Source organism: Globicephala melas, chromosome X (assembly GCF_963455315.2).
Source record: "Globicephala melas chromosome X, mGloMel1.2, whole genome shotgun sequence".
Lineage (NCBI taxonomy): Eukaryota > Metazoa > Chordata > Mammalia > Artiodactyla > Delphinidae > Globicephala > Globicephala melas.
This window is the reverse complement of record NC_083335.1, coordinates 112687207-112742399: the sequence shown is the minus strand read 5'-3', so window position 1 is coordinate 112742399 and position 55193 is coordinate 112687207. Positions and strand designations below refer to the sequence as shown.

Genomic DNA, 55193 nt, shown 5'->3' with positions numbered 1-55193 from the left:
CCTTTAAAAATCAATGTAGAGAATTCCCTGGCTGGCCAGTGGTTAGGACTCTACGCTTTCACTGCCTGGGGCCCAGGTTCAATCACTGGTCAGGGAATGTGCAGTGCGACTGACTGACTGACTCACTAAAATGCTTAGAAAATACTTCTTTAAAAAAAATCAATGCGAAAACCATCCCTAGCTGGCAGGCCTCACAGAAGAGGTTGAGGGCCAAGCTGCAGGCCAGTCTGTCCCCTTTGCTCACCTGCCACACAAGCTTTTCTTTCTTGGGGAGAAATCTCGTGTTTGTTTAAAGCTGCCCAAGTTAAGGCAGAAATAGCATATGGGTCAAATGACATTAAGTTTTAGGTAGTTCTAGATTCACCAATCAAGCACAAAATACAGACACCTAACTTCTCCCCACGTCTGCATAGGATACCATCGCGTACCTTGGAAAGAAATTCAGGTAGTTCTCAGCATGTATACCCTGACAGCCTCCTCATGAAGGGACATACATAGATCCATCCATACACACACACACACACCCAACCCAGGTTCTAAAAGAATAAAACAAAGTTTATTTTAAAACTTTATTTCTGCAAAGCCAATCAAGAAGTGTTGGAGGGAAAAAGTGTAAAAGTTAATTATTCTTGCATATTTAGGAAGAGCAAGCACTTAGTTTGAGAAAACAAGGACTTAAAATAGTTGAATCAAAGGCAGTACCCTGCTACTGTATTTTAAAACAATGGCTGATGATCTTTCTTAAGCAACATTCCTTTCTTCCCTAAAAGCTACAATATGATACAGTACGCAATAGCTCACTTGAAAAGTGCTAGGATCAGAAGGTAAAGAACGCCATATGCCACCCCACTTAGACTTTCTACTATACAATGCCATTTTGGCGCTTGATAAATCAAGCATTTGTGTAGCATTACATTCAATAGAAACATTTCTCATACTTTGGGTTTAAGATCCTTGCCCCTCCAGTTCCGATGTTGTGACATCTGACTCTTCATCATTGTAAATATTTTCAGCCTGGAGACAACCAAATAAAATCAGAGGTAAAACTCCCCAAAGATTTTACAAGACTATCTAAAAATAGCATTCACTAGTTCTATCCAGATTTTAGCTGTCACTGGCCAGCGTGATTTAGTGCTGGAAATTAAATGTGGACACATTTTGGAGTAAAACTTAGTTTCCTTTTTGTTTTACCCCCAAAGACCAATAAATTTCATGAGGAAAAGGCACGCCAGTGTTCTCAAAAATTATTTGCCAGCATGTAACTCCACACACACACCTAGCTGCCCATGCACTACTACTTATTTCAGTTATCCATAAAAGGTGTTTTCCAAAAGCATTTCAGACACTTCGACGGAGTGATAGTCCTGAAGTGCTTAGTGCACATCACCACAGAACTCAGTATCTCAGTGTGAACGCACTGATGTTTCCTCCCGTATCCTTCATGCCTACGACATATCAGACACTGGACATGGAGCAGTGATGCCAAGAGCCCAGCTGATAAAGGGCGTAACGATCATGAAAATCGGAGCAGGTGCTATGTCTACCTCAACGCGCACAGATTTCTCCCAACCCAACAGGTGCATATTGAACTTAAAGACTGCTGTTAAAATGGAAAAAGGTCTTTTCAGACTTTCTATAAATATTTGATATAATATGTACCTAAATGTTTGATATATGTCTATTACATTACATCATTAGTAAAATCTCTCCAAGATAGTCATTGAGGAAAAATAAATACTTTAGGCTCACCATTTGCCATATCTGCATGATGTTATCCTCGGACACCGAGCAAATGACCCAAGGCTCATTGGGGTTCCAACTAAAATCTGATATCTTGGCGGTGTGTCCTCCATGAATAAACTGTTAATAAGAAGAAAAAAAGCCTTGGTTTCATATCTCATGTTAGAAGTTAGTTTTTAGAGCATCAGTCTTGTAACGGGTCGCTGAACTGCAGTTTGGAGTGAGGGTGGTACAGGCTTAGTAAGCCAGCCCTCCACCACTCTTGATTTTGGCAACTTCCAAACCCTCCAAAAAAGGTGATAGGATAGTACAACGAACGCCTGGATAACCATCACCTAGGTTCCCCAAATACTATTTCGTTAACACACCACCTGCTGAGCCACCACAAAGTTGCAGACAGCACACCTAACCCCTAAATACTTCAGCCTGCATCACCAAAAACAAAGGACATTTTCCTTCACGACCACAGTGCCATTTCCATAGCTAATATAATTAACACTAAAATTCTGCCTCATTAGCAAATATATAGATACAAATATTCAAGGTCATACATTTCCAGGATGTCTTATGTTATACATACTCTCCTAAAACTGGCCAACCTGGAGTCTCCTGGTTCTTCTGTGGCCCCCTGAAAGATCCCCTTCTCCCCCTTACTAATGGAAAGGCATACTTCTCAGCCATCCTTCAATCTTTCCAAGGCACACTGCCCCAAGGCTGGGGGAAAAAAAGAATTCTTGGGACTCCAGAAGGTCCCCCATAAGACCTAAACCGAGGTATTTGCTAAGAAATGCTGAAGCGGGCAGTCTTACTTCCTGCACTGGGCTTTATTTATCTTAGAATTAAGATTCAGAAGAAACAGTTCTTGGGACTTCCTTGGTGGTCCAGTGGTTAAGACTCCGTGCTTCCACTGCAGGGGGCGCAGGTTCGAGCCCTAGTCAGGGAACTAAGATCCCACGTGCCACGCAGCGCGGCCAAAAAAAAAAAGAGGACTTCCCTGGTGGCACAGTGGTTACGAATCCGCTTGCCAATGCAGGGGACACAGGTTCGAGCCCTGGTCTGGGAAGATCCCATGTGCCGCGGAGCAACTAAACCCGTGCACCACAACTACTGAGCCTGTGGTCTAGAGCCCATGCTCTGCAACGAGAAGCCCGCACACCACAACAAAGAGTAGCCCGTGCTCACTGCAACTAGAGAAAAAGCCTGCGCACAGCAACCAAGACCCAGTGTAGCCAAAAAAAAAATTAAAATTAAAAAAAAGAAACAATTTTCACATGGAGAATATGAATACTTTGTTATGAACTGGTAAGTCACCCTTCCTGACAGAAAGTCAGATTTGACTTTAGTTTGACAGTGAGATCTATCTCCACCAATTAGGTTATATGCAATGTAACTATTTTACCTAGTATAAAATGGGATAAACAGCTTTTAAATATAGTCATAAAGGGGACATAAGTGAAAATCCTTTCAGACCACAGGCTTGGAATATATACAGGAGTCATTAAATCAAGACATTGTTATATTTAAATTCTTGTTAGTATCCAGTTTACTACACTTAAATGTCTCTTGATTTCAGACTCTCATGAAAAAAGAAGCAAAATACTAGTGGATTTTGTCAAGGCCCATGAAACTGTTACAGAGACATTGTACAAATACATTGTCCTCTCCCTGCAATATCAAAAACTAGCAGGAAACCTTAAAAACATTATACACTAAGTGCAAGGATCAGTCACAAAAGACCACATACTGCATGATTCCTGTCATATGAAACATCCAGAACAGGCAAATCTAGAGAGATAGAAAGTAGATTAGTGGTAGCCGGGGGCTCACAAAAGAAGACTGGGAAGTGATGGTTAAGGGTACAATTTCTTTTTGAGGTAAAAAAAATATTCTGAAATTGACTTGTGGTGACAGTTGTCCAACTCTATGAACATAGTAAAAATCACTGAAGTGTATACTTCAGTGAACTGTATGACCTGTAAATTATATCTCAGTAAGCGTTAACAAAGTAAAAAAAAAAGAAAAAAGTAAAAATGGTTGGTAGCAACACCTTAGCTAAAAAAAGACTTAAAAAATTTACGAGGCCCTGCATCACAAAACAGACTTCTCAAATTAAGACACCCAATACAGAATACAGCATTTAGATGCTGTCATCTGTCTATGGTAGCACTTTATTGAGAAATACTATAAGCAGCAGAAGTATTAACACTGAACGTGCTAGTACGTCAGGCACGGTAACACACAGGGCAAGGAGTAAGGGGGTCTCGGATGGCCATACTATGTGGCATCTAGTGAACATCTTCTGTGTGCAGGGCTCATCCTCAATGGCCTTCTTTACCTTTTAAAAGTGGTGGGCAAAGCCCAAGCATTCCAAAAATTAGTACTGGCCTAAGAGCTAAATATACGTTACAGAGGAACGAGTGGTTATCTGCCAAATGACTGGTGGAGATAAATGTTGAATTCAGAGTGAGGACAAAGAACCATTACCAAGTCTGGCAATGAATCATAGAAAAGTGACCTGAAGTGTACAATGAAGGACTCAGAGTCAGGAAGGATGAGGACAGATACCACCATGCAAACCTTCAAAGGGCCAAGGAGATGCCAAGATAATTTAATTAGGAATGGGAGGAAGATGGTGGGCACTGTTGGCATCAACAAGATCGAGGAAGCATTCATTTTTCTGAGCAGGGAACTTAATCAGGTCATTAAGTTTTTCCATACTGTTAGAAAGTGTTAAGTATTGCTAATTGAATATCAATGCCCCTCACCCCCAAACCCTCAGAAACATCATAATTGAGAGAATCAGTGAGAAATTATTATACACTATTTTTCCAGGAGCCTAAATTATTCTTAGTGAAACATTGGTAAAACCTACTGGGCTCTATTTACTATTTTCAATAAATGTCAAAACTCTATCACAATAACCTCCAAGGCCTCCAATTTGAAATCATCTTCAAGAGCTAGAATTTGAAGTTCTTGACTCATTTTCCAGATACATGAAACAATGACAAATAGTCCAGTCTGCATATGACATTTCATCTTGCATTAAGAAAAGCCAATATATACCAGGAGTTCTGGAGGCCCGTCTTCTGCATCTTCTGCTGATTGTTCTTCTCCAATTTTGCTATTGAGAAAGAACACAATGCCTTCATTACTGAAATTCTTCTAGCATCTATGTTTGCAAAGCCAGCATCAGCCCACAAATCCCATCCTAAAACACACATTCTAAAAGCAACTTACTTCTCTAGTGTTATCGGTTAGAGTTTTTGTATTAATTATTTGGTGGGAGGGTGTGGTGCTTACTTCCTGGAAATGGTAATAAGAGCCGTTCATAACTGAAGCTGAAGAATAGTAATTATTGTTAATAAATATTAACTTAAAATTCATTCACTATTTTAACTGAGGTGTTTCCTGCATTAGGATTAAAAGGTGAAAAGAATATAAAATATCTACAGAAGAACTGATGCCCAGTCCCTACACTTCACTCTTAAAGCCTTTTTCATCCCAGGAGTGAAATACAATTACACATCAGTACTGTAGATGTGTCTAAAGATACGACAACAAAACAACTTTAACTATGGAATATATAAGCCAAGGAAAGGTTAAGTTTTAATTTTTTCTTATCTTAAAAACGTCAATTTGTAGAATTTGCTGCCAGCAGTTCCAACAGTGAAATCACTCGTTACACACCAATCATCAGCCCTGATACCTAGGTACACAGGTGGACTTTGCTAGTAATAGCTGCTTAAAAAAAAAAAAAATACAGCCAAAATACACAACTTTCCATGTGCTAGACTTCTTCTTTCCAATAAAGCTAATCGAACAAGCCAAACACATGGGACTGCTAGACAATTATGTTTCTCCTCCCACTGTCAGGAGAACAATCGCTAACATCGACCATTTTAATCCATAATTTTATCTAATGTATGCTTTTAACAGCAAGCAAGACATGAATAAACTTTAAGAAGAAATTATACAATGCCTGCAAATTTATTTACGGCACCCCTAAAGACAATCCAGTTGCCAGGACATCAGACTTTCAAACCTTGCTGCACCAGTTCATACAACACTGTAGTTTTTGTTTAAGGTTTCTAATTTTACTACTAAAATTGTTTTCAAGTTAAAAAAAAAAATCACTCAAGTGTCTGTTTTAAAGATTCTCTACATTTTCAAGCATCTATCACAGCCAGAGTTTGTTCCATAAGAACACAGAACATTAGATGTTTAGCAGTTTTACAACACAAGCATTTTATTCTGCAGTGTCTCTATTCCATACACTGAAAAGTGGGTCTATACTGTCTCTGTAAGTAAGGCAGCCTTGACTAAAAACTTAGTCCACTTCAAAGCAATACAGGTAGGAAAGAAGTTATTTTCAGGAATTTAATGATTTAAATTTGAGATAAGGACATCTTACAGAGATGTATGTAACGGAACATTATTAATGGCTCTAAAGGCTCAAAAAAAGCAAAGGAGTCTGAAATTCTTGCAACAGCAACTCTGCAGTCAAGGAACTTTAAGAATTGGGAGCAACTCTTTACACAATGAGCGCCCAGAAGAACTTAAGATCTCTGACAGCACGGGCTGTGCTTATCCTGTTCCCAAGTTTACCCCAGCAGCTACACAACCCACAGCGGGAGCTCATACCTGCGAAGAGAACCAATGAAAGCACAGAAGAGCAAATGGTAAAAAACCTGAGAAAGACTAGTCCTGCAGGTTAAGTGTGACCCAAGGAGACATGAACAGCTAATGTCTTTACCCCCTTCTACAGCAGAAGTGTTTTCAATGCCATCATTTTGATGTTGAAACACACATGCACCCCCGCCCCCTGACTTCAGTCCTAATTATCAATAGAAAAACAAAACTCACATATGCATAAATTTACTTTATAGTCCATTTGCTGATTCACTTCTATTTTATGGAACAGACTCTTCAGGAAGGTACTTAAAATTAATATTAGACTTATTAAACTGGGGTTAGCAAATTGCTCTTCTAGTTTATGAATTACTACATAATCTGCCAGATTAGCATATTTATGCAATTTCTTGTCACCAGATACCGAGTTACCTTAAATCCCACACGTTCAGGCGGCGATCAGTACCACTTGAAGCCAGAATAGTTTCGTTATGTGGAGACCAGTGGACCTAGCAATACATATTTGAAAATGTAAAGAATCATCCGTTCCTAAGTTTGTGGATATTGTTCTAATCCTTGACATTTTCCCATTTCGTGTTCTATACCCTCTCCTTGGCCTACAAGCCCTCACCCTCTTTGTTCTGTCCCTTCAGGTACTCTTTTTTTTTTTTTAAACACCTTTATTGGAGTATAATTGCTTTACAATGGTGTGTTAGTTTCTGCTTTATAACGAAGTGAATCAGTTATACATATATCCCCATCTCTCTTCCCTCTTGTGTCTCCCTCCCTCCCACCCTCCCAGGTGCTCACAAAGCACCGAGCCGATCTCCCTGTGCTATGCGGCTGCTTCCCACTAGCTATCTGTTTTACGTTTGGTAGTGTATTTATGTCCATGCCACTCTCACTTCGTCCCAGCTTACCCTTCCCCCTCCCCGTATCCTCAAGTCCATGCTCTAGTAGGTCTGTCTTTATTCCCGTCTTACCCCTAGGTTCTTCATGACCTTTTTTCTTTCTTAGATTCCATATATATGTGTTAGCATACGGTATTTTTCTCTTTCTGACTTACTTCACTCTGTATGACAGACTCTAGGTCCATCCACCTCACTGCAAATAACTCAATTTTGTTGGACCATCTCCTCAGCTTTCCCCCAGGAAGGTCATACTCCCCAACACAAGGGAACTCAGCTAGGGGTCCAAATAAACTTATTCAGCCCCAAAACCATCCCAGAAGCTTTTAACATTTTCAATGAAGTATATTTTAGCCTATGCAAATCTCTGTTTTAAACCACATACAAGATATTTTTCACTAGAGGACCCACCATGCTGATATACCTTAAGGGAAGAATCTCTGGATTTCACTTTTTAAAATTTTATTTACTTATTTTATTGATTGATTGCCGTGCCACACCGCTGATCTCAGTTCCCCGACCAGGGACTGAACCCAGGCCATAGTAGTGACAGTGCCGAATCCTAACCACTAGACCACCAGGGAACTCCCTTCACTTTTTAAACTGATCCTATTTTGCAAGGTTTTTTCCTTCTACTTCTGAACTAAGAGTTTCTAAAAAGATCCAAGTTATTTCTCACTAGTTAACTTACATAGGAGAAGAGGAGCTTTCAAAAATAAAAAACAGGGATTCCCCTGGCAGTCCAGTGGTTCGGACTCTGCGCTTTCACTGCCGAGGGCGTGGGTTCAATCCCTGGTCGGGGAACTAAGATCCTGCAGTCACGAGGTTTGGCCAAAAAAAAACAAAACAACAACAAAAAAACAATGCCCACTGACCATGATATAAAAGAAAAAAATTTTTTGATTTCCCTCTACCAAAACGTTACTAAAATCTGACAGATATCAGAAAACTGTCACATACCTGGAAAATTTCATCTTTATGAGATTCGAAGGTATGGAGTTTCAATTTTAAATTACGCAGATCCCATAAAGCTACAGTCTGAAGAAAAATAAATGAAAAGGAATTCATTTATGCACTTTACATAAGAATTTTAAAATATTGCAGTAACAAGACCACTGGGTTTGTAAACACCAAGTATGCAAAAACTTAAGAAACCTTATCCGCAGAGCCAGTTGCGAGAATGAACTCGCTGTAGGGATTGAACGACAGGCAATTGACCTCAGCGGTGTGCGCATCAACCAGGTGGCTCGGCTTGGAGGTGGTGTTGGACCTGGTGTCCCATCTAAAACACAAAGGTACAAGCAAGGCACATAGCACACGAGCAGGCTGCTCAACCCGACCCAGCCTCTCTCCCCAACGCTCGGCGCCCACACCAGCACCACCCCACGCCACTGTTCTCTCGCTGACTCGCCCCTTCAGGGACACCAACCACGCAGAGTTGGACTTCCAACCACGCAGAGTTGGACTTCCAACCACTAACTGATATGTGCTAAACCTGCGCAAAACAAACTAGGGCTATTTCTGCTTTCTTGTTCCTTACGTTCCCGTCTGGATTACCAGCTATTTCAAGCGTACACAAAATACTACATAAAGAAAATAACAATTTGATACCTACAACCTAGCCTTGTCAAATTTCCGTGTTTTGCTTTGTTTGCCTCAGATATTAGCTTATGAGATAAAAAGCATTCCAGGCAGTTGAATGCAGCCCCGTGGCCATGCCTTGATGCAATCACTCTCTCCCTCAACTTCAATGCAAACCACCCTGATCCCAATTTTGATACATACCACTGCCCTAAGCATGTTTCTTTGTGTGTACATACCTGTTTTCCTTTCTTTTTCTAAATAAAAAGTTGTGTTCAACCATACTGCACAGTAACTTTTATGTAAAAAGGCCATACCTACTTGCAGTTTATTATGTCAATTATACCTCACTAAAGCTATTTTTTTTCTTTTTTTTGAAGGCCAAGACATAATTACAAAAAAAAGAAATCAAACCACAGGCCACCACAATCACTGATGGCCATTCAGGACACCCATATAATGAGACCCCACTGAATTTTCCACCTTACATCATAAGTTTCTGATCATCAGCAACAGATCCAAACAATGATTCATGCAGCAGGTGCCAGGCCACATCCTCTACAACAGCCGAGTGGCCAGTAAAAATCGCTTTAGCATCCACAATTTTGCCTTCCTTTGGTCCTGCATTAATATCCCACAGACAGACAGTCTGAAGAAGGAACAAAACAAGTTATAAGATACTGAATTTAAATGCTAACACCTTATTTAAAACACCTTTATTAAAAACAAAACTACTTAACTATATAAAAGTTACAAATAAACACGAGGAGGAAATATAAACAAAAGTAAAGCTTCATAAACAGAAGAGTGTATTGGTACAGCTTCCACAATCTGAGATGCAGAGGGCAAGGAAGATACAGTGTAATGGGGACAGGAAGACAGCATGGTGGCAGGCAAGAAATTCAAGATAGAGTTTCCACCTACATACATTCAGTCAAGTATCTAAAATTCACCCAGATTACACAACACAACACTGACAGCCTGGTGTTCGGTATCTACTGAACAGAAATGCACATCTTAAAACTTAACGCTGGGTTGGGAGACTGGGAATTAAAACTAAAATATGCCTCTTAAAAAGCAAAAGCCTTTGGCCAAGTCTCACTTCATGGCAGAAACCACTACACACATCGGGAAGTGCAAAAGGTGAATGACCTAGGAACCCCTATGAGGCTACTGGAAGACGCCACAGGGCCTGCCCACACCTCAAAGATCACAGATCAGCAGGCTCTGGGAGTTGAGTCTCTTCTTAACATCTCATCATAAAAATAGTTGAGAAAAGTCTTAAGTTTCTATGAAAAAATACTGCAAGCTATAGCGCAATGATTCTCATCTCAATGGTTTAAAACAAGAGGTAATTCCATTAAGCTATATTCGACCTAATTCCACTGACACTAGTATCAGCTTCATCTCTTTATAAATCACTTTTTTTACCTGAAAGGGTTTCTGTTACATAATACACATGGCCCTTAGTCTCTGTTGGTACTTGCACAATGTACATGCACGGAAGAGACGGAACGTGTGGAACTCTTGCCATCACCTGTTCCTCACCTCAGAAGGATCCTGGGAACATTAGCAAGATCCCTGGCATATGTGGAGCCCTTGGGAAACGTCAGCTATTAATTATGACTAGCAACTCCCAGCCTGGTGTCTTCAAAAAGTACTAGCAGTTAAGTTCCTGAGTATAACCCATCCTCCCTGTTGGGAGGATGTTCACTTTGAGGGAAACAAAGGAAAGCTTCCTTCCAGAGAACTGAGGTAGACCCTTGCTTCCCGGCCTCCCTTGGAGCATGGTTGCAAGAACATGACATGGGCTCAATCATCTGACCAGGTCTTTGAATTGTGAACAGCAACAAAAGGAGAATCTGTTCTGATGATTGGGGGGCGGGGGTGTTACATCCACTTTCCAAGGGTGGCAAGAATGACATCCTCACTGGCCTAATTTGGGTCAACGACCCGGCCTCCCCTCTTTTCCAGACCATTTTCTAGCCGCCACAGCACTTCTGTGAGCTACCCTACCCAAGGCCCTTCCAATCAATTACTTTTCTGTTTAAATCAGCCAGCACCATCTTTGCAGCCACCAAGGAAAATAGTTATGGAAGTTCTCAAAAAAGTAAAAATGGCACTACCACATGATCCAGCAATCCCACTTGGGTATTTATGCAAAGAAAACGAAAACACTAACTCGTAAAGATATCTGCACCCCCATGTTCACTGTGGCATTATTTACAATAGCCAAGACAAGGAAACAACCTAAGTATCCATCAATGCATGAACGGATAAAGATGTGCTGTATATACGCAATGGAATACTACTCAGCCATAAAAAGAGGAAATCTTGTCATCTGTGACAAAATGAACTTTGAGGGCAGTATGCTAAGCGAAGTAAGTTAGAGAAAGACAAATACCACATGATCTCTCTTATATATGGAAACTTAAAAACAACAACAAAAAACAAGCTCATAGACACAAAGAACAGATTGGTGGTTGCCAGGGGTGGAGGGTGGGAGAAATAGGTGAAGGGGGTATACATTTATTTTTTAAAAACAAATTAAAAGAGATATTTTTTAAAAGCACTCAGAAAATGCCCCTGAAGAATATCCTTAAAAACAAAAAATAAAAATAGTAAAAATTTAAAATTTACAAAAATGTAGAGAAAAATTATAGAAAACAAAACAAAACAAAACCATCAGCCAGAGTTGGTTTTGGTTGTTTGTAACTAAACAATCTTGATTGGGCCAATTGCCTACTTTCAATATTTCAAAAAGCTGAACAGAAACTGCAATTAACAGACAAAGAAGGTCTGTGATGTGACAGGCCCTGTTCTAGGTATGGGGATATACTAAGGAAGAAGGCAAGTAACCTTCTCTCACAAAGCTGACATAAAACGCTAACTGTGGCCAAGTTACATGAGCTTTCAAAAGCTCCAGAAGTCTACTCTCGGCTTGTACTTGGAGTCATACCAGACACTTCAGGCTTACAGCATGGGAACCATGAAAGAAAATATGGGGCTGTTAGTGGCAAGAATGCTACAAACGTTGATCTATAATAAATTAACAAGATCACTTTGCATTTGTGTGGTACTTTTCATTAATTAAAACACTTTATATTAAAAGATGCCAAGGCAACTCAACAGGGAAAGATTGGCTGGGAAAGCTAGATAGCCACACACAGAGGATGAAGTTGGACCTCTACACCTCACACCATATCAAAATGGATCAAAGACCTAAATATAAGAGCTAAAACTGTAAAATTCTTAGAAAAAACATAGGTGTAAATTTTTGTGATGTTGGATTATGTAATGGTTTCTTAGATATGGTATCAAAAGCAAAAGTGACATAAAATATATAAACTGAACTCAAAATTTAAAACTTCTGGGCTTCAGAGGAAATCATCAAAAAAGTGAAAAGAGGGCTTCCGTGGTGGCGCAGTGGTTGACAGTCCGCCTGCCGATGCAGGGGACACGGGTTCGTGCCCCGGTCCGGGAAGATCCCATGTGCCGCGGAGCGGCTGGGCCCGTGAGCCACGGCCGCTGAGCCTGCGTGTCTGGAGCCTGTGCTCCGCAACGGGAGAGGCCACAACAGTAAGAGGCCCGCATACCGGGGGGGAAAAAAAAAGTGAAGAGACAACCCAAAGAATGGGAGAAATTTTTAAAAAATCATATATCTGATAAAGGACTTGAATCTAGAATATATAAAGCACTCTCAAGGAAATACAAAATGAAAATGGACAAAGGATTTCAATACAAATTTTTCCAAAGATGGTACAGAAATGGCCAGTAAGCACATGAAAAGATGCTCAACACCATTAGTACATATAAGTAAAAACCACAATGAAATACTACTTCACACCCACTAGAATGGCTATAATAAAGACAGACCATAACAAGTGTTGGTGAGGACATGGAGAAACTGGTAGCCTCATACATTGTTGGTAGGAATGTGAAGTGGTGCAGCTGCTTTGGAAAAGTTTGGCAGTTCTTCAAACAGCTAAACATAAAGTTACCACATGACTCAGTAATTCAACTCCTAGGTGACTACCCAAGAGAAATGAAAACATACCTACACAAAAACCTGTACAAAAATGTTCAGAGTAGCAATACTCAAAAGTAGCCCCAGGGGAAACAACCCAAATGTCTACCAACTGATAAATGACTAAATTGTGGTATATCTATATAATGGAGTATTGTTCAGCCATAAAAAGGGATGAAGTACCGACACTGCTTTCACATGGATGAACCCTGAAAACATTAATGCTAAATAAAAGCAGCCAGACAGAAAGAGCTGCATACTATATGATTCCATTTATATGTAATATCAAGAAAAGACAAATCTATTGATTGAAAGTAAACTAGTGGTTGCCAGGAGCTCAGGGAAGGAAGGAGTGACTGTTAATGGGTATGGAGTTACTTTTTGTGACATTTGATGAAAATGTTTTAGAATTAGATACTAGTGATGGTTTCACAACTTTGTAAATATACTAAAACCTACAGATTGTACACTTAAAAAACAGTATAAAAAACCCAAAAAAACCAAAAAACAACTAAACTAAAATGTAATTTATATTAATCAGGCCTCACAAACACTTTAAAAAGAGTCTCCATTACAGAGGTCCACTGTTAAATAATGGGACACCTTTTGCCCACTTTCCTTCCACTCTAAGGCTGCTTCAGAAGAGCTTTGTGGAATTCTAAGGCTCCAAAAGGGCAGTGTGATAACCATTTCTCTAAATCCTGTGGAAATGTTATCACAACAATCAGTATTATCTTAGAAAACCTTTCATCTATTAGTCTCCATCAGTGCAGAGCTGTCCGTGACACAGTCTTTAACTCTCAGTGCATGAGTAGATTAGGAAGAATAGGTTTCTCACATGGTCGTCAGATGCACTTAAGAGATGTCCACTCAAATTAGAATTCCAAGAAAGACCATAGCCTTCCTTTTGGTGGCCTCTTAACCTAAGATCAGGATTACATTCTCCACTTGGGTCTAAAAAAAACAAAAAACAAAAAAAAAAGAGGAGGAAAGAAAAGAAAAGAAAAAAAAAGAAAAAGAAATACATTAACTACTAAGTGATTATCTGTTTATCAGAACTGGTAAGAGCAAATTCCCACTCCTGAGTGAGCCGTAACATTTATCATAATGCCTGGAAAAGCACCACACACAAGCAAGGACTTGGTTTCACCCACGACCACCCTGAAAAGCTGTTCTCTCTGCTTCCCTGAAAAGCTGTTCTCTGTGCTTCATTTCAAATACTCAGTGCAAACCAGGTTTCGTGACCATAAAATGACTTGTTCCTTTGCAAAACCTAGTACTAAGCTCTAACACAAAATACTGAAAACTATACCAGCCCACAAATTTACATGGTGACAACCCACCCCAGCTCCAAGTCCAGTTTTAAGAACATTTTTGTGAGGAAACAGTTAACACAGCAGGTCTGGCTGTTCAGTCCTTGCATGTCTCCAAGGTAGCCTGCAACCATGACTGACCTAGCCAGCCCCTGGGAATGTGACTCTCACAAAATTCTTCATGTCGCCGTCTGATGAAGCTGTGTATGCCCAGAGCAGTGGGGCATGCTGTGGCAGCTTGTCGAGACCTGTAGGATTGTTGAGCAAGATTCATGATGCATCTGGCTTCACTGCTGGGGTCCTGAGTTTCCCTTACCATGGCTGGTCACAGAGCAGAATGTACCTGTGTGACCAGACCTCCATAAAATCCCCAGACACTGAGACTCAAATGGGCTTCCCTGGGCAGAGATATTTATGCCCCTGTGGTATGTGGCCCCAGAGGAGAAGGATTCACAAGACTATGCCTGACCTCTCTGGACTCTGCCTGATGTGTATCTTTCTCCTCCTGCCTTTGCTCTGTAACCTTTGCTGTAATAAACCTTAGCCAGTTTTTATTCCCGTTTTTCTGCTCTATATCCTTTGCTCTAATAAACTTTAGCCAGGAATATAATAACCTGCTGTGAGGTTCTTCTGTTAAATCACTGAACTTGGCATGGTTTTGGGACCCCTGAAACAATTTCTAAACCTTTAAAAATTAGAGTATACTAGTTTGAATGACGTCAAAGCTATTATCATTTTGAATCAAGAAGAAGGGTCAAGCAATGGTCTGACTTTATTACTACATACCTGGTTTAGCAGGGTGCTTTGTATAGTCAAAAACCAGCACGTCAGAAGACGGCGTTTTTGTAGCAATGATGTGAGGATTCTGCGGCATGTAACGAGCACGGTTTACTTCTCCTTCGTGGTTAATTTTAATTTCACATTCAATTTTTCCTGTTACAGAACCAAAGCCACCAAATTCTAATGTGAGAAGAAAGAAATAAACACATACACTTACGATTAAAATTCACAAGTCACTCAGTTTAATCAACCTGAGATTTTAATCTGACAGAATACAACACAAATTGCCAAGAGAGAGGGAGAGAGGGCACGCAAGAACACAAAAATACAGGCTTGCTTGTCACTTGGAATTAATTTATTCTCGAAGCCCATGTGAATTGGAAAATGTTGATACCTATTTTATGCAGTTCAGTTCCACCTTGGACTTAAACCATTTAAAAATAAGCTTCTTTCAGTTGTGAAGATGATGTAATTATTCACGAAAATTCAAACAACCACACAATTAACACACCTCAGCCTTTTAGTTCAAATACAACTCATTTGGAAGTGCTGAAATTAGAATTGTATTTTAGGTTTCATTAAGACAGGTTCATCCTCAGGAGTATGAACACTCCTTGAGTCTAAAGTCAAAAACATCCTCATATCGGAAATCCAACTAACACCCACTCAATCCCAAGACAGACAGGCAGACAGACAGACAGACAGACAGACAGACACACACACACACACACACACACACACGTACGTCAGTTCCACCAGAATCCCTGAACACATTCAATCCAGTTGAACATGTCGGTTCAACTGCTAGTGGAGTGCCAAAGCTAAAATGAGTGGGCTAACCTCCCTATCTGGTGTAGGAATATGACTACAATGTTAAATAGTTACTAAAAAGGCCTTGGGGGAAAAAAAAGGCCTTGGAAAAGTGAGAAAGCCACATAAAAAGTGTAACTTCGGAGCAGAAGCAAGGTGATAGCAGAAAGAATACAAGTAGAGAACATCTAAGCAGATAAGAGCAAACAAGAACATGTTCTCTTTTGTGCTCGTAGATACAAATCTGAATTAGTTGCTGACTTGAAAAAATTCGGAGGCTTCACATTATAACTGTTACTTCTTCCTGACCTATATCTCTTCTCCTTTGCACATTCCTTTTCAGCTCACCCTGTGTCTCAGGTTAAGTAACACTAACTCAAATGCCTAATGAAACCAGGCAGGTAACAACTAAAACAGACTGGCTGGGGCCTGGCGAAAACACACCGAAAGCAGTAAGCCTTTTCTCAGTTTCAGCCAGGCCCTGCTATGTGGGAATGCTCAAGCAACACTAGCTCCCATGCCTTACTATCAGAATTTAGCCATTCTTGGGAATTCCCTGGCGGTCCAGTTGTTAGGACTCAGTGCTTTCACTTCGGGGCCCGGGTTTGATCCTTGGTTGGGGAACTAAGATCCCGCAAGCCACGGGGCCGGGGGTGGGGGGATGGGGGGAAGAATTTAGCCATTCTTCTCTATGGCAAACACTGCTTACTATTTCTGAGGCTCAAAGTCATAGCCCATTTCACACAACAACTCTCACACAACCATACGCAATCACCCATTTCCCTCTTAGCACTTCCCCTTCCCATCGAGTCAATGGAAGAAAATGCCTCAGCCTTTCCAAGACACCCCTCCTGATCCTATCACCTGCCACCACCAGAGACCCTGCTCCAAAGCTGCCGCTTTTATATTTTCAATCTCCCACCACCGTGGACCCCAAGGATTCTTTCTCACCCTTCTGCTACAAAGATACTCAAGTTTCCAAATTCCTTTAGTGAAAACAAACTGAACAGCTCTCCTTTAATAAAAGCTGGGCTTCCAGGTAAGATTTACTGTGTACACAGGGCTTTGTTTTCTCAAACTCAAAAGGAAAAGCTTGAAAAATCACTATCTTAATGACAATAGTATCCATTAAAAATATCATAACTGAAAATTTTAAAAGGCGTTAACTGTGAATTACTGTAGTCACTTGTTAGAATGTAATTCACTGGACAAGTTACTAATAACAATATCTCCATGTATCATGCACAGAGACTAATTCTTAAGCTGAAAGTCCAATTAAGTACATAGTTTAGGACTAACAGCCATTAAAATTTTTCTGATTACAACAATATTTACAGAAATAATGCATAAGGTTGTAGGGTAATGGACTATGAATTGTGGAAGTGGTAAACTGAGTAAATCATTTTGGAAAAGGTTTATATTATTTTAGGTTGACAATGAATATACCACACAACTCAGCAATTCCACTCCACTACATAAGTTCTCTCACGTGTACGAGGAGATGGAACAAGGATGTTCACTGAAGCATTGCTCTTAACAGCAAAACACCCACACAGATACAATCCAACTGCCCCTTGATAGAAGAATAAATTAAGGTTTAAGCATAATGGAATACTATACGGTTGTTAAAAGAATGACCTAGGCATTTACATAGTATACACAGACAAAACTGAATGAAAAAAGCAAACTGCAAAACAACATTATGTATGTTTATTACTGTATGAATAATAAAAAATACAAATAGTTGAAAACGGCACACTAATTTCAGGACCGTGATGAATTCTGGAGAAGCAAGCAAGGAGGAATGGAGTAGGGGTGGCAAGACTTTAGCTAAAAAGTAGAATTTTATTTTCAATAAGAAAGCTCTATTCAACCATTTGGGGCTGTGGGGAAAGCACTAACCCAGCAGGTCTGGTTGCTTAGCCCTCACAGTTCTGACGGACACTGGGCCCATGACTGACCCTTGACCAACTCCTGGGACCATGACCTCAGAATGTTCTCGATGTCACTGATGGGTTGATTTTGTGGGGTACATCTGAAGCAAGGGACCATGCTATACCAGTCTGTCAGGGTTGCTTTGCACAAATATCAAGACTGATGATACGCACCTGATTTCATTACGGGGGTCCCAAGTTCAGCTGTCATGGCTGGCTGCCAATATGATGTGCCTACAAAACCAACCGCCATGAAAGATTGAGACCCTGACCCTCGAATGGGTGTCCCTGAGCAGAGATAGTCCACACTTGTCCCTGTCGTTTGCTGCCAGAGGGAAAGCACATCCTGTGTGGCCCTGGATGAGACTTGTGCTGGACCTCTGTAGACTCCCTGAGACTCCCTGATGCTCATCTTTTTCCTGCTGCTTTTGTATTTTTCATTGTAACAAACTTTAGCCATGAGCATAATCTGCTGAGTCTTGTGAGTCCTCCTAGCAAAATCACCAAACTTGGGTGGTTGTGGGAATACCAAAACAGGGGGATGTATGATTGGATTGGGGGATGGGAGTCAACAGCTTCCATAAAAAACCCACTATTAACTGTTTGGTGTAAATGCCTCCTGACTTTTTCCTATGCCTACACCAACACATATTCTTACTGTTACCAAAACAGTTACTATAATCACACATACCAGTTACTCACTTTATTTTGGAAACCTTTCCATACCAGTGCATACAGATTTATCTCCCTGTCTGTGTGTAAAATTCAAAGTTAGGTCATTCTTAGTAACTGCTGCACAGTATTTCAAACATACCATAATGTGTTTGACCAACTTCTTATGAACTAACATCTGGGTTGCTAGGTTGAGCCTAATTTTTCAATCTTGCAAATACTGCTACTGTAAAATCCTTGTGCACATGTGGGTGAGTAGTTCTGTAGGATAAAGTCCTAGAAGTTAAACTGCTGGGCCAAAAGATATTAGTACAACGTTTTAATAGCATATAATTAGAGGCCTATTCCTTGACACCAATGCTGGAATATATGGTATACCTACCACCCTTCTCACTGTCACAGTGGGAAGCATCAAACTGTGCATCATCATTCGGAATATGGACTCGAGCAACCACAAGATGATTCTGCTCATCAGATGTGTGAGTCCCCAGCACTAGCCAATGAAGGGCATAATCCTTTCCTTCTGGTCTGTTTAGGAAAGAAAGAAAGTCATACTAATCCTTTAAGAAATCAGTTGCTAACAAATCCAGTCCATCACCCATCCCCATGTTCATAAATCATGACTTATTGCCTAAAAAAAAATCTTCAATTTTAAATACACTAGTTGTTTCTGGTTTCCGAGTAAGAAGCAACAAAGTACAATGGAAAAAAAAAGTGCTGAGTCAGAAAAACTGGGTTTAAATCCTGGCTCAAACTAAAATTAGTTATACGCAATTCCTTAAATCACAACTTCCCTGTGGGCCTCAGTTTCTTCACCTAAACAACAGGTTATGAGTGAAAATGGCACTACGTGAAAACCCCTTGTTTATATTTACGGTGCTTAAAGCTTATAAAATAGGCATTCTCATTTTTACGGGAGAGGGGAGGTGGGTCTTTGTTACCCTATTCTGTGGAAACTCACTTTGTGGCTGAAGAAATCACTGATACCTCTTGGCACCCTGGTCCAAGAAATGATTTTGCATCTGCATCTATTAACAATGCTTAAGCAATGATTCTGCATCTGGATCTATTAACAATGCTTTCCCATTTGTACTATCTAGAAGAGCAATTTTCACCTGTGTTCCATGGTCCCATCTCAGTAAGGAAGGCTGAGAAGTAAGGCTCTGGGCCCCAGCATCAGACAGCCTAGACTATCTGTTTCTAAATTCCAGTTGCACAAAGGATTCAGTGGTTTAGAAAAAAAGGTTTGTGGGTTACTTCTAGGCATGTAATTTATTAATAACTGGGCTTCCCTGGTGGCGCAGTGGTTAAGAATCTGACTGCCAATGCAGAGGACACAGGTTCGAGCCCTGGCCCGGGAAGATCCCACATGCCACGGAGCATCTAAGCCCGGGCACCACAACTACTGACTCTGTGCTCTAGAGCCCGAAAGCCACAACTACTGAAGCCCGCGCGCCTGGAGCCGGTGCTCCGCAACGAGAAGCCACAGCAAAGAGAAGCCCGCGCACCGCAACAAAGAGCAGCCCCCGTTCACCACAACTAGAGAAAGCCCACGTGCAGCAACAAGGACACAACACAGATAAAAGTAAATAAATTTATTTTTAAAAATCTATTAATAACTAAAAAATACAAGACGAAATTTTACCAATATTTGGCTTAGGGTAAAAAACAGCAATAAATACACAAAAACTCCAAGAAAAGAATAAGGCAGCCATGGCTAAGCAACAGCAGTTTATTTGAAAAAAGACATGGGTCTGAGTCGACGTGCATTCAGTGACCAAGAATACGACGTGGCTATCAAAAAAGATAATTAATTTCATCTGAGATGAACTTATATAGGGAAGAAGGCAAAACACATGAGCATTCACTCATTTTTAACTGGAAAAACTACACTTAGAAAATTAGGCTCTAGCAATGTACTTTAGGAGGATTTGGACAAAATGAAACCTTTACAAGGAATAGTGGCTTAAAATGAAAGGGAACCTAAACATATCTCATGAGAACCGTTTGAAAAGAAATAGGAATACTTGAGAGAAAGGAGGCAGCACAGAGCAATGTTAGGACTGACATAAAAGGAAGAAAGTGACTTCTTTTTAATGTCATTAAGCAGAAAAAACTAAGACCAGCAGGTAAAGTTACAGGTTAAACACGTCAATCCATCACATGACCTTTCTAAGGAGCAGGACCACAGATGGACTAGAGGGTCTGAAAAACTCCTTTTGACTCTAAAATTCAATTATTCTGGTTTCCCCTGACCCGATCATCACATAAGGATTTTTCTTTTTATTACAAATTCTTTCATCTCCATCATTAAAATACAAGCCTATTTTCCTGAGCCAATCAATATCTATTTTCCTCCAATACTGGATGCACCTAAGGCTGCAGAAGCACTCATTATAAAAGACCTTGTGCATTTTCAGTGCCAGAATCCTTTGACCACTTTAACTCTACTGCTAAGACATTCACCCAACAACCACAGATTATCACAAGGTTATTCTCAGTAGCATTGCCTGAAGCAGCAAAAGACTGAAAACAAATATCCATCAATAAGGAACTGGTGACATAAATTATAGTATATCCATAAACGGAATTTTATGGAGCCTTTAAAACAAAAGAACATATATATAAGCATGCTGATAGGAAAAAAGTCTCCAATATAAACTTCTAATTAAAAAGTCAAGTGAATTGGGAATTCCCTGGTAGTCCAGTGGTTAGGACTCCATGCTTCCACTGCAGGGGGCATGGTCAGGGAACTAAGATGCAAAGTCAAGTCAACAACTTGCTACCAGAAAAAAAGATGGAGGGACACAGCATGTACTTCTTCATGCCGGCAGGATGGATAAGAAATCACCAAACAAGGACTGCCTCCACTCTGGGTAAGGGAACTGGGAGAATAGAGGATGTGGAAGGGGGACTTATGCAGTTTTGTATCATCTGAGTTTGAATGTATACACAGGTTTTTAGGTAGAGAGTAAGTCTTAACATGTTTAAGAAATTATCCAATTAAGAGATATGAAATAATGATCTAGCAGTTTTGGAAAATAATTTCTTAGAAATACCTAAATAAAAAGTTTAAAGAGCCAAATCAATTATATGGATGATCACCTAAGTGAACTTAAGGACAACAGCTCAGAAAGTGCAAGTAATCATTCGGAAGCATGCTGTATGTAGGCAGAAGGCCAGCCTGATGAGGTTGAGTAGAGCCTATCTCTCAAAGAGCCAGGCTATAAGAGTAGCCAACATTTTTACTGTCCTACATAGTGACGAAACACAATCACAGTCCCTTCATACCCTAAACAGAACCCTGCAAAGCACCAGACAGCCGTCCTCAACACCCAAGAATGCAGGCTGGCTGGCATTTTCTTGCATTCCCAGAGCCACTGCACGTACCACAACCAGATCCCACTTCTTGGCATGCAAAGAACACCATGGAATATATAATTTAGTTAAAGTATTTTCTGTTAAGTTCCTAAGTGTTAATATAAAAGTAATATCTGGGGGGCTTCCCTGGTGGCACAGTGGTTAAGAATCCGCCTGCCAATGCAGGGGACATGGGTTCGAGCCCTGATCTGGGAAGATCCCACATGCCATGGAGCAACTAAGCCCGTGCACCACAACTACTGAGCCTGCGCCCTAGAGCCTGTAAGCTACAACTACTGAGCCTGTGTGCTGCAACTACTGAAGCCCATGTGCCTAGAGCCCGTGCTCCACAATAAGAGAAGCCACTGCAATGAGAAGCCCACACACTGCAAAGAAGAGTAGCCCCTGCTCACCGCAACTAGAGAAAGCCTGCGCACAGCAACAAAGACCCAAAGCAGCCAAAAATAAAAATTAAAAAGTTAAAAAAAAATAAATTAAAAAAAAAGTAATATCTGGGCTGATATACACAGATCTATAAGGCTGATATACACAGATCTATAATTTTAAAATCTTTACGCAAAACATGTTATCGGTAACATTTTAAAAAGACTTCAGTATATTACTCAGCCATAAAAAGAAATGAAATTGAATTATTTGTAGTGAGGTGGATGGACCTAGAGTCTGTCATACCGAGTGAAGTAAGTCAGAAAGAGAAAAACAAATACTGTATGCTAACACATACATATGGAATCTAAAGAAAAAAAAAGTCTAGGGGTAAGACGGGAATAAAGACGCAGACCTACTAGACAATGGACTTAAGGACACGGGGAGGGGGAAGGGTAAGCTGGGACAAAGTGAGAGTGGCATGGACATATATACACTACCAAACGTAAAACCGATAGCTAGTGAGAAGCAACCACATAGCACAGGGAGATCAGCTCGGTGCTTTGTGACCACCTAGAGGGGTGGGATAGGGAGGGTGGGAGGAGGGAGACGCAAGAGGGAGGAGATATGGGGATATATGTATATGTACAGCTGATTCACTTTGTTATACAGCAGAAACTAACACACCATTGTAAAGCAATTATACTCCAATGAAGATGTTAAAATAAATAAATAAAAATAAAAAGACTTCAGTAAACAGCATTCATTGAAATACAAATGGAAAAAGAGAGATATTCCACCCTAACAAATGATTTCTGAATAGGAAAGGGTGGGAGAATTACCATCAGTCACCATTTACTGTGTACTCACTCTGTGCCAGCACTTAAACATGCACGATCTTATTTACTTCCTCAAGTGTAGGCTGTCAGAACCATGAGCACCTCCATTTACGGACCAGACTACTCCAGGATAGAGACTGATCAACTTGCCCTAATTCACAAAGCTAAGAAGCAAGGGGCAGAATTCAAACTCACGTCTCTAACTTTAAAGCCTCGGCTCTTTTCTACAGTTAGAGTAGGTCAAAAAGATCCAAGCCAATGTAAATCATCTGCTTAACAGGAAGACACAAAGAGTCAAATGCACATGATGCCCTAAACCAGAACCTCAATACCCTTAAGCATTTGACGGTCAAAGTTATAAATGTCAAGGATTAGAAACCTCCACTATTTAGTTCTTGGCTCTTCTTCCCACATCTGCACATTTACATTGAGATTTTTGGGAGGCCCAGTGGAAGTCCCTAACTGTATGGAAGTCAATGTTCACATATGGAAAATCTGGCCATCATATGAAGAGTTTTATATGAAGGTAATTTACTCTTATTTTTAAAAGTTCTTGCAAAATCCCCTCTCTAGAGTTTGATTAATCCTCATTAAGTTATATGCTCACAATACTCAAAAATTAATACACTTTTAAAGTACAAAGGCACGCGCACCGCAACAAAGAGTAGCCCCCGCTTGCCACAAATAGAGAAAAGCCCGCGCGCAGCAATGAAGACCCAACGCAGCCAAAAATAAATAAATAAATAAATTTATATTAAAAAAAAATAAAGTACAAGGCCAAGTTCCTACTAGGAAAAGTGCAACTGTATTAGAAAGATAACCTAGTGCAGAGGTTGCCTCAACTCTGGGGCCACCTGGTTTGGGTTTGAAAGCCTGCTCCACCACTTACCAACTGTGTGACCTGGGGCATGTTATGTCATATCTCAGCCCCAGTTTCCACATGATTTAAAAAAAAGAATGATTAAAAAGTAATTATTGTACTGTTGTATTAAACCAAATAATAGGACATAAAGCTCTTCAGATGCGCCAGGCCCTGTTCTAAGTGCTCAATAAATGTCAGCAATTATTACCAGAGAAATTTTACAAAGAGGTGCAAAGAACACTCTTATAAAAACCAACAGCAACCTCAAAGTGTATCCCATACTATAAGCCAACACCACCACCTTTTCGTTGGTGAACTGCTGCTAAATTCTCTTCACCTTTGCCAATTAAGACGTATTCATCTTGGGGGCTGGTTACAAGGGTGTATTCACTTTGTAAAAATTCATCAAGCCACACGCTTATGATTTGTGCACTTTTCTGTACACATGCTATTTTCCCATAAAGTTATTAAGAAATCCATTAGTCTGGGGCCCAAAGAAATGCTGATCTATATTTAAGTCCAAGAAATGTCAAATATATCCAGTGTATCCTACATATATCCTTAATCTCACAACAGATTCTTTGTCCCCTTTTAACGCCACATTTATACGTCAGAAACCACCCCATAAATCGCTTAAGTCCTGAAAATAAAAATCACCTGCCACATCACGCAAGGTCTAAATTGATGACTTGCGTATGTTCTATGTATAAAACGCCAAAAAAAAATCCTAGGAAATTCAAGTCAATAGTTAAATTTATGCGAAATAAAAGTTGCCAGAAACCCTTACTTAGTCACTTCAGGAAGCCACTGAACGGTAAGGCTCGGCCACTGAAGAGCATGGGTCATAACCAGGTCATACAGAAACGGTGTATTCTTCTTCCAGATTTTATATTCTTCATTGATGACACGCTCCTCCACAGTATCTTCAAACACTGAAATTTGGAGAAAGCCCACACGATTAAGTGGCTGAGAGGAATCGGAGTCACAATCTCCACTGGAGGTCACCTCAAGACGACCACACCTAATCTCCTCTTTCCCTTTACCTCTAATTTGGACACGAACAACCAACCGCTCTTCCAGAACGTGGAGAGAATATTAACACCAGGGAGCTTATTTTTTTGCACTTTAAAATCAATACCGCCTGCGTATACAAAATTGGGTAATTACACAGACAACGCAATTGCTTTGCAGGTTACAGCTGTTCGCACCTGTTCCAAGATGACGACCCGTATGTAGAGGACCTCCCCGACCCACCCGGCGAGACGAATCCACGTGTAGCAGAAACCCATCAGCCCGCTCCCTCCATCCCCCACCAGGAGAGGCCTCTGATCCCACGAAGCCCGCGTCGGCAGCCATAAGCCAGCGGGTTCCAGAATCCCCCGGACAAGGGCCGCGACCCCGAGGCGGTCGACGCGCGCGCGTGTTAGGAGGCGCCGTGCCCGCTTTCCGGCGGCAGAGGCCGCCTCCGCCCGGGGGCCTAGGGAGCGCCGCCGCTGGAGGGGGGTGGCGGGAGGGGAGGGTGGCGGGAAGGGGGCCCAACCCGCGGCCCCACGCCCGGCTCCGGAAGTGCTCGGAGCCCTCCGCGCTGCGGCCCCGTCCCGCGTAGGCCCCTCGAGCCGCGCGCCGAGCCTCGCGCCCGGCCCCGCCCCCTGCTCCTCACGCCAATTCGCGCCTTTCGCCGGCGCGTGCCGCGGCCTCGCACGCCCGCCGCCCCCCGCCGCGCGCCACCCCGCAGGGCCTCTTACTCTCTTTACTCGCCATCTTGCGTCGGGTGTTCGCCCCTCGCCGCCTCCTCGGACTCCCCTTGCTAGCCAAGAGCAGCCCAACCGCAGGCGCTCCTGCCTTTCCCAGGCACGTCACACACTTCTAGCTCTCGAAGCCTGAGCTCCGTCTTACAGCCTGGGTGCTCCCCAGACGCTGCGTCCTTCTCTCTCACCTCCTCCCCGCTTACGGGTACCGAGGTCTGAGGCGCTCTTCTCTCTCTCTCCAAACTTGGAACGAGACTTTTCAACCCGCGCCTCCCAGCCCGCCCAGGCAGCTGAGCGCAGGCGCATCCGCCCTGGGAAAAGTGAGAGGCGGTGGCGAGGCGGGCCTGGGAGCCGACGGCTTCGTCGCCTCGACCAATGACGTGCGGCAGGCAGGTTTCACGCGGCGTTCGGAGGCGGGCTTCTAGGGGTGGGCGGGGCGTTCCGCGGCAGGAAGTCGGCGAGGCGCAGGCGCAAGGACTCGCCCGGCGCTCCCAGGGCCGGCCGCGGGGGCGGATGGGGGCGCGCGGGGGTGGGGCGAAAGGAGGCGCGGCTTGCAAGCTGCGTGGGGGCTGCGAGCCCCGGGGCGGCGAGCCCTGAGGCCGCGGGGCGTGGCTGCTTGCAGCGGCCGTGGCCGTGGCGGTGGGGGTATGGGGCAGGGAGGCTGTCGCCGCTTAGCCAAGCAAAATCTCAGAGCGAGAAAGGAAAATGGTTTCTAGTCTCGAGAGACTACTGTGCCCTCAAAGTCTCCCTGACAGTCGCGGGCATGCAATTCTCTGCACCCGAAAGTTCTTCCTCCAGCCGACTGGCCTTTTCTGGGGCCTGGTCGAGCCGAGGTAGGGTTTGTCGGAGGCAAAGGGGGCCTTTTGCAGAGGCCGCGGGTGTTTTGTGACTGCAGAAGCCGCCGGGCCTCCCTAGTAGGCTAAACCTGCGGCCTGTTCAGGCACAGGCCGCAAACGCTCCGAAGCTGATTTGAATTACATTTTTGTTTGTTCACAAATTTGAGTCCTTCAAATTATGTTTGAGGCCTCTCGTACTGCGGGCGATTTTGTCCCTGCACTGGCGTTCTGGTCTCTGTCCTAGCCCCGGGCCCTGCTGAGTCATACTTGTCACCTGCGGGGGTCCCAGTGTGGCCCCACCCCAAGCTGGCGAAGCTGGAAAGAGCTGGGCACAGCTGACCTGCGCCGGCTTGCCGGAGGCTTGCTCTGCCCTGGAACTTGGTAGCCCCTAAGGAGTGCTCGGGGGTGAGGAGAAAGCAGGCTGCAAGGCCAAAAGGGAATGAAAATGAGAGCCAGGAGCAGAGGGGACGGGCTGGGGGGAGGTGGCCGAGGTGCCTAGTGCAAAGGGAGCCTCAGTCTACATCCAGACTCCGAGAGGCTCCCGCTGCAAAAGCACCCCCGCGCCGGGACACTTGCTGCCGTGATGCTTTCCAAGCACCTTCTTGCAAATGACGATGGTGATTCTGAAACGAAATCGTGCGGTTGCTGCTCTGATGTCCACTTTTATGATCGGGAAACGAACCCAGGCATTACTCTAGTCCGTGGCAGAACCACTCGTATTACCTTATATAGAAATTTACTGTCTGGTGTCTCTGGTTTCCGATATGGTACAATTCATTATTATAACGCTCTCCCTTTCATGTCAGCCTCAGGAATGTGACTGAAGCTGGGGAAGGGGGGAGCGGCTGGAGAGGGAAGAGGGTTGGAAGGGTGTTTAAACAATACAGCCCTCTTGTTCTAAAACACTGGTTGGTAAACGTTTTTCTAAAAGGAGCCAGATAGTAAATATTTTAGGCTTTGGGGGCAACTACTCGGCAGCGTTATAGCGAGAAAGCAGCCCTAGACAATATGGATGAACCTGGCTGTATTCCAATAAAACTTTATAGACACCGAAATGTGAACTTCATATAATTTTCACGTGTCACAAAATGTTCTTTTGATTATTTTCAACCACTTGAAAATTGAAAAGTCATTTTGAGCTCGTGGGCCATGCAAAATTAAGTGGCGGATTAGATTTAGATGGGAGGACTGTAGTTTGCCCACCGTGTTCGAGAATAATTGTGTCGTATAGCTCTGCTTCAATGGGAACTTCCTCATGTGCACAGTAAGAGAAGGCTTGGCAGACGATTTCCAGTCTCCCATTAATATATTTAACTTATTTTCTGGTGGGTAGGCATGATTTCCAAAACCTATTAAATGTTTAAATGGTTGAAAGAAAAGAAATCTTCCCAGACGATTTGACTTTAAAATCTTTATGCTGTCCACCTCACTGAGGGTCTGAGTAGGAAATACGGAGCAGATATTTTGGGAGTTTGTGAAAATACTCAGGCACTATCATACACAATCCCAAAGTAACTGGTACAGCATATTTTGTTAGTTTGGGATTTTGTTGTTGTTAAATTGAATCTGTCATTTCTGTTTCTCTAAGTTTTTTTGGTCAGGTACTTTCTTGCGTCAAAAATGTAGTATCAGTTTTTCTCTCTTGAATTGTGAACTGTTCAGTTTTGGTTTTGCCTTTCACTCCACCTTATGAGCTCTGGTCCTAATCTTCCAGTTTCTCTGTGGTTGTCTTTTTGTCTCTCTTGCAGTCAGCTGAGTCCACTAATTGGATAAGGCACCAACAGGTGTGCGCACAGGGTGTGGGCTCTCTTAACCGAGAGATGCCCTGTTTAGTTACCGTTCTCTTAAGACTGCTTACCTCAGAGTTGCTGTAGTGTTAACCACCACTTTCTTCATGCCGACCGTGTTTTACAGACTAGTACACTTGTATATAAACCAAAACAAGTTAGACCACACAGTGCTGGCCTTTAATATGTGTGATGCACTCTCGTATTTTATTTCTTTTTTTTTTTTGTGGTACGCGGGCCTGTCACCGTTGTGGCCCCTCCCGTTGCGGAGCACAGGCTCCGGACGCGCAGGCCCAGCGGCCATGGCTCACGGGCCCAGCCGCTTGGCGGCACGTGGGATCCTCCCGGACCGGGGCACGAACCCATGTCCCCTGCATCGGCAGGCGGACTCTCAACCAATGCGCCACCAGGGAAGCCCTTATTTCATTTTTAAAAGTATGCAGACGATCCCCCACATTGCTTTCGCACTGAGTCACAACTTGTGGTTTGAGACTGGACACTAGTATATTTTTTGAAACCTCTAGCCAGGTCCTGACCACCTTTTACGTTTTTTTTTTAAATTTTAGTGACGTATAGTTGATTTACAATGCTGTGTTAATTTCTGTTGTACACCAAAGTGACTCAGTTATACATATATATATATATATTCTTTTCCATTATGGTTTATCACAGGAGGATATTGAATATAGTTCCCTGTGCTATAGTAGGACCTTGTTTATCCATCCTGTGTACGATAGTTTGCATCTGCTAGTCCCAACCTCCCAATACTTCCCTCCCCAGCCCCCGTCTTGGCCTCCACCTTGGCACCCACAAGTCTGTTCTCTATCTGACCACCCCTTATAAAATAGCAACACACCTCCTCCACAGGTAATCACTTTCTATCCTCTTTCTTTTTTTTTTCATAGCACTTATCACCACCTGACAAATGGTTGTTCATAGGCTTTTTCTCCTACACTAGAATATAAATCGATGGCGGGATCTTTGTTTCAGTGTACCCCCAGCAACTGAACCAGAGCTTACCAGATGAGGAAGCTCAGGCAGACAGTGCCAAGGTCACATAGTGAGTGTTGGAGTTGGAATTTGAATTTAATCGATCTTCTATTAAGACAGCAAAAGTGTTTCGGAGAATGAATCACTTTGGACAAGAATGAATAGAGGAGAGAGACTAGTTAAGAGTTACTTGTGATAAACTAGGTAAAATAATTATGTTGTAAGGCTAATGGCACTGGGGCTCTAAGGAAAATAAAAGAGGAGCTATGCTGCAAAGAAAAGTCAAAAAGACTTGATGAAGGGTGACTGGGAGGAAAGTGGCATCAAATACTTATTGACTACTTATTATATATTGGTCATTTTAAAGTTTCCAGCTGGCTGACCGGTGGAATTATTGACAAAAATATATGATACCATATACTATTAATTATAATAAATTATCTCATGATAAAAAAAAAAGACAGCAAAAGTGATCGTATCTGATAAAATGAACTGTTTACCGAAAGGAATGAGAGAGGGAAATAATACCCGGACATAGCTGCGGGTGATTCTGTGTTCATTAGCAACTCTGTCTCACTAGTTTTTGGCAAAAAATCTTAGCCATTCAAAAAAATGTTGCAGTACTCACTGTGTGCCAAGCGTTGTTCTGGGAACTGGAGATACCTGGAATGAACAAGACATATACAGCTCTCCTGCCCTTTTATAAATCCCTTTATTGTTTGTTTTTCTTATTACAAAATCAGAGCTCGTTACAGAAAAACCTGAAAATTACACAAACAAAAGAAGAACATAAAGAATACCAATTTTGTTTCTGGCCAAATTGTTTTTATTCAAATCACTAGGAGTGGAAGAAAATCCACGAAAACATTAATAGTCATTGGCTCTTGGTTACTGATATTATGGATGACGGTTACTTTACTCTTTATATATTGCTCTATTTAAAATTTTTCTCCAACGGACAGACACTAGTCTTATAAACAGAAAAAGAAACCCACACATTTTAGAAAAAATATAAAAAGCAATGGTAGATGAGTGATGCAAATGAAAAGTTGTCTTAGTGTGATAGAATTCTAAGTAATTTCTCTTAAAATATTTAATGCAGTTGTGTGAGGGAGTTGGAGGAAAATTATAAAATTGAAAGCACACTGTACTTGTTTGAACTTGTACTTTGTTTTCATTTACTATTGTGATATTAGGTAGAGCGAAGTAATTGTTTTATACTTATAAATGCGTTAATATTTAACCCTTGTGGAGCATCCCTCTGGATTTCTGAAAGGCCACCTTTCCCCGCTGTGCTAGCCGTTAACGTTAAGCTACACGAGCTCTGCATTGGTGACAGTGAATAAAGGAAATGACCTAGAGCAGAATCCCTGGGGCTTAGACTTAGAATCAATGGGGCGAAGTAAATAAATATTTGTCAAATGAAAAATATTGAATAGGAAATTCCTCCTGGCCTTGGCCCAGTCCATAAGCAGAGATGAGAAGGCTTCACACATAGAACCTCGCTTTAGAAACCTTGCTCTAAGCATTCTACCCCAAGCACGTTTTTCTTTTATTCAGAATTTTAGTGTACTGTGCATTTTAATTTACAACTGAAGACCTCTTCTGAAGTTCACTGGAGTGAAAATTTGTAATTGCTGGCCATTGTCCGTTCTTCCTTCTCCAGAGTGAGCCCCTCTTCCTTCTTCAGCCTTCTTGTAGTTTGGTAGGACTGTCCATCAGGATACTCTGCTCTCCACCAGCCAAAGTGTAGGTACTTAACCCCCATTGGGCCCGTCAGCCATGCCCTTTCTGGAATGTGGATTCCCTAAACTCTTGCTGGTGAAGCACCCCAAGGTGCTGGCCACTGGTTCCTGCTTCCAAGATCTCTAGAACGGCTGCTTTTATTCCGTGAGCTCCACATGCCCTACCATATATTCCCTTTTTGCTGAAGTTAGCCCGAGTCCATTTGTTGCTTACAACCAAAGAATGTCTGATGTTCACCTAACCCCTTCCGCCTCCAAGTCCTGAATTCAACCATAGATTCTCCTGAATAAGGACTATGGCCCTGTAGTTGGAGAGGAAATAGATAAGGTACTAAAAACTTTGCAAATGTGTATTTACAATTGTATGAAAGCTACAGGAAAACAGAAAGTTGTGCAAAGTGTTTCCAGCGGCGGATTCAATACAGCGAATTGGGTACACAGCTGAAAGAAAGGACAAGATAACCTGGATATTTGTCACTGCTTCCTGTACCCCTAGAGCTGATATTAGTAACTGCAAGAAGCAGCTACCACACTTAGGGCTTGGGGAATGAAAGGAAAGCAGTGGGGTTACCAGAATTGGGAGCTTGGAGGAGAGGTCCTGCGCTGGCTGGTGCATGGGCCTCTGGTGGGGGCACTCCACACAGCCCCTGCTCAGACCCCCAAGAAGGCGTGGCTGGTGGGCGCTGGTGCCTCTGTGGAGGCCTGGTATGGTGATGCTGGGAAGGCTGAAAGAAGGTGGAGGCCGGTGGTGGGGGGTGAGTGGGGGCTGTTGATGGAAGTTGGCAACCAGAGGTCCCTTGTCCCTCCTTCCAATCTCCCATCAGAACCTCCCATTAACAGAACCTCACGGGAAGGCAACCGGCTTGGGTGTTTGGGAAAAACAGTAGAGTCCCAGCCCTGGTATCACAGAGCAGAGTTAAAAAGGGTCAGCTTATGGTGGTCCAGCGGTTAAGACTGTGCTCCCAGTGCAGGGGGCCCGGGTTGGATCCCTGGTCAGGGAACTAGATCCCACATGCCACAACGAAGATCCTGTGTGCCGCACCACAGACCCGGTACAGCCAAATAAATAAATAAATATTAAAAAAGAAAAAAACGGTCAGCTTAGAGCTGAGGCAGGTGAATAACCATGACAAAAGCATGCTTTACCTTTAAAAGGATCTGTAGTGGTTTTTGAAAATAGAATCCCCTGGTAAATTGGAAATTTTCAGTATATCTGTGGCTGAATGTAAATTACATCATTATTGTACTTTATGCCGAAAGACGTAAAGGCACAAATTTAAAACCTGTAACATGTTCTCTGGCCCTTAGTGATGGCATATGGATGCATCAGTTGGAAACTTTGTCTCCTAATACATATTTATGAGGTGGAGAAGTTACAGCAAGATTGCTTCATTTGATTATTACAAAGAGGAAACCAGCATTGATGTAAAGCTTTCTTAGTCATCAAGAGGTTCTGTAATTGTAAGGTAATTTACAAATTCCTTTTGAGACTTGCTTTTCAAAATATGTTAGAAGAAAAGCCAGAGAAATTCATTATATCATTAAGAAAATACTTCATAATCTCACTTAAGGGAAATTACTTATGCTTAAAATGTATAAATCAATTAACCTAACAGATTTTACTTGGAAAGTTTGCAAAATTACCAGTCTTCTAAGATTAATGAATAGGAGAAATTATTATACTGCTAGAAAACAAAATGTTAGATGAAAAATGCATCTATGAATGTTCATAGCAGCTTTATTTGCAATAGCCAAGAACTGAAATCAGCCCAGATGTCCTTCCACTGGTGAATAGTTAAACAAGCTGTTCTACAATTCATACCACGGAATCGTACTCAGCAATAAAAAGAAAGGAACTATTGATACGCACAACTTGGATGAATCTACAGGGAATTATGTTGAGCGAGAAAAGCCAGTCCCAAAAGGTTACATACCTTATGATTCCACTCATATAGCATTTTTGAAATGACAAAACTTTAGAAATCGAGGAGAGCTTAGTAGTGGCCAGAGGTTAGGGATTAGGGGTGAGGTTTAAGGAATGTGAGTGTGGTAATAAAACAGCAAAATGAGGAATCCTTGTGCTTGTGGTATTGGAATGGTTCAGTATCTTGAACTGTGGTGGTGGATACATAAACCTATACAGGGATAAAATTGTGTAGCAGAATACACAAAGACACACACATACAAATGAGTACAGGTGAAACTGGGGAAATCTGACGATGAGTGGATTGTATCAGTAACAATATTCTGATTGTGATAATATACTATAGTTTTGTAAGATGTTACCTTTGGAGGAAACTGGGCACAGTGTATGAAGGCTGTCTCTATAATATTTCTTACGACTCCATGTGAATTCACAATTATCTCAAAATTTTTATTTACAAATTAAAATTAAAAATCGTGTGCAGCAACAATCAAGAAACCTTAGTGGTGCTTTCAGTCTCGTTCCACTCACTGAAATAATAGTTCCTGCACGCGTGGGTTTCAAATTTTAAATTATAGACAATCTCAAACATACACAAAAGAAAAGAGAATAGTGGAGCGAACGCCCATGTATACAGCACCTAGCTTCAATAGTGATCAGCTCATGGTCAAATGTGCTTCATCTATCCCCCCCCCCACTCCTACCATCCCTCATTTATTTTGATGGATATATCACATCTCTTATGATTTCATCTGTAAATATTTCTATATGCATCTCTAAAATACAAGGGCTCCTTTTTATAATTTTTTTACATTGAAGTTAACATTGGTTTATAACATATTTCATGTGTACAGCATTATATTTCTACTTCTCTACACCCTACAGCGTGCCCACCACCAAAAACTTAGTTTCCATCCGTCACCATACAGTTGACCCCCTTTACCTATTTTGTCCTTCCTCCCTTCCCCTCTGGTAACCACTACTCTGTTCTCTGTATCTACGTATTTGTTTTGGTTTGGTTTGTCCATTTATTTGTGTGTTTGTTTGTTTTTTATATTCCACATATGTGTGAAAATCTTGGTATTTTTCTTTCTCAGTCTGACTTATTTCACTCAGCATGATACCTTCAAGGTCCATCCATGTTGTCGCAAATGGCAAGATTTCACCTTTTTTTATGGCTGATTAGTATTTCAGTGTGTGTGTGCGCACGCGTGTGTATATCTTTTTTCATTCATCCATTGATGGACACTTAGCTATTATAAATAATACTGAGATGAACATAGGGGTGCGTGTATCTTTTTGAATTAGTGTTTTCGTATTCTTTGGATAAATAGCCTGAAGTGGAATAGCTGGGGGAATTCCCTGGTGGCCTACTGGTTAGGATTTCAGGCTTTCACTACTGGGGCTCTAGTTCAATCCCTGGTCGGGGAATTGAGATCCCACAACACAAACCACACGGCCAAAGGAAAAAAAAAAAAAGGGGGGGATTAGCTGTATCGTATCATAGTTCTATTCTTAATTTTGGGGGTAACCTCCATGCTGTTGTCCATAGTGGCTACACCAGTTTACATTCTTTTTTTTTTTGAGTTTTTAAAAAATTTTTAATTTTTAAAAATTTTTGGTTGTGTTGGGTCTTCGTTGCTGTGTGTGGGCTTTCTCTAGTTGCGGTGAGCGGGGGCTACTCTTCGTTGCAGTGCGCGGGCTTCTCATTGTGGTGGCTTCTCTTGTTGCGGAGCATGGGCTCTAGGCATGTGGGCTTCAGTAGTTGTGGCACGCAGGCTCAGTAGTTGGGGCGCATGGGCTTAGTTGCTCCGCAGCATGTGGGATCTGGCATGTGGGATCTTCTTGGACCAGGGCTCGAACCCGTGTCCCCTGCATTGGCAGGTGGATTCTTAACCACCGCGTCACCAGGGAAGCCCAGTTTACATTCTTATCAACAGTGTATGAAGATTCTAAGGGCATCTTTTTCTAAAAATTCAAAATAACTGCAATAGATTCTCACACGCAAAAAAATTAGTTAACAATTCCTTGATATCAGTATCCAGATAGCATTTACATTTCCTGACTTGTCTCATAATGAGGTATAGTTTATGTACCATAAACTGCACCGATTTAAAGTATACAATTCATCAAGTTTTTACAGATGTTAACACCCATAAAAGCACTACCACAATTAAAAAAAACAGAACATTTTAATTATCTCCCAAAGTTTCCCTGTGCCCCTTCCTCTGTCTCTGGCCACAGAAAAATCATTGATCTGCTTTCTGTCACTATAGATGAGTTTACAGAGAATGTGGTTTTGAAAAAACCCAACAAACCTAAATGGTACATGATTTTATAAAAATTAGAAAGAATTCTAGAGAATGAAGAAAAATATGTGTGTATTCCTGTCTGATATATTTTGATGGTGAGTCCCTGAGACAGGAAGCAAGTTAAACTTAGAATACTGAATAATAACCGCTAACATTTATTGAGCAGTTAGCATGTGCCAGTTATTTTACATCTATTATCTAATTTGTCTCATGATAACCCTCTGATTATTATCAATCCTATTATTATCAAACCCATTATACAACTGAGAAGACTGAGGCTCAGAGAGGTAACTTACCCATGGTCTCACAGCTTGTGATTGAAGGAGCTTAGATTATAAATACTAGGTCCTTGACTCCAGTGCAATTCCCTTAAACACAGCTGTCATCAGTTTATCAGCAAAAAGAACTGACACGAGAACACCTGGGTGTGTTGTGAAAAAGTCTTACCCTTTCTTTGACAAAGGAGCAAAGACAATTCAATGGACAAAGGATAGTCTGTTCAACAAATGCTGTGGGAAGAACAGGACAGCCACGTGCAAAAGACTGAATGGAGACACAGACCATACATCTTTTACAAAACTTAACTCAAAATGGAGAGTAGACCTAAATGTGAAACTATAAAATCCCTAGGGACTTCCCTGGTGGCACAGTGGTTGAGAATCCGCCTGCCATTGCAGGGGACACGAGTTCGAGCCCTGGTCCGGGAAGATCCCACATGCTGCAGAGCAACTAAACCCGCGCGCCACAACTACTGAGCCTGCGCTCTAGAGCCTGCGTCCCGCAACTACTGAAGCCCACGTGCCTAGACCCCATGCTCCGCAACAAGAGAAGCCACCGCAATGAGAAGCCCGTGCACCACACCAAGAGTAGTCCCCGCTCGCCGCAACTAGATAAAGCCCGTGCGCAACGAAGACCCAAAGCAGCCAAAAATAAATAAATAAATGAATAAATAAACAAATTTATTTTTCAAAATCGCCGACTTAAAAAAATATATATATATTTAGATTGCTTAAAGTGGTGGCTTTAAACCTTTTCTTGGCTGCAATCCACAGCAACGTATACACTTTACATTATCCATCAATCTGTCATCTTTCAGTCTATCATCTTTCCATGTTTCTATGATACTGAAACAAATTTCTCACAAAGTAGTACCTATCCTCACTGTGTGTAATACACTCTGATGTGATCTATTCTATTCTGTTCTCTTTCATTTTTAAAAAATTCTCATCCTGATCCTCTAGTTCGTTTCACTAATGGGCCAAGACCTATAGTTTTAAAAATGTGGCTTGGAAAGCTCCAGATGAAATTTCCAGTGAATAGACCAAAGTGTCACATGTGATTATCAAAATGCATTAAAAGAGGGCTTTTGCCACTTTACTTCTGAATACATATAAAAATTTTAAATTGACATACCACAGACTGTATTTCTGGGGATTGAGATTGATAGATCAAGCCTTTTTAAAATATATATTTATTGATTTATTTGGCTGCACTGCGTCTTAGTTGCGGCACGTGGGATCTTCATTGCAGGATCTTCGTTGCAGCGGCATGCACTCTTAGCTGCGCCATGTGGACTCCTAGTTGCAGCATGCATGTGGGATCTAGTTCCCTGACAGGAATCGAACCCGGGCTCCCTGTGTTGGGAGCATGGCCTCTTAACCACTGGACCACCAGGGAAGTCCCTAGATCAAGCCTTTTAATTTTACTTTTCAAATTGTTTGAAAGGCTCATTTTAACATGTATAACTTTTATAGTAAAAAAGAACTCTAGCGTGATGTTAGCTATTTATCCTAAGGAGCCGATGTCATGTCATACTTCCAAAAGTTATGTTTTATAAAACATAGTGGAGGGACTTCCCTGGCGGTCCACTGTTTAAGACTCCACGCTCCCAATGCAGGGGGCACAGGTTCGATTCCTGGTCGGGGAACTAAGATCCTGCATGCAGCACGGCACAGCAAATAAATAAAATAAAATAAAATAAAAGTACTACTTAACAAAAAAAAGTGGAAAATTGGACACAACAGGAACGTGCAATTACAGGGTATTAGTTCCATAAATTGTAGATTATCCATGTAGTGTACTACATAGCCATTAACAATGATGTTTTAAGGTCTAGCTCAGTGGTTCTCAATCAGGGGCGATTTCGCCTCCCCGGGGACCTTTGGCAATGTCCAGAGACATTTTGGGTTGTCACACTGGGGGAGGGGAGGGCTCCTTGCATCTAGTGGGTAGAGGCCAGGGATGCTGCTAAACATCCTACGGTGCACAGGACAGTCTCCACAGGAAAGAATGATCCCCAAATAGCAATAGTGCTAAGGGTGAGAAACCCTAGTTTAGCTAAATAATTATATTGTCATGGAAGCTTTACCTCCCTCATATCTGTAAATAATCTTTTTTAGTAGCATTTTATCTCTCTCTCTCTCATACTTGGAATACAGTTATCTATGTTCATGTCTTATTTACCTTCCTAGGTAGAAAGCTCCTTTTTACAGATAGGATATGTGCCTCACTCATCTCGGTATAACCAACAACCAGACCACCTTGTGTCTCGTAACTGTTTAATAAATGTTTGTTGAGTTATTACATAAGAATAACAGATCATGGCACTGTAAGTATTGAAATGGAATGATGTCCACAATATACTTTACTGGGAAAAAAAGCAGATTAGAAAACAATGTGAGTGATCTATAGATTCAGTGTAGTCCTTATTACAATCCCAACTAACTTCTTTGCAGAAATTGATAAGCTGACCCTCAAATGCAGATGGAAGATCAAGGGGCCTGGAAAAGCCAAAACAGTCTTGAACAAAGGTGGAGGACTCACACTGTAGAACTCTTGGAAGAAAGGATAGGAGTAAATCTTCGAGACTGTGGGTTAGGCAGTGATTTCTGAGATATGACACCAAAAGAACAAGTGACCAAAAAAAAAAAAAAAAAGAAAAAAAACAAACCACACAAAAAAACCCCCGATAAACTGGACTTCATCAAAATTTAAAACTTCTGGGGCTTCCCTGGTGGCGCAGTGGTTAAGAATCCACCTGCCAATGCAGGCGACACGGGTTCAAGCCCTGTTCTGGGAAGATCCCACATGCCGCAGAGCAACTAAGCCTGTGCGCCACAACTACTGAGCCTGCGCTCTAGAGCCCTCGAGCCACAACTACTGAGCCCGTGTGCCACAACTACTGAAGCCCACGTGCCTAGAGCTCATGCTCCACAACAAGAGAAGCCACCGCAATGAGAAGCCCGTGCACTGCAATGAAGAGTAGCCCCTGCTCGCTGCAACTAGAGAAAGCCTGCATGCAGCAACGAAGACCCAGTGCAGCCAAAAATAAATAAATTTATTTTAAAAAGTAAATATTTATTAAAGAATAATTTAAAACTTCTGTGCTGCTAATGATACATCAAGAAAGTGAACGGACAACCCATAGAATGGGAGAAAATTTTTGGAACTCATATATCTCATAAGAAAATGTATCCAGAATGCATAAAGAACCCTTACAACTCAATAATAAAAGATAACCCAGTTTTAAAATGGGCAAAGGATATGAATAGACATTTTTCCAATGAAGATGTACAAATAGCCAATGCAGGGGAGGGAAAAGGATTTTTTCTTCTACCCTTCTAAGTTCTCAGCTTGGGCCCCTGTAACAAAAGATAGATTAACAAGAGAAAAGCATACAAATTTATTTAATATAAGTTCTATGTGACACAGGATCTTTCATAAGGAAATGAAGACCTGAAGAAGAGGTTAAACATGAATGCTTTTATGCTAGGTTTGATGAAGAGCAGAGAAATATAATAAGACAAAAAGGATATGAGCTAAGAATAGTAAACCGGGGTATTGCGTGTCCTGAACCCTGTACCAATAAGCACATGAAGAGTAAAATCACAGTAAGAAGCTGCTTTACACACACAAGAATGGCTATAATGAAAAAGACAGACAATAACAAGTGTTGGTGAGGATGTGGAGAAACTGGAACTCTCACACATGGCTGGTGGGAATGTAAAATAAGGCAGCCGCTTTGGAAAACAGTTTGCAGTTCCTCAAAAAATTAAACATAGAGTCACCATATGACCCAGCAATTCTACCACTAGATATGTACCCAAGAGAAATGAAAACATATATTAACACAAAAAGTTGTACACAAATGTTCATTGCAGCATTATTCATAGTAGTCAAAAAGAAGGACTTCCCTGGTGGCGCAGTGGTTAAGAATCCGCCTGCCAATGCAGGGGACACGGGTTTGAGCCCTGGGTGGGGAAGATCCCACATGCCGCGGAGCAACTAAGCCCATGCACCACAACTACTGAGCGTGCGCTCTAGAGTCTGCGAGCCACAACTACTGAAGCCTGTGCTCCACAAGAGAAGCCACTGCAATGAGAAGCCTGCACACCGCAATGAAGAGTAGCCCCCACTCACCACAACTAGAGAAAGCCCAAGCGCAGCAATGAAGACCCAACACAGACAAAAATAAATAAATTTATTTTTAAAAAAAGTAGAAACAACCCAAATGTCCATTAGCTGATGAATGGCTATATAAAATATGGTATATCCATTAAAATGGGATATTATTTGGCAATAAAGAGAAATGAAGTACAGATATATCCTACACCATGGATAAACCTTGAAAATATGCTAAGTGAAAGAAACCAGGCATAAAATGCCATATATTGTAATAGTCTGTTTAAATGAAACGTACAGAATAGGCAAATCCATTAGAGACACAAAGTAGGTTAGTGATTGCCTAGGGTTGGGAAGTTTGGGGGGAAATGGGGAATGACTGCTAATGGGTCCAGATTTCTTTTAGGGAGAATGAAAATGTTTTCAAAGTAGATTGTGGCAATAGTTGCACAAACCTGTAAATATACTAAAACCCAGTCATTTGTATACTTTAAATGGGTGAATTGTACAGTATGTGAATTATATCTCAATAAAGGTATTTTTTTTAAAGTAAAAGCAACACTACGTGTATTTGCTCTCTCAAATGTAGTTTGCTAAGATAAATGTGGAATGTTAGTGGGTCAGCTTGCACCTGGTTTTCAAAAACATTCATTGTGAAACCCCTGATTGATTTGCAGCTGCACTAGGAGGGAGGTGATTTGGCACTTACTCTCAGAGACAAGGCACCCAGCGTATTGTACAGGTAGGTGCCGCATGGAAGGGGCGGCGGCCCTGAGTTGAAGTACTCAGCACCGGGTTCAACCCAATGTTTGCAACTGAGCATGCTCCGTGTGGTGGAGGGACCTGGAAGCCGTGCCTGACCACCCCAGAAAGCAGCTGCTTTTTGGCTACATGCATTGCATTGCTTATTGCATATCTCTTAAAGCTGTGTAAACTAGCGTGGGAGGGGGCGTTACCACAATGTGTAGTGCATTCTTCTAGTTAGCTACATTAGCTAGTGATTCTCTTTGGGTGACCAAATTCTGGGTGATCTTTATTTTCTTTATACTTATCTGTATTTTCTGATTTTTTAAATCAATAAGATTTTCTTTCTTTTTTAATTAAATGGTCTGAAAAACAGAAGTCTTTGCATTCGTGGACTATGTCCTACTTGGTCATGGTGAATGATTCTGTTGACGTACTATTGAATTGTTTGCTATTATACTGTTTATAGTTTTTCATCTAGTGCTTTGATCTTCTGTTTTTTTTCAAACTACAAGCGTACCTCATTTTATTGCCCTTCACTTTATTGTGCTTCACGGATGTTGCATTTTCTACAAATTGAAGGTTTGTGGCAACCCTGCTTCGAGTAAGTCTATCGGCACCATTTTTTCCAACAACATTTGCTTACTTTGTGTGTCACATTTTGGTAATTCTGGCAATATTTTAACTTTTTAATTACTATTGTTATATTTGTTATGGTGATTTGTGATCAGTGTTTTTTTAAAATAAATTTATATTTTTGGCTGCATTGGGTCTTTGTTGCTGTGTGCAGGCTTTCTCTAGTTGCAGCGAGCTGGGGCTACTCTTTGTTGCAGAGCATGGGCTCTAGGTGCGCGGGCTTCAGTAGTTGTGGCACGTGAGCTCACTCAGTAGTTGTGGCTTGCAGGCTCTAGTGCACAGGTTCAGTAGTTGTGGCGCACAGGCTTAGTTGCTCCGCGGCATGTGGGATCTTCCCCGACTCAAACCCGTGTCCCCTGCATTGGCAGGCGGATTCTTAATCACTGCGCCACCAGGGAAGTCCCTGATCAGTGATCTTTGATATTAGTATTACAAAAAGATTATGACTTGCCAGAGGCTCGGATGATGGTTAGCATTTTTTAGCAATAACATATTTTTAAATTAAGGTACGTACTTTTTTTTTTAGACATAATGCTGTTGCACACTTAATAGACTACAGTATAGTGTAAACATAACTTTTATATGCACTGGGAAACCAAAAAAGTCGCATGACTCTCTTTACTGCGATATTCCCTTTATTGCAGTGGTTTGGAACTAAACCCGCAATATCTCCGAGATATGCCTGTAAACTCTTCAAGATTCAATTTCAGGGTTATACTGTCCTCATAAAATGAATTAGAGAGTTTGCATGCTGTTCTATAATCTGGAGCTTGTTAGTTGAGTAGTATAGGAATAATCTGTTATAGATTGCTGATTTATTATAAAAGGATATAACTCAGGAACAGCCAGATGGAAGAGATGCATAGGGCAAGGTATGGGAAGGGAATGGAGCTTCCACGCCCTCTCCAGGCACCACTGTCCCAGCACCTCCACCCAGAAGTTCTCTGATTTATTGTTGTTGTTGTTGGAAATGATATAGTAATGTTGTCTTAAAGAAAAAATAAACCTTTACGAAGAGTTTAGCTTTTTCGTTTTTTCCATACCAGGAGTGTCAGCGGTAGGGCTGGATGCTGGGCAGAAGAGTCAGTACCTGCCCAGGGCCCTCCCATTCTGTGCGCATCGGCTGGAGCGTGTGCTCGGTTAGGGGCTGCTGAATTCTGGCACCAACTGATCCAGGAGAGGCCTCACCCCTTCACCCCTGGTCTCTGTTTTGACTGCGCAGGCGCATTGAACAGCCCGGCATAGTGAGTGGAGAGATGGGGAATACATTTTTGGGATCAGGCACGAAGCAGGCTGAGTTGAGGTACCAGCTGCGTAGGGGAGTGCCAAGAAGTACCACATGCCTGGCACCCGGAAACAGGAATCCCCTTCATCCAGCGGAAAGCTGGGTCTCAGGTTAGCTTCTCCACCCCCAATCCACAGCGGGAGAGTCATGGGTTCCATCTTGGTTGTTGCCAGCTACCACTGAGAGAGTTCCTGGGCTCATTCATCTAATAATCCCTGCTGGCTCTCCTCACTTTTAAGCAGTTACATAGTACTATCCTTTGTTTAAACAGGGAGTGTCTATCTCACAAGCCTAGGCTCATACCTTCTCAAATAGATTTTCCTTAGTAGTGTCAAGAGAATTCAAAATGCATATACTCTTTTATGTTACATTTCTTGCTAACGGTCAGATTACTAAAGATTTCTTTTAAAATGTGTATTTTATTTTATGGCCCCACGGCCTGTGGGATCTTAGTTCCCCAACCAGAGATCGAACCCACATGTCCTGCATTGCAAGCGCGGAGTCTTAACCACTGGACCGCAACGGAAGTCCCTAAGATTTTTTTTTTAATTGAAGTGTAGTTGATTTACAGTGTTCTGTTAGAGATTACTAGAGAATTCTAAACTATCCGTTTTATAAATGTGCTGCTTCACCTCAGTGAAACACAGACTAGTTTCCATCTCTAGCCACAGGAGGGCGCACAAATACATCAATCAAGTGAAGTTTGGTATAAAACGTTTTGGGAAGATCCTTGCTTGGGTTGAGAAAGAAAAGAAAAGAAAACAAAACACAACATGAGCAGTATAGTACTCTTGTTATTAGTGTAGACCAGCACTGTCCCATAGAACTTTCTGCGGTGATGTTAGTGTTCTGTATCTGTGCTTTCCAGTGGATCAACCACTAGCCACATGTGGATACTGAACTCAAATGTGGCTAATGTGACTGAGGAAATGAAATTTTAATTGTAGTTAATTTAATTATAAATTTAAATAGCTATGTGTGGCTAGTGGCTGCCATATTGGACCACACAAATCTAGAGGACTAGACTTTATAGGAATATGGTTTTTCTGAATGGCTTTATGATGTTGGCATTTAAACAACTTTGACTCTAACAGCAATAACTTAAGAGGTAAAGGGCAGTAACAGTGATGTTCCCACCATTGGCCAGCTACTGTGCCAGGCACACTTATATACCCATCTCATCTCACTTGACCTTCACTAGGCACCTGAGAGATGGATATCAGTGTGCCCATTTTATGAATGAAGAAGCAGACTCCAGAGAGAAGTAACTGGCCCAAAGTCATCGGGTTAGTCATCAAGCCAGATATACCCATTTAATATTTTTTGAGAACCTGCAATGTGCCAATAAATATATCAGCTAGGCACTATTATAGACACTGGAAATCTATAATAGGAAACAATGCTTGATATGGGGGCCTTTTTAGTAAATGCTATCATTCTGTGTAGTGTTGACTTAAAAAAATGCACAACGTGAGAGTTCCGAGTTAAGTTTTTTTTTTTAAACAAGTGCTATATATATATTTTTTCTATTTATAGACAGTCCTGTATTATTGCTCTCATCAGTGTTTTATAGTTTTCTGAAAATATATCACACCCAAGTTTTGACAGATTTATTCTTTTTTTTTTTGAGGTTGATCATGCCATTTTATTTTATTTATTTATTTATTTTAACATCTTTATTGGGTTATAATTGCTTTACAATGGTGTGTTAGTTTCTGCTTTATAACAAAGTGAATCAGCTATACATATACATATGTTCCCATATCTCTTCCCTCTTGCGTCTCCCTCCCTCCCACCCTCCCTATCCCACCCCTCCAGGTGGTCACAAAGCACCGAGTTGATCTCCCTGTGCTATGCGGCTGCTTCCCACTAGCTATCTACCTTACGTTTGGTAGTGTATATATGTCCATGCCTCTCTCTCGCTTTGTCACAGCTCACCCTTCCCCCTCCCCATATTCTCAAGTCCGTTCTCTAGTAGGTCTGTGTCTTTATTCCTGTCTTAACCCCAGGTTCTTCATGACATTTTTTTTTCTTAAATTCCATATATATGTGTTAGCATACAGTATTTGTCTTTCTCTTTCTGACTTACTTCACTCTGTATGACACACTCTAGGTCTATCCACCTCATTACAAATAGCTCAATTTCATTCCTTTTTATGGCTGAGTAATATTCCATTGTATATATGTGCCATATCTTCTTTATCCATTTGTCCGATGATGGACACTTAGGTTGTTTCCATCTCTGGGCTATTGTAAATAGAGCTGCAATGAACATTTTGGTACATGACTCTTTTTGAATTGTGTTTTTCTCAGGGTATATGCCCAGTAGTGGGATTGCTGGGTCATATGGTAGTTCTATTTGTATTTTTTTTTTTTGCTTCAAATACATACATACTTTTTAATTTTTAAAACATGTAAAATATTACCTATTCAAAAAAATAAAATTTAAAAAGAAAATAAGCACTGCATCATTACATTATGCTTCTGAAAGTGGCAGTTATAAATTTGCTACCTTTCTTACTCTGCATTTTTTTTTTCATTTTAACATATTTATTGGAGTATAATTGCTTTACAATGGTATGTTAGTTTCAGCTTCACAACAAAATGAATCAGTTATATATATACATATGTTCCCATATCTCTTCCCGCTTGCGTCTCCCTCCCTCCCACCCTCCCTATCCCACCCCTCCAGGCGGTCACAAAGCACCGAGTTGATCTCCCTGTGCTATGCGGCTACTACCCACTAGCTATCTACCTTACGTTTGGTAGTGTATATATGTCCATGCCTCTCTCTCGCTTTGTCACAGTGTACCCTTGCCCCTCCCCATAGCCTCAAGTCCATTCTCTAGTAAGTCTGTGTCTTTATTCCTGTTTCACCCCTAGGTTTTTCATGACATTTTTTTCTTAAATTCCATATATATGTGTTAGCATACGGTATTTGTCTCTCTCTTTCTGACTTACTTCACTCTGTATGACAGACTCTAGGTCTATCCACCTCATTACAAATAGCTCAATTTCGTTTCTTTTTATGGCTGAGTAATATTCCATTGTATATATGTGCCACATCTTCTTTATCCGTTCATCCGATGATGGACACTTAGGTTGTTTCCATCTCTGGGCTATTGTAAATAGAGCTGCAATGAACATTTTGGTACATGAGTCTTTTTGAATTATGGTTTTCTCAGGGTATATGCCCAGTAGTGGGATTGCTGGGTCATATGGTAGTTCTATTTGTAGTTTTTTAAGGAACCTCCATACTGTTCTCCATCGTGGCTGTACCAATTCACATTCCCACCAGCAGTGCAAGAGTGTTCCCTTTTCTCCACACCCTCTGCAGCATTTATTGTTTGTAGATTTTTTGATGATGGCCATTCTGACTGGTGTGAGATGATATCTCATTGTAGTTTTGATCTGCATTTCTCTAATGATTAATGACGTTGAGCATTTTTTCATGTGTTTGTTGGCAGTCTGTATATCTTCTTTGCAGAAATGTCTATTTAGGTCTTCTGCCCATTTTTGGATTGGGTTGTTTGTTTTTTTGTTATTGAGCGGCATGAGCTGCTTGTAAATTTTGGAAATTAATCCTTTGTCAGTTGCTTCATTTGCAAATATTTTCTCCCATTCTGAGGGTTGTCTTTTGCTCTTGTTTACGGTTTCCTTTGCTGTGCAAAAGCTTTGAAGTTTCATTAGGTCCCATTTGTTTATTTTTATTTTTATTTCCATTTCTGTAGGAGGTGGGTCAAAAAGGAGCTTGCTGTGATTTATGTCATAGAGTGTTCTGCCTATGTTTTCCTCTAAGAGTTTGATAGTTTCTGGCCTTACACTTAGGTCTTTAATCCATTTTGAGCTTATTTTTGTGTATGGTGTTAGGGAGTGATCTAATCTCATACTTGTACATGTAGCTGTCCAGTTTTCCCAGCACCACTAATTGAAGAGGCTGTCCTTTCTCCGCTGTACACTCCTGCCTCCTTTATCAAGGATAAGGTGACCATATGTGCGTGGGTTTATCTCTGGGCTTTGTATCCTGTTCCATTGATCTATCTTTCTGTTTTTGTGCCAGTACCATACTGTCTTGATTACTGTAGCTTTGTAGTATAGTCTGATGTCAGGGAGCCTGATTCCTCCAGCTCCGTTTTTTGTTCTCAAGATTGCTTTGGCTATTCGGGGTCTTTTGTGTTTCCATACAAATTGTGAAATTTTTTGTTCTAGTTCTGTGAAAAATGCCAGTGGTAGCTTGATAGGGATTGCATTGAATCTGTAGATTGCTTTGGGTAGTAGAGTCATTTTCACAGTGTTGATTCTTCCAATCCAAGAACATGGTATATCTCTCCATTGATTTGTATCATCTTTAATTTCTTTCATCAGTGTCTTATAATTTTCTGCATACAGGTCTTTTGTCTCCTTAGGTAGGTTTATTCCTAGGTATTTTATTCTTTTTGTTGCAATGGTAAATGGGAGTGTTTTCTTGATTTCACTTTCAGAGTTTTCATCATTAGTGTATAGGAATCCCAGAGATTTCTGTGCATTAATTTTGTATCCTGCTACTTTACCAAATTCATTGATTAGCTCTAGTAGTTTTCTGGTAGCATCTTTAGGATTCTCTATGTATAGTATCATGTCATCTGCAAACAGTGACAGCTTTATTTCTTCTTTTCCGATTTGGATTCCTTTTATTTCCTTTTCTTCTCTGATTGCTGTGGCTAAAACTTCCAAAACTATGTTGAATAAGAGTGGTTAGAGTGGGCAACCTTGTCTTGTTCCTGATCTTAGTGGAAATGCTTTCAGTTTTTCACCATTGAGGATGATGTTGGCTGTGGGTTTGTCATATATGGCCTTTATTATGTTGAGGAAATTTCCCTCTATGCCTACTTTCTGCAGGGTTTTTTATCAGAAATGGGTGTTGAATTTTGTCAAAAGCTTTCTCTGCATCTATTGAGATGATCATATGGTTTTTCTCCTTCAATTTGTTAATACGGTGTATCACATTGATTGTTTTGCGTATATCGAAGAATCCTTGCATTCCTGGGATAAACCCCACTTGATCATGGTGTATGATCCTCTTTTTTTTCTGTATGATCCTTTTAATGTGCTGTTGGATTCTGTTTGCTAGTATTTTGTTGAGGATTTTTGCATCTATGTTCATCAGTGATATTGGCCTGTAGTTTTCTTTCTTTGTGACATCTTTGTCTGGTTTTGGTATCAGGGTGATGGTGGCCTCATAGAATGAGTTTGGAAGTGTTCCTCCCTCTGCTATATTTTGGAAGAGTTTGAGAAGGATAGGTTTTACCTCTTCTCTAAATGTTTGATACAATTTGCCTGTGAAGCCATCTAGTCCTGGGCTTTTGTTTATTGGAAGATTTTTAATCATACTTTCAATTTCATTACTTGTGATTGGTCTGTTCATATTTTCTATTTCTTCCTGGTTCAGTCTCGGAAGGTTATACCTTTCTAAGAATTTGTCCATTTCTTCCAGGTTGTCCATTTTATTGGCGTATAGTTGCTTGTAGTAATCTCTCATAATCCTTTGTATTTCTGCAGTGTCAGTTGTTACTTCTCCTTTTTCATTTCTAACTCTATTGATTTGAGTCTTCTCCCTTTTGTTCTTGATGTGTCTGGCTAATGGTTTATCTATTTTGTTTATCTTCCTAAAGAACCAGCTTTTAGTTTTATTGATCTTTGCTATCGTTTCCTTCATTTCTTTTTCATTTATTTCTGATCTGATTTTTATGATTTCTTTCCTTCTGCTAACTTTGGGGTTTTTTTGTTCTTCTTTCTCTAATTGCTTTAGGTGCAAGGTTAGGTTGTTTATTCGAGATGTTTCCTGTTTCTTAAGGTAGGCTTGTATCGCTATAAACTTCCCTCTTAGCACTGCTTTTGCTGCATCCCATAGGTTTTGGGTCATCGTGTCTCCATTGTCATTTGTTTCTAGGTATTTTTTTTTCTTTTTTTTTTTTTGCATTACGCGGGCCTCTCACTGTTGTGGCCTCTCCCGTTGCGGAGCACAGGCTCCGGACGCGCAGGCTCAGCGGCCATGGCTCACGGGCCCAGCCGCTCCGCGGCATGTGGGATCTTCCCAGACCGGGGCACGAACCCGTGTCCCCTGCATCGGCAGGCGGACTCTCAACCACTGCGCCACCAGGGAAGCCCTCTAGGTATTTTTTAATTTCCTCTTTGATTTCTTCAGTGATCACTTCGTTATTAAGTAGTGTATTGTTTAGCCTCCATGTGTTTGTATTTTTTATAGATCTTTTCCTGTAATTGATATCTAGTCTCATAGCATTGTGGTCGGAAAAGATACTTGATACAATTTCAATTTTCTTAAATTTACCAAGGCTTGATTTGTGACCCAAGATATGATGTATCCTGGAGAATGTTCCATGAGCACTTGAGAAGAATGTGTATTCTGTTGTTTTTGGATGGAGTGTCCTATAATATCCATTAAATCCATCTTGTTTAATGTATCATTTAAAGCTTGTGTTTCCTTATTTATTTTCATTTTGGATGATCTGTCCATTGGTGAAACTGGGGTGTTGTCCCCTACTATGAATGTGTTACTGTCGATTTCCTCTTTTATGGCTGTTAGTATTTGCCTTATGTATTGAGGTGCTCCTATGTTGGGTGCATAAATATTTACAATTGTTATATCTTCTTCTTGGATTGATCCCTTGATCCTTATGTAGTGTCCTTCTTTGTCTCTTCTAATAGTCTTTATTTTAAAGTCTATTTTGTCTGATATGAGAATTGCTACTCCAGCTTTCTTTTGGCTTCCATTTGCATGGAATATCTTTTTCCATCCCCTTACTTTCAGTTTGTATGTGTCTCTAGGTCTGAAGTGGGTCTCTTGTAGACAGCATATATATGGGTCTTGTTTTTGTATCCATTCAGCCAATCTGTGTCTTTTGGTGGAAGCATTTAGTCCATTTACATTTAAGGTAATTATCGATATGTATGTTCCTATTCCCATTTTCTAAATTGTTTTGGGTATGTTATTGTAGGTCTTTTCCTTCTCTTGTGTTTCTTGCCTAGAGAAGTTCCTTTAGCATTTGTTGTAAAGCTGGTTTGGTGGTGCTGAACTCTCTCAGCTTTTGCTTGTCTGTAAAGGTTTTAATTTCTCCATCGAATCTGAATGAGATCCTTGCTGGGTAGAGTAATCTTGGTTGCAGGTTTTTCTCTTTCATCACTTTAATATGTCCTGCCACTCCCTTCTGGCTTGCAGAGTTTCTGCTGAAAGATCAGCTCCTAACCTTATGGGGATTCCCTTGTGTGTTATTAGTTGTTTTTCCCTTGCTGCTTTTAATATTTTTTCTTTGTATTTAATTTTTGACAGTTTGATTAATATGTGTCTTGGCGTATTTCTCCTTGGATTTATCCTGTATGGGACTCTCTGTGCTTCCTGGACTTGATTAACTATTTCCTTTCCCATATTAGGGAAGTTTTCAACTATAATCTCTTCAAATATTTCCTCAGTCCCTTTCTTTTTCTCTTCTTCTTCTGGAACCCCTATAATTCGAATGTTGGCATGTTTAATGTTGTCCCAGAGGTCTCTGAGACTGTCCTCAGTTCTTTTCATTCTTTTTTCTTTATTCTGCTCTGCAGTAGTTATTGCCACTATTTTATCTTCCAGGTCACTTATCCGTTCTTCTGCCTCAGTTATTCTGCTATTGATCCCATCTAGAGTATTTTTCATTTCATTTATTGTGTTGTTCATCATTGTTTGTTTCATCTTTAGTTCTTCTAGGTCCTTGTTAAATGTTTCTTGCATTTTGTCTATTCTATTTCCAAGATTTTGGATCATCTTTACTATCATTATTCTGAATTCTTTTTCAGGTATACTGCCTATTTCCTCTTCATTTGTTAGGTCTGGTGGGTTTTTATCTTGCTTCTTCATCTGCTGTGTGTTTTTCTGTCTTCTCATTTTGCCTATCTTACTGTGTTTGAGCTCTCCTTTTTGCAGGCTGCAGGTTCGTAGTTCCCGTTGTTTTTGGTGTCTGTCCCCAGTGGCTAAGGTTGGTTCAGTGGGTTGTGTAGGCTTCCTGGTGGAGGGGACTAGTGCCTGTGTTCTGGTGGTTGAGGCTGGATCTTGTCTCTCTGGTGGGCAGGTCCACGTCTGGTGGTGTGATTTGGGGTGTCTGTGGACTTATTATGATTTTAGGCAGACTCTCTGCTAATGGGTGGGGTTGTGTTTCTGTCTTGCTAGTTGTTTGGCATAGGGTGTCCAGCACTGTAGCTTGCTGGTCGTTGAGTGAAGCTGGGTGCTCGTGTTGAGATGGAGATCTCTGGGAGATTTTTGCCGTTTGATATTATGTGGAGCTGGGAAGTCTCTTGGTGACCAGTGTCCTGAAGTTGGCTCTCCCACCTCAGAGGCACAGCAGTGACTCCTGGCTGCAGCACCAAGAGCCTTTCATCCACATGGCTCAGAATAAAAGGGAGAAAATGTAGAGAGAAAGAATTAGTAGAAGTAGGAAGAAAGAAAGAAAGAAAGGAAGGAAGAAAGAAAGAAAGGAAGGAAGGAAGGAAGGAGGAAAGAAAGAAGAAAAGAAGGAAAGAAAGGAGGGAAGGAGGGAGGGAGGGAGGGACGGTGGGAGGAACGAAGGAAGGAAGGAAGGAGGGAAGGAAGGAAAAAAGAAAGAAAGAAGATAAAGTAAAATAAAATAAAATATAATAAAGTTATTAAATTAAAAAATAATTATTAAGAAAAAAATTAAAAAAAAACAGACGGATAGAACCTTAGGACAAATGGTGGAAGCAAAGCTATACAGACAAAATCTCACACAGAAGCATACATATACACACAAAAAGAGGAAAAGGGGAAAAAATCATAAATCTTGCTCTCAAAGTCCATGTCCTCAATTTGGGATGATTCGTGTCTATTCATGTATTCCACAGCTGCAGGGTATATCAAGTTGATTGTGGAGCTTTAATCCGCTGCTTCTGAGGCTGCTGGGAGAGATTTCCCTTTTTCTTCTTTGTTCTCACAGCTACCAGGGGCTTAGCTTTGGATTTGGCCCCGCCTCTGCGTGTAGGTCGTAGGAGGGCGTGTGTTCTTCGCTCAGACAGGACGGGGTTAAAGGAGCCGCTGATTTGGGGCTCTGGCTCACTCAGGCCGTGGGGGACGGAGGGGCACGGCGTGCCGGGCGAGCCTGCGGCGGCAGAGGCCGCCGTGACGTTGCACCAGCCTGAGGCGCGCCGTGCGTTCTCCCGGGTAAGTTGTCCCTGGATCCCGGGAACCTGGCCGTGGCGGGCTGCACAGGCTCCCAGGAGCGGAGGTGTGGAGAGTGACCTGTGCTCGCACACAGGCTTCTTGGTGGCGGCAGCAGCAGCCTTAGCGTCTCATGTCCGTCTCTGGGGTTCGCGCTTTTAGCTGCGGCTCGCGGCCGTCTCTGGAGTTCCTTTAAGCAGCGCTCTTAATCCCCTGTCCTCGCGCACCAGGAAACAAAGAGGGAAGAAAACGTCTCCTGCGTCTTCGGCAGCTCCAGACTTTTTCCTGGACTCTCTCCCGGCCAGCCGTGGCGCACTAGCCCCCTTCAGGCTGTGGTCACGCCGCCAACCCCAGTCCTCTCCCTGCGCTCCGACCGAAGCCCGAGCGTCAGCTCCCAGCCGCGCCCGCCCTGGCGGGGGAGCAGACAAGCCTCTCGGGCTGGTGACTGCCGGTAGGCGCCGATCCTCTGTGCGGGAATCTCTCCGCTTTGCCCCCTGCACCCCTGTTGCTGTGCTCTCCTCCGCGGCTCCGAAGCTTTCTCCCTCCGCCACCCGCAGTCTCCACCCACGAAGGGGCTTCCTAGTGTGTGGAAACATTTCCTCCTTCACAGCTCCCTCCCACTGGTGCAGGTCCCATCCCTATTCTTTTGTCTCTGTTTTTTCTTTTTTTCTTTTGCCCTACCCAGGTACGTGGGGAGTTTCTTGCCTTTGGGGAGGTCTGAGGTCTTCTGCCAGCGTTCAGTAGGTGTTCTGTAGGAGTTGTTCCACGTGTAGATGTATTTCTGGTGTATCTGTGGGGAGGAAGGTGATCTCCGAGTCTTACTCTTCCGCCATCTCGGGTCTGATTATTGTGTGGGCTGCTGCCCCTGTGTCTGCTGTTGAGCCCGAAGTCGCTGTAGGTCAGCAGGACCAGCTGTGTGGAAGAAGAAAGTCTAGCGGTGGAGTGTTACCTAGTGCCATCTAAGTGGGGATCAGATCAGTGACCCGAGTGCAAGCTTCCACACTGCCGGGCACCCTGAACTAACCTTCGGAGCTTCAAAAATCTGACTGCTGGTTCACATCTGCCTCCCACAACATGTCTCTAGTGGCCAGTGCTAACCTGGAACCACGCGGGGAAGGGAATGTGGTTGCAGCTTAGCTAAGTTGATGTGGGACAAAGCCACTACAGGAAGTATGAGGGAGGGGGTACTGAAGTGGAAAGAGCTGCTGTTTTGAACTAACTGAACCTTAAGCATTTTACTTTTGCAAGTATCAACATATGGCCGTGTAAAAACATTGTTAGGATCTTTCCTTAAGCTTTATTAGCTTCACAATAAACCCATCCTGTTACACGTTTGTAAGTACGTGGTCCTAAGTGCTCTGGAGAAAAGTGAAGCAGAGGAGGCAGGTAGGGAGTAGGAGTGAGTGGGCAGGAGCTTTGGGTTTGCTCAGAGAAGGTCTCGCTGACCAGGTTGAGCAGAAGTCTGCAGGAGGGGGGACTTCCCTGGTGGTTCAGCAGGTAAGACTCCAAGCTCCCAGTGCAGGGGGCCTGGGTTCCATCCCTGGTCAGGGAACTAGATCCTGCATGCGTGCCGTAAGTAAGAGTTTGCATGGCACAACTAAGACCCAGTGCAGCTACAAATAAATAAGTAACAAATAAATATTTAAAAAAAATAAAGTAAGCTCTATCCTTAGTCTTTAAAAAAAAAGAAAAAGAAATAAAGAAAATCTGCAGGAGGGGAGGGAGGGAGCCACATGGCGATCTGGGACACAATGTCCAGGCCCGGGAACTACCACGGAGTCCCTGAGGCCAGAAAGGTGGAGGTGATGGCTTTGTCGTAGCAGAGCAGCTGAGCCGTGGCAGAGGCTGGGAAATGAGGTCTGAGAGATGAGTGGGGTGGCTACTGGTCCGCCTGGTGAGCAATTAGCCTGTCACTCCTAGAGAGGAGGATCCACATGACGGCCCTTGGAGTTTTGAAGGCACGCCAGGTGTTTGTGTTAGGACAGACCCAACACGGGGTCCCACACAGTAATCCTGGCCCACACCCTCTGCTCCCAGCACCGGTGACGTTTTCTCAACATCCCCTTTCCCACTTGCTTTTTTTTTTTTTTTAAATTATTTATTTATTTTTGGCTGCGTTGGGTCCTCATTGCTGCGCGTGGGCTTTCTCTAGTTGCGGCGAGCGGGGGCTACTCTTCCTTGCGATGCATGGCCTTCTCATTGCGGTGGCTTCTCCCGTTGCTGAGCACGGGCTCTAGGCACGCAGGCTTCAGTAGTTGTGGCTCGTGGGCTCTAGAGCACAGGCTCAGTAGCGGTGGTGCACGGGCTTAGTTGCTCCGCGGCATGTGGGATCTTCCCGGACCAGGGCTCCAACCCGTGTTCCCTGCATTGGCAGGAGGATTCTTAACCACTGCACCACCAGGGAAGTCCCTTCCCACTTGCTTTGCTTTTGCTGTTTTTATCCCTATCCACCTGGATTCCTTTTCTCATTGAGACGAAATTTGATGTCAGAATTTGATTTCAGTTTTATTTTTCAAATTTGATATCATAATTTTAAATTTGCAGGATTGCCTCCTGAACCTCCCAAGAGATGACAGAGGGATTGCTTATGCAATTCAAAGGTGTTTTTTAAAAATAAATTTATTGATTGATTTATTTTTGGCTACATTGGGTCTTCGTTGCTGTGCGCGGGCTTTCTCTAGTTGCAGCAAGCAGGGGCTACTCTTCGTTGCAGTGCGCAGGCTTCTCATTGCGGTGGCTTCTCTTGTTGCAGAGCACAGGCTATAGGCACATGGGCTTCAGTAGTTGTGGTACGCAGGCTCAGTAGTTGTGGCTCGGGGGCTCTAGTGCACAGGCTCAGTAGTTGTGGCACACAGGCTTAGCTGCTCCGCGGCCTGGGAGATCTTCCCGGCCCAGCGTTCGAACCCGTGTCCCTGAATTGTCAGGCGGATTCTTAACCACTGCGCCACCAGTGAAGTCCCTCAAAGGTGTTTTTGAAAAGCTACAGTCGAGGAATTCCCTGGTGGTCCAGTGGTTAGGACTCTGAGCTTTCACTGCAGAAAAGGGACAATTGGCTCTCCCTATCAGGGGCTGGACCAGTGCTTTCATCCCTCTGAGAGTGAGTGTCTCCTTAACATTTTGTGCCCTAAGTGCCTCGCTCACCTCATCTTAGTCCCAACACTGCACATCCCCCAAAATGACATTACAAGGGGAAAATTAGTAACTAGACAGTGGAGGAAACGGGCAGACACCAAGTGATCAAAGTTAACCTCACCAGTGATGGAACAAGCTGACTTCGTGAGCCTCCTTATGTGGTACCCTGAGGGGGACACAGGATCTCTTACTTGGTGTCCCCACCTAAAACCACGAAACTCAGAGAGTTCCCTGGTTGCCTAGTGGTTAGTATCCTGGACTTTCACTACCATGGCCTGGGTTCAACCCCTGGTTGGGGAGCTGAGATCCTGTAAGCCTCACAGCGTGGCCAAAACCAAAAACATGGAACTCAATTTAATCATGAGAAAACGGGACACAAACCCAGACTGAGGGATCTTCCATAACACAAGTGGCCTGTATTCTTCACAGCTGTCAATGTCAAGAAAAGCAAAGAAGGCCATGGAACTATTTCAGATGAAAGGAGACAGGAGAGACATGACAACTAAAGGCCATGTGTAATACTCTTGGATTGGGTCTTGGACCGGAAAAGAGTGCTAGAAAGGACATTATTGAGACAGTGGGAAAAATGTGATTATTAAATTCCCTGATTCTTGT

The 55193-nt window shown here is 42.0% G+C and overlaps 1 protein-coding gene across 3 annotated transcripts; it reads right to left on the bottom strand.

The window, feature by feature from the left end:
- Window positions 1-555: 555 nt before the first annotated feature.
- On the bottom strand, window positions 556-25911 carry RBBP7 (RB binding protein 7, chromatin remodeling factor). Of its 3 annotated transcripts, none has more exons than XM_030848189.3 (12): window positions 25585-25911; window positions 24627-24771; window positions 18777-18922; window positions 14985-15158; window positions 13724-13839; window positions 9347-9507; window positions 8433-8559; window positions 8238-8315; window positions 6802-6878; window positions 4804-4861; window positions 1750-1860; window positions 556-1014 (listed from the first exon to the last, which is right to left on the bottom strand). In XM_030848189.3, the coding sequence occupies exons 1-12, from the start codon at window positions 25598-25600 to the stop codon at window positions 946-948; spliced, it is 1278 nt and encodes a 425-aa protein (XP_030704049.1). In that variant the 5' UTR covers window positions 25601-25911; the 3' UTR covers window positions 556-945. The 3 variants fall into 3 exon arrangements, with proteins under 3 accessions (XP_030704049.1, XP_030704046.1, XP_030704047.1); XM_030848186.2 differs by lacking the exon at window positions 25585-25911 and adding an exon at window positions 25048-25210; XM_030848187.3 differs by lacking the exon at window positions 25585-25911 and adding an exon at window positions 25048-25210 and having other exon boundaries at window positions 14985-15131.
- Between the last annotated feature and the right edge of the window lie 29282 nt (window positions 25912-55193).

Coding starts and splice junctions, on each gene's coding strand:
- RBBP7 (XM_030848186.2), bottom strand. CDS start 25,195: ATGGCTGCCGACGCGGGCTTCGTGGGATCAGAGGCCTCTCCTGGTGGG. Junction 8,316..8,432: donor CAACTGGCTCTGCGGATAAG/GTTTCTTAAGTT, acceptor ATTTTTCTTCAG/ACTGTAGCTTTATGGGATCT. Junction 4,862..6,801: donor CTGAACGTGTGGGATTTAAG/GTAACTCGGTAT, acceptor CTTTCTCAATAG/CAAAATTGGAGAAGAACAAT.